The 70,755-nt window shown below is 46.3% G+C and overlaps 2 protein-coding genes across 3 annotated transcripts; both read left to right on the plus strand.

Moving 5' to 3' along the window:
- Nucleotides 1-2,219: 2,219 nt before the first annotated feature.
- On the plus strand, nt 2,220-16,431 carry Tctn3 (tectonic family member 3). Its single transcript, XM_041660716.1, has 14 exons — nt 2,220-2,531; nt 2,652-2,775; nt 2,969-3,087; nt 4,815-4,942; nt 5,107-5,215; nt 5,312-5,427; nt 5,933-5,968; nt 6,469-6,549; nt 7,251-7,376; nt 8,384-8,491; nt 8,883-8,977; nt 9,239-9,392; nt 11,764-11,901; nt 15,164-16,431. Exons 1-14 carry the CDS (start codon nt 2,312-2,314, stop codon nt 15,395-15,397), a joined length of 1,788 nt encoding a protein of 595 aa, XP_041516650.1. The 5' UTR covers nt 2,220-2,311; the 3' UTR covers nt 15,398-16,431.
- A 3,219-nt stretch (nt 16,432-19,650) lies between these two features.
- Nucleotides 19,651-54,905, plus strand: Aldh18a1 (aldehyde dehydrogenase 18 family member A1). Of its 2 annotated transcripts, none has more exons than XM_041661991.1 (18): nt 19,651-19,824; nt 22,610-22,725; nt 27,423-27,637; nt 30,524-30,673; nt 30,761-30,865; nt 35,369-35,521; nt 35,902-35,992; nt 38,628-38,752; nt 39,817-39,961; nt 40,595-40,668; nt 41,872-41,965; nt 43,310-43,530; nt 45,347-45,484; nt 47,436-47,631; nt 47,738-47,859; nt 50,028-50,214; nt 51,157-51,252; nt 53,825-54,905. In XM_041661991.1, exons 2-18 carry the CDS (start codon nt 22,638-22,640, stop codon nt 54,004-54,006), a joined length of 2,382 nt encoding a protein of 793 aa, XP_041517925.1. In that variant the 5' UTR covers nt 19,651-19,824; nt 22,610-22,637; the 3' UTR covers nt 54,007-54,905. The 2 variants fall into 2 exon arrangements, with proteins under 2 accessions (XP_041517925.1, XP_041517924.1); XM_041661990.1 differs by having other exon boundaries at nt 19,652-19,824; nt 35,369-35,527.
- Nucleotides 54,906-70,755: the final 15,850 nt, after the last annotated feature.

Genomic DNA, 70,755 nt, shown 5'->3' on the forward strand with positions numbered 1-70,755 from the left:
CATCTTAAATGCCCATATATGAACATGGCTAGCACAGCTAGGCAAGGGTCTTTGAAAAACCATGGGATGGGAACTAGAGAGATGGTTCAGTGTGGAAGACTGCTTTCTGCTCCTCCAGGGTACCAGCAGTCAGTTCCCATCATCCACACCAGGAGGCTCACAACCTCCTGTAACTCCAGCTCCCTAGGAATCTTACCCCCTCTTTGGTCCTTCACAGGTTCGACACACATGAGGCACGGGGAGAGAGAGAGAGAGAGAGAGAGAGAGAGAGAGACATAAAGAAAAAATAAATATAAAAAGTAAACTATGGAAATTGCTAATACAACCAATAAGTGTATTAAGGTCAAACACCACATAAATATATTTATTTATTTCCTTGTTCAGCACTCAATGACATAAAAATTTTGAGAATATTTAGAGCATAAATAAATATTTAGCTATGAATTTCAAGGTATTATAAAAATTAAGATCTTCCTGGGAAATATGAGCAATTTCAAGTGTCCCAAATCTTATCGGCCCAGGAAATTCACTGGAAAAGAGAGGTATCAAAAGTCAATTTTAAGGAAGTGGACTAGAGTTTACCCAGGTAACTTACTTTATTTCACCAAACAAACAATGAAAATAATCCAGATGTTGGAATTGTGATGATAGGGAGACAACGTCTGGCAGGTAGGTTTTGGTCATATATAATCCAACTGCTCAGTTAAATAGCTAGTAGTCACTTGAAGTTATTTAACTTTGGATTAATTACAATTTTAAAAATTAGATATTTAGCAGCTCGAGCATACTCAACACGTGAGCGATGGCCATACATTCCTGTGTCGATCAGATTAGTGCAAACACAAGATGCTTCTGCTCTTTGGACAGTCAGCTCCACTCCAGAGAAAAGCAAAAGCACCCTTGAGAGTGTCGCACAATCTTGTATTTAAAATGGTAAAAAAGAAATAAGTGTTCTCCTCAGCTCCTTGGCTGCTTCCATTTCTGTATCTTTCTTTACTCTCTCCTCAGAACGGATTTCTAAATTTCGACTTTCTCAACGCCTCACATTCTTCCCCAACCTGTTACTCATACCCAACTTCTCCTCTCAGTACCCCTTCCAGCAACAAACACATAGGTCATAGGTCACCTGCACAGATACGATGTACTTACTAAAGGGTTATTATTATTATTTCAATAATAAAATTGAAGTTGGTAGATTGTTTGCCCGGTATAAATAAAATTGAAGTTGGTAGATTGTTTGCCCGGTATGTATGAAGCCACAGCCTTGAGTTTGCCCTCCAGAATGTGGTGGTGGCATCTAGGACTGTAATTCCAGCAACCCAGGACGATGAGAAATCCAGGGTCATCCTTGGCCACATCTTGGGTTTGAGGGTCAGCCTGGGCTACATGAAACTATGACTCAAGAAAAAAAAAAGGGAAAGAAAAGAAACTCATGGAGTTGAATAAGCATTGCTTTTATTGTGCCTTTAAAAAATACCATAAATTACAGTGGCGATACTTTACATTTTTCTTCTAGATGTTATGCCTGCATGCATCTGTGCGCTGTGGGTGTGTGATGCCCACTGAGGTCAGAAGATAGCACAGCCAAAGGATCCCCCGGAACTGGAGTTACGGCTGGTTGTAAGACACACTCGGGGAGCTGGGAAGTGAACCCCAGTCCTCTGAAAGAACAAATGTCTTTAGCAGCTGAGCCATCTCTCCAGCCCCTATCATGGTACTTTGTTTTTGTTTTAAGGATCACCCTCTCACTCTGTAGCCCAGGCTGACCTAAAACTCGTCATCCTGCTTGAGTCTCGAGAGTAACGAGCATGATCCAGCACTCGGTTTCCCGGCATGTTTAAAGGATGTGACTTCTGAAGTGTTTTTTCTTTTTTACATCATGACCCTTGCACAGAAAGTGCCTCTTCTTACCTTGGGAAACCGGATCAGAAGAGCCTTGTAATTCCAGTGCCTGCCTCTGGGTCTTCCTTTCAGAGGTCACTACACTCGACTCCTCCAGATCCGCATAGGGCACCGACATGACACCAGCCGCCACCTAGCGGCGGGAAGGGGCACGGGCGCCTCCGCCGGGATGGTGTCCAGCGGTTGCCAGGTGACGGGAGCCACGGGCCGCCAAGGAGGCGGGCACAGCACGTAGGATACGCAGGGTCTCAACAACACGGCCTTCCATTGGCTGAAGGACACTCAACAACCGACTGAGCCAATGTGCAGATGGAAGCTGAAGGCGTCGTGGGACTCCTCCTCCCTGTGCTCCTAGGACGCATCTGGCGATCTAGGGTCCTGTCTCACCCCTCTGCAGCCCGGCTGCCCTATGTGTACTCCGCAGCTGCTCCTGCTGACGGTGGTGGTCCTGATGCTCCCTGATGCAGCCAGACCTCAGCCCTCCTCCCCAGCCCAGGCTCTGCCCACCTCCTCGGCCCTGGGGCCAGTGACGCCCGAAGTGGCGACTGCAGCTACTCCGGACTGGTCTGAGGACCCTACTCCTGGGACCCCATCGGTGCCCGAGAACGCAACTTCAGACTCCTTCCCAGGTGATGCGGCGGGATATGGGATGGAAATACTACCTTCCCAGAACTATATTCTGTAGAGGCTGTTGGCGCGGGAAAACTTTGGGGAACTTCATCTCTCTTTGTTTTAACTTGCACTTATAGCCTTACCGATCTGTATCTGTGACTTGACTCCTGGTACTTGCGATTTAAACTGCTGCTGTGACAAGGACTGCGATCTTCTCCATCCCAGGACAGTCTTTTCCTTCTGCCTTCCTGGTAGTGTAAGGTAAGCGGCCGTGCTCTTGGGGTATAGACGTAAGAGTGAGCCTCCTACCCCTATTTCCTCCCCTAGGATGTTTCCTTGGATTTTCCTGGGAGTGATCTTCCCATTTATGTAGAGCTGAGCCTTTAGACATCCGAGGGGCCCCTCTCCAAAGCCTACCCTTGCCACTCCTCAGTATCTTCATCTTTGCTCACAGATCCTCCAGCTGGGTATGTGTCGACCACTCTCTTATCTTCAGGAGCAACTCCCCATTTCCTTCCAGAGTTCTCACGGATTCCAGTGGAATTGCACAGTTTTGTGTCCGTGTGAACAACTGTGAGTAGAAATAAGTTTGGCTGTTCTTGTCATTTAAGACGTGGCTTTGTCTTTGGACTTGCCCTGTCTGTTTCATGCTTTGAATCCCCATCTCTTACCGTCTCCGTCCCTTACCACTACCCTCTTCCTTTCAGTTGGTAGGAGACATTAATAATTTCAGAAACCTCCGGTGACTCTTTCCTTTACCTTGAAAACACTGCCCAGCTCCATTAGTCTGGCGGTCTGAGCTATCTCTTTTTTTCTTTTCAAGCTTTTCTTTAATGATTGTACACTGATCTTTTATTTTGGCCAGCCTACTGTTCATTGTCCTCAAGATATGCCTTGACTTTTACTTTTCTCCGTGACTCATGTGGTCCTCTTTTTCCTTGCATTTTGAAAACCTTAGCTCTCCTAAGACTCTTCTGTCACTTGTCCAAGTTGGAAAAAAAAAACATATCTTTATTTATTCACAAGAGATAATACCTCCTGGTAATGATCAGTGAAGGCTAGTCTCACCAGGGTCTCTACTTCATGTGGGTTTGGAAAACTGCAGACCAGGAATTGGGAGATTGGTGTTCTACTCCCGGTTTGGCTCTTGCAACTCATTTGTCTCTGAGGATCCAAATTTTCCAGTGGGATTTGATGAGATGGTCTCTAGGCTTCTTTTTGAAGTCCCAGTTATATCAGAGTCTACCTTTAAACTGTTGGGTATTGGTATCACGTGCAAGGTGGACATATATATGTAATATAGCCTTAGCTTGTATGTCCTACCTGTGTCATCTCCTTATCACCACTTCCTATAGACACCTGTACTGAAGTGAGGGGCAAGTGGTAACTTGCTCTTACTGATAAAAGCCACAGGAAGAATTGATGGATATTGGCTGCCCGATCTCATCTTCTCTCCCCACTTCACTTTAATTTTTTCTTACAAAGGTAGCAATAACTGGACTTGATATGAAGTAAACAGCCTTTCTGTGCAGTTTCTGGAGGAAATGTTAATCTGTTCCTGGAAGCTGCAGAGCTGGCAGCCTCAGCTCCTAGAGACGCAGGACACACATGAAGGTGGCACACAGACCAGGTGTCAGCACACCTGTACTAGGAGGTAGTGCACAGACCAGGTGTCAGCACATCTGTATTAGGAGGTCATGCACAGACCAGGTGTCAGCGCACCTGTGCTAGAAAGTGGCGCACAGACCAGGTGTCAGCACATCTGTGCTAGAAGGTGGTGCACAGACCAAGTGTCAGCGCACCTGTGCTAGAAGGTGGTGCACAGACCAGGTGTCAGCGCACCTGTGCTAGGAGGTGGTGCACAGACCAGGTGTCAGCACATCTGTACTAGGAGGTCATGCACAGACCAGGTGTCAGCACATCTGTGCTAGAAGGTGGTACACAGACCAGGTGTCAGCACATCTGTGCTAGAAGGTGGTGCACAGACCAGGTGTTAGTGCACCTGTGCTAGAAGGTGGTGCACAGACCAGGTGTCAGCGCACCTGTGCTAGGAGGTGGTGCACAGACCAGGTGTCAGCGCACCTGTGTCTGAGAAGTACTTTGTTTTGTTAAAATTACATTAATTTACTTTGTGTTGTGGATAGGGTGGGCACACACATGCTTGTAGACCTTTCTTAAACTCTTGCTGTTCATTTGCATGTGATGTGTGCTTGTTGTGCTTCAAAGGTTGTTTATTATGTCAGATACTTAAAAAGAAATGCTTTTATCTAAGTATCCGTTCTTTTTAAAAATTATTTTAGCAAAATTAAACTATTTCCAGAAGCTCCAAACAGTCAATGCAACCAACTTTGAGGCCCTGGCTGAAGAGTTCGGAGGCCAATCCTTTGCTTCAACATCGGAAACCCAGCCACCATCACCGTTTTACAGGGTGAGCCTAGGGAAAGGGGCAGAATAGTCTGGTTTTCCTGGCAGAGTACAGTTGGCAGTGTAACTTTGTAATTTTCTTCTACAATGAGATTAGCCATTGTCAGCTCCATCGAGCTAACTTGTTTCCTTACTGTGACTGAGTCTGTCCTATGTTTATTTATTCAGGCTGGGGATCCCATCCTGACTTACTACCCTAGCTGGTCTGTAGTGAGTTCGCTGAGGCAGCCTGCAGCAGTGGGAGCTGGCGGACTTTGTACTGAGAGCAATCCCGCAGGTGGGTCTGGGACAGGAGTCCACCAGTCTTTTGCTTTTTTGGAAACAGGCTTTCTCACGTGCCACTTACCCCTGTCTTTATTCTTTTTGTTGCAAGGCTTCCTAGAGAGTAAAAGCACAACCTGCACCCGTTTCTTCAGGGACCTGGCCAGTAGCTGCACCTCGGAGCCAGCCCTGGATGCTGCCACTTACTATAACTTCACGGTCTTGAAGGTAGGTGTTCCTTTGTCCCCACTCCACAGACCCTCCTCCCTCAAATCAGCTTCATCGTGACGTTCACATGTCACCCACAACATGGGTTAGAAAATCCCTAAGCTGGAAGTCATAACTCCTAAGATCTACATATACGGTAGAGGGTATGAAAACTATTGTCTAAAGAAAGATGGACAAATCAGAGGCAGTAGATCCAAGGTCACCTTGTCACCTTCCTGGCTAGTGGGTTTACTTGAGAGAGTGAAGGAATGGGTGATGGTTCCAGGTTTTCGCCAAAGTTGTTCTTGCTTTTGGAACTCTGCCTGGGTAGGTAGGCATTGCAGCCCAGCCTGGCCTCCAGCCCCACTCTCTGCAGAGTCAGATGGCAGAGGAGAGGCCACTCCAGTGTTTTGATCTTCTTCCCCTCCCCCACCAAAGTCTGGGCGGGGTCAGGTGAAGTGGAAACTCCTGGTGGTCTTATGAAAGGCGTCTGCACTCTCACGTCTCCGTTCTTTGCCTTTCCTAGGTCCCAAGAGGAATGACTGACCTTCAGAATGCAAAGGTATGATGCCATTTGTCAGGAAAAAAGAACATCTGGCCTCTGTGTATCCGAGGCCAATTCATCCTAGATTTTAATAATGAAAGAGAATGTGGGCACTTTGAACCACAGTCAAGCGTGGCTCTAGACATAACTTCATGGGATAAAGATCGGTGAGATGTTGCTAAGTCTAGAGAATGCCTGAGTTCAATCTAACTAAACTGCTACATTTGGAGTGGGCGTCTCAGAGTCTTTCCGTGTACTGTCGGGCACTGTCAGTGTCTGGAGGTGGAGTACAGAATTCTTTACATCTGATTGGCTGTGGGCCCTTGTGTCGTGTGTACTAGGACTGGTGTCCCAGGAAGCTTGTGTTGGGTTGTGCTGATTGAGAATGACTCGGATTTAAGTCGTCTGGCACTGGAAGGAGAGAAAATCGGAATGGTCGAGGGGAGAGAATGTATTCATTTTAGCATGATATAGAGGCAGAGGAGAAAAGGCCACTTTCAGTTTCTTTCTCTTGTCAGCTCCAGGTTCCGGTAACACTTGCCTCAGAAATCAGTCCTCCTCTGCTGGTTGGAAACACGTGTCAGAATATAGTTTCCCAGGTATGGATTCTAAATGGTGCCTGTTGGTCAGTGTCACCAGAGGGACCTCATCTTCCCGCAAGGGGGTGGGGACCGACTCACAGAACTGCTGGAGTTGACCCCATCACCTCCTTCCCGCCATGTTTCCGTCATGTCCGTCGCTACTGTGGTCCAGTGTTGTAGGTTCATCCTCTTACGTCGCACACACAGTCTTGTGCCGCTCTTACTGATTTTTCATATTTCTGTCCACCGACACAGTATCATCCCCGAGTCTGAGATAAGTCAGCTTTAGTGGTCTCTTATAGTCAATGAAACGGGTAAAGGAGTAGAAATTATCTGAAAGTAGCATTTTTAAGGACTGTGTTCCCTTCTGTCCCCAGCTGCTATTCTTATTTCCCTTCTGACACTGTGAGGGTCTAATAACCCAGGTTTCCATTCCTTGTTTACCTTTGCCCAGTACCATACCTGTCCGTCCTTGCCCACTCTAAACGCTTGTCTTAATCACACCTCTCCCGTGAACTTTTCCTAAGAGCCCTATTTGGTCTCTTTTTTCACATGCAAATGTAATATCAAGTCATCTTTATCTTTTCATGCTATTATTGTTGGTGTGTTTCTGATTACTCTCTAAGTCTCTCACATGCAGTTGAAATACAGACAGAAGAGGCTTCTGTGCTCAACACGGTATTTATTTTTGTTTATTAATTGACTCTTCTGCTTTTCAGGTCATCTATGAGATAGAGACCAATGGGACCTTCGGGATCCAAAAAGTCTCTGTCAGCTTTCGACAGACCAACCTGACTGTCAGGCCAGGCGTTTCCTTACAACAAGACTTCATCATTCACTTTAGGGTCAGTGACCTTCTCTCAGAGGGGGTTTAGGGGCTGAGTCTTAGAAATAGCACTTTGAAGATCCAGGATCCATAATGAGTCTGTCTGTCTACCTTTCTGAGCACCTTTCTTTCTCCTATTAAAATGTCGTTAATAAAATCTCCCACTCTACTTCATAGAAAAGAAATAATAGCACTCTGTTTCTGTAATGCATGCAAAATAGAAGCAGAATATTAAGGCCTGCTTTGGTCTTATGTGAGGTCTCAACATTTACTGTTCCTTAATTTGGCTAGAGTGACAGGTATTCAATACGTGTGTGTGGGTAACATTTTCTCTGATGCTCTGTTTGGGCCCAACCAAAGTGGTATTCAAACAGACTCGCTAAAGATGTTCACCGTGAGTCTGAAGTTCAGCAGCACACAGAAATTCCTTTCCTCTTTTTTTTTCTCTTTTTCAGACATTCATAATTTTATTTCTCACTGAATCTCTGGTTTGCAACCTTCACTGCTCTCACCCATCTGCCTTTCTCCTACCTCTTTCCTCCTTTTGAACCGAGCAGAGTTCTTTCCAAGTCTGTGATCAGCCAATCCCTGTGTCCTTATAGCCCTGTTTCTGGTTCAAATTAAAATTGCATTTAAATTCCCCTGGATTCAGCCAGGCCAGACATTGCATGAAATCATTATCAATGTGTGAGAAGTAGTGTCAAGGGATCCTTCCTAGGTCCCTGGCTTAATCCTTGGCAGAATTAGTAAGTAGTGAATTTCAGTTCAGATTGCCTAGCACATAGAGGACCCTCAGTTCAGTCCTCAGTACTCCTCAAAACAAAACAGCAAACAGATCAGTCCAGATTTACTTTAGAGAGGGCGGAAGGGGAACAGTGGGGATGAGGCTGTAGTGTGGCAGAGAGAAGACTGCTCAGTGCAGTTCCTAGATTGCCTGCGGGGAGGGAAGGGGGGGAGGGAAGGTGTGAAGACGTGAGGCCGGCAGGGAAGAACGTTTGCACAGTAATCGTAGTCTTCCTTCTGCAGGCATTCAAACCACGCCTGGCTGCTCTTCCTGCTGGCCCCAGAAGTGGGAATCCTGGCTACCTCATCGGGAAGCCACTGTTGGCGCTGACTGGTGACTTGGGTCACTCGGTATCTTTTTTGGAGCTGGGTGGACTGTCGCAGCTGACAAGAAATGCTGCTGATGTTTCGACTTGTTCAGTTCTCAAGGTTCCCTGGGACTTTGGTATTCAGCATGTTCTTTACCAAAGTGTTTTATGTTCTCAGATGGTGATGCCACCAAAGGCTTTATAGACTAACTGCAAGGGAGGTTGTACTGACTTTTGCTTATTTTAGTGAGATACTCATATGCTAATATATATATACATACACATATTTTATGTAATATATATATATATGGCTAATCATTTTTAAAAACTTAATTGCAGATAGCACTTAGGGAACTGTGAAAACATCAATTTCTCAGCCCTGCCCACTTCCTATTTCTGTTACAATCACCTTGACCGTCACTTTTGCACCTCAGATGACCCTGTTGCTGAGCGAGGGTAGTGGAATTTGCTCTGTTAAGAGACACGAAGTACAGTTTGGAGTGAACACAGTATCTGGATGCAAGTTCAGGTAATTATTTGCTTCAGAGCCTTTCCCACAATTTTGTTTGTTTTATAGGGACTACGTTGATATAGTAACTATTAACACTCTAAATAACACTTTAAAAATGATAGTCTTTGTATCTATTACTGTATGTCAAGTGTTTTCTGATGGTATGAAGTACCTATTATTTCCTCCAGTCTGTCATAATATTAATTTTAATATTTGAATGCTAAGATGGCCGCTACCATGCTAGTGTTGGACTCCAGCTTCTATGGTGTTTACTTCCAGACCCAAAGAGGTGAACTGCAGCCATTTGCAGGAGGAGATTTATCAGGCTCTTCATGGAAGGCCCAGACCAGAGCACGTTGCCATCTTTGGTAACGCTGACCTAGCCCAGAAAGGAGGGTGGACCAGGATCCTCGGCAGGAACTGCAGTGTTACAGTAAGGAAGCCACTGCTGGCTGGCAGCTCATGTCCCACCTTTGGACTTATGGGCAGCAAGGCGAAAACCAGCCCTCCTGTTTGTATTTATCATATAACGAGGAATGGAAGGAATCAGGACTGCTTGAGGGCACTATTGCAGGTTGCACATGCATCTATTCTATTTTCCTGACTTTAAAGAAACTTGCTAATCTAGAGTAGTAGTTCTCAACATGGGGTTGCATCCCCTTTTGGGTTTGAACAACCCTTTCCCAGGGTAAAACCATCCAGCATATCAGGTATTTGCATTGCGATTCATAACCATAGCAAATTACAGTTATGAAGTAGCAACGATTGTAATGTTGCACGACATGAGGAAGGTTGAGAACCACTGATGGTTGCTTATGCCATATATTTCAGATATTCTCTTATATTCATTTTTCCACTATATTGGTCCTGTCTGTGGAAGTCAGAGGACAGCTTGGAGAGGTGGTCCTCACCTACCATGTGTGTCCTGGGGGTGGTCCTCACCTACCGTGTGTGTCCTTGGAGAGGTGGTCCTCACCTACCGTGTGTGTCCTTGGAGAGGTGGTCCTCACCTACCATGTGTGTCCTTGGAGAGGTGGTCCTCACCTACCATGTGTGTCCTGGGGGTGGTCCTCACCTACCATGTGTGTCCTTGGAGAGGTGGTCCTCACCTACCATGTGTGTCCTGGGGGTGGTCCTCACCTACCATGTGTGTCCTGGGGGTGGTCCTCACCTACCATGTGTGTCCTTGGAGAGGTGGTCCTCACCTACCATGTGTGTCCTGGGGGTGGTCAAACTCAAGCTACCGGGCTTGGCAGCAAGCAAGTTTTACCTGCTGAGCCATGTTTCCAGCTACCCTTATATACAGTCTTAAATTCTTGGTCAGTACAGGTTTGTTTATGAGGCTGACAGCAGGCACATTCTCTTGTAATTGCCACAGGTTAGATTTTTAGGACAGGTGTGTGACTCAGTGTAGAACTCCTGCCAGCTCACTAAATTGGGTTCAGTTTTCAGTGCCACCAATTAAAGATCACACTTTTTACATTTGCCTAAAGTGTATTAATGGTTTAAAAGATGAAGTCAAAGAAGATGTATCTTCCTACATCTTAAAATTATTTCTCTTAGGGTACTGCTCTAAATATGTCATGTTTCTGTTCTGAAATTTTACATGGCTCCCTGATGCCTTCAAAACCAACTGTTTGGATGGCTTCCGAATCTAACCCTGCTGTGTCTTATCTAACTTGTCACTGCTTTCCAAGTTGTCTGCTCAAGGCTACGGCCTTTCATATCCTTGGTCCCTAGAAGACACTTTGTAGCTGTCACTTAGTGAGTGTTTCTCCTTGGCAACGTGTGCTCTTAGTCGTATACCTTTTTAATTAACATAATCTGTATATATTTATGAGCTGTGTGTAAACCTTCAGTATATTCATGCAATATTTGCTGATCATTTTCTCCTCTTTATTGTTACCTTCAGAGTCTGAAGTACCTCTTTTTCAAGTTCCTTTTTCTTTTAGTGCTGGGAATTAAATCTTCAAATTCTGCGTAAAATGTACAACCAGTGATTTGAAGCTGTAGTTGCCGTGGTGTTCTGTGGTACTGACCATCCCACCTTCCTCTCTGTGCACCCCACCCCCAACTTTAACTAGTGTCCGGTAATCACTGTAGAAGTCTGCTCTTCTGTGTTAAGGTCAACATTGTCAGTTCCCACTCGTGTGACAGTGTACCCATGTGTGACTTCACAGAGGGTAGTGTTCTACATGTCCACCCATTTTACTGCAAATGATAAAGTTTCGTTCTTTCTTTTACGAATGAATGAATCTTACTTCATTATATGAATACTACATTTTCTTCATCCTTTCACCCATTGATGGGAACCTCAATTGGGATCCTGTCTTGGTTGCTGTGAACAGTGCTGCAGCAAACTATCTCCTTAACATGCTGGTTTTCTTCTCATTGAATGTATACACCCAAGAGTAGAGTAGCCAGATCATCTGATAGATTCATCGTTAGCTTTCAGAAGAATCTTCAATCTGTTGATTACTTTTAGCTGCAACTTTTTGTAAGGTTAAGAACATTACTACGGTCTAGTTTTGTGCTTCTCTAAGCCATATGGGCCTTCTGTATTACTACATAATGCTTTAAAAACAGTAGCTGCTCGAGAGATACTGAGAGATGGCTCAGCAGCTAAGAGCACCCACTGGTAGCTCACAACTGCCTAGAATTCTATCCGCAGGGAATCTGACACCCTCTCTCACCTCCATGCACATCTGTACACATGTGCAAATCCACAGAGACACATACACATAAAAATCTTTAAGAAAACAAAAGTGATGACAACTGAGTGCCGGCGTCTTTGCCTTCTGCAGGCTGCTAACTGCTCTTCCTGCTGTCTCCTACCGGTTTCCCTGGAGATCCAGGTGTTGTGGGCACATATAGGACTTCAGTCCAACCCACAAGCGCATGTGGCAGGAGCCCGGTTCCTGTACCAATGCAAGTCTGTACAGGTAAGTCAAGTTCCTAGCAGCCCTTTGGTGACCACAGCATGGTTAAGCTTCTGAGGGCAGGATATGTTACCACTCAGTGTTTCTTAAGAGCGAGTCCCCAAAATGCTTTTCAAGTCTATCTTTCCAAGGTGGATAGAAAAATTAATATTTTGTCATAGTGCATGCAGCTATATTATCTACCCCCCCCCCCAATTTTAGCAGTATAGGTGAATTTCTTTTCAATAATCCTGCTGTTACTACTCATCTGACCATGGAAAGCATTTTCCATGCTTGTGTGTTCACTGTGACTGAGTTAATGGTATTTTGGAAATGTCGATTGCGACTAAAGTTATTGGTGTAGTTATCAGTTCTTCTATACGCTCCATTAAATAAATTCTTTCATCTCTAGTAAACATACGTCTGCTGTTTGCAATGTACTATAGGATACACTTACCATCTGCCTTGGTTTTAGAGATAATCTTTAGCCTTGCAGGTTCAAAAGTACGTAAACTTTTAAACCTAGAAATACTGAGGTGAAATGATTTGTGTATGAACTGGCATGATATTATTTTTTAATGAAAATTACAACATTGGAATTTCTGTTTGTTGCAATATATTTACTTTCCCGAGAAGAAACTGGGAGCTGCATTTAGGTCTGGCTTCATGTACTTTTAGTCTTTCAAGCAGCAGAGTTGGGGAGCTTGGTTGTCTGCCTATCAGTGGTGTTAACACTCAGGTTATCGGAATGTTTCCCTGAGAGCTTCCTGTTCTTTGTCTAGGTGGACATGTTTCTGTGAGGCTCACGTAGTCTGTCACAGAGCCCGCACTGAATCTGCTGATAAATCCTTCTCAACTGTAACCTGGGTTCTGTTGCCGCAGGACTGGTTCCGTGCGTGTTCTTTTCCAACGTCTCTGACTCTCTCAGACATCACAGCCACCCAGTGCCTTTTTCCTTACCTATGTATTTTACCCCATGTCTTTTTCTGGTAGTTTGCAGTTAGCTTTTCAAGTTCGTTTACATTGCCTGCAGTGCTATTGAGTCCATCCTACGGAATGGATAATAGTTAGAATTTCAGCTGTGTTTTGATCATGAGCCATTAACTGGGCCAGTGATAAGACTGAAACGGGATCACTTATCTCAGACACACCTTCTGGCTCTTGTTTTGGCTTTGGCTGGATTACACACAGTTATCAGTCAGAACTCTGACCTAAACAGTAATGCACATCAATTTTATTGTTTATAAATTAGTCATCAGATAAAACATTAAAACCAAACAGAATGACATTTAAGAAAAAAAAATGAAAGAAAAACCAGGCCAAAGGGAAAGACTCGCAATATATTACCCAATGGTGTTCTTTGGTGTAGGATAAAGAACTTGTGTATCTCAGTCATGAGTTACATTCTGGCCAAAGATGTCTGTTCTTGTTCATAGACATTAAGTGTAGCTGCAAAACAGAATGTTAGAGAGGAATCCCCAGCCTTTTAATAAGAGTTTTCATTTGTAATGATTGGGTGGAGAACATAGTGGTTTAAAAATTGACTAAGATGCAATATAATACTTAAGGTGGACATCCTGTTAGAAAAGCCAAACAAACCTAACCCAAACTTTTCACGTTGTTGGCTACTAAAGCTTATATTGAAGAAAGGATTTTGCTGTATTTCGATTGAAGTGAAGCAAGCCTTAAACCTCAGGAAGTATTGGCAATGATTTCTAAAGCAAACATCATCAAATATTCCCAATTAAAGTGGAAATACATGAAATCAACCACCCATAGCAGAACCGGAACCACAGTGAAGAGAAATGTGCTGTCGTGGCTGTGTCGTTGTTCGTCCCAACAAAAGAAACGGCGAGCAGAGTTGGAGGGGATTGTTTCAGTGACTCGCACGCCGGACGCTTTTTGCCTGTACATAACTTTAGACTTCAAAGTCCCAATTTAATGCTGTTCTCTGGTGGTAATAAACTGCACTCTCCAGTGGGTCAGCCACATGTGGTATTCAGTGCCTGACGAGTACAGTCCCACCCTCTAACTGGGGAGTCTGACGAGTACAGTCCCACCCCTCTAACTGGGGAGTCTGCTGGACTGCATTTCCTCTAACCTCAGACAACTGCAGAGAGTTTCTTGCTTTTAATTGGAGTATAATAAACGTAAGTGTTTCTGGGATACAGGATGGGCTTTTGATCACGGTGTAATGATCCAATGAGAATAATGAGCATTTCCGTCTCCTCATACATGGCCGTCATTTCCTTTGTAAACCCTGCCTCCACCCACGTTTTCCTTAGGTTACCATCTTCCCAAATCAGGGAAAGGGCCATTTCTGTACCCGTTTCATGGATGCATTGTTTTGAAGACATCGTGAAAGTCTAGTCAAGAAGGAGCTCTGAGTGTGTGTCCAGTGTGAGCTCAGAGGACATTGTTCAGACAGCTTCTTGTATGCAGCTTCTTAGTCATCAAAATGCCACTCGAAACTATACTTTTGAGTAGACACAGGTGTCACAGTTACCTTCTTGGGCTCATGGGTGTCTGGGAAATCAGATCTAGATGTATGCTGACCTTAAGTCCCTGGGTTGAAGTCTTTTCTCTGCCTTGGAAACCAATGAGAAGGAGCCAGACTTTCTCCTGGGATCATCCCTTCTACTTGACTTGAACTGGTGGGTGGTTGGGAGTTCCTTTACACCCAAGAATCTGTGAATCTGATCATTTGAGGTCAGGTTTTGTTTGTTTTGTTTTGCTTTTCCCTGAAATTTCAGCCGTCTTCACTGCCTCCACTGTGTGTTGCTTCAGAGCTGCAGTTCACGGGCCCACAAAGGAAAACTGCTAAGAGTGTAATGGCAGTGGTTTGACCATCTGACCTCTCTGCTATCAGTCAGCTCGCTAGTTAGAGACAGTGAAAGTCTCTTTTGAGACAGGGTCTTGTATAGCCCAGACTGGCTAGGTAGAGACAGTGAAAGTCTCTTGAGACAGGGTCTTCTATAGCCCAGACTGGCCTCCAGTTTGCTGTAGTTAAGGATGCCCTTAACCTCCTGATCCTCCTGTCTCTACCCTCCAAGGACGTGTGTGCCAGGCTCTGAGACTGAATCCTTAGGTTTACCTGTTCACAGTTCTGGGGCCATGGGCTGTTAGAAATGTGTTTGCTTATATCTCACACAAAGAGAACTACATGGGACTATTCCAGGAGTATATTGCTTAGAGCATGTTTATTTTCAGTCAAAAGAAAATAATTCTGGTGGAGATTCTGTGGAATATACTAAGAATTGACTTATCCTTGCCTCTCTTCCTGTAGGAGCACCAGAGAGGAATAGAAGTACCTTTGACAACTCTTGTCAACTTTGTGGACATTACTCAGAAGCCAGAGCCACCAAGGAATCAACCTCAAACAGACTGGAAATTGCCGTTTGATTTCTTCTTTCCTTTCAAAGTGGCATTCAGCAGAGGGGCCAGGGCTCAGGACTCAGCCTCCTCTGTGCTCGTCCTGTGCATCTTTCTACTCGGGGTTCTCAGCTCACAGACTAAGTGAAGAGAGAGCGATCAGGTTTCATTTTTCCCTATGGGAAATTCTAAGGCAGCCTGCTTGTCTTGGCTAAAGAGGTCCTTGCTTTCTCATGATTACAGGAGGGCATTTAGGGAAGCAGAACCTAACTAAAGGAAAAATTTCCCTCATTTTCCCACTGTGTAACCTTGACTGGCCTGGAACTCCCAATGTGGACCAAGGCTGGACTCAAACTCATAGAGATCCCCTGCCTCTGCCTCCCAAATGCTGGGATTAAAGGCGTGCGCCACCATGCCCAGCCAGGAATCTTTATAAGTTAAAGATGTATTCTAAAAATTCAATTAAAAATATTCCATCATCGTAACTCTCTGCTTAGGGCTCCACAGGCCTCCAGGTAGATACCAGGTTCTCTGATTCTCAAGCCTGCCAGTCCCCAGTCTCTGTCTCTTCTCGTCGTATTCTGTCTGAATGTGTGCAGCATCTCCGCTGCTCTCAGGCCCATGTTCCTGCTGTCACCCAGAGTCACCTCAGAAGGGCTGACAGTTCAAGCCAGGAAGCTGCTGGCTCTATATCTTGTCTGGCTCTTTTGCCAAAGTGTGGCCACACCCCTTGCCCAGACCTGAGGTAGGAAAATCGGTCTTTCTATTCATTTTCCAAAATGGATGGAATCCCATCTTCTCCCTAGCAAATGACCGCACCGTTCCGTTCTGTCTTGCTGGTGTGGAGAAATACAAGTGAGTGACTCTGTTCTGCTCAGTGGCATCGTGGCAGAAGTTGACACCCTGTGATACACTGTGTATGAGGTTTAAAGGGGAGTTAGGACTCTAAACTGTACATTAGTATTCAAATCGGGGCTTGTGTTTTTTCCTAGGGAGATACTCCCCTTCACTCCAATTTTATGCCCGTGGCATCTATTACAAATCTGTTTAAGGGTAAGTCTTTGGTGGTTTGCACAGAGTCCTGACTGCCTGGCCAGTTCACAGATAGTAACATGCAGAGAGCTTTCTTGAAGACATGGGTTCCTATTCTTTTTTTTTTTTTTTTTTTTTTTTTTGGTTTTTCGAGACAGGGTTTCTCTGTGGTTTTGGAGCCTGTCCTGGAACTAGCTCTTGTAGACCAGGCTGGTCTCGAACTCACAGAGATCCGCCTGCCTCTGCCTCCCGAGTGCTGGGATTAAAGGCATGCGCCACCACGGCCCGGCCAGGGTTCCTATTCTTGAGTGAAGACAAATTGGTTGAGAATTAATAGTAAAAAATTTGAAACTTAAAGACTCATACTGTCCTTTTAATTAAGAAAAGTTTTGAGGGAATAAATGCCATTATATATAATTATTTTAAACATCAAGCATCTAACATTGAAGATTAACATGAAGAGTAACTCCAGTGAAACATGCAGTCCTCACCATCTGCCTCTGTGTGGTGTGTGCCCCTGGATACACATTTGTTTGGAGGGAGACAGTCAATATGGCTTTCGCCTCATAATGAGGTTGGCAGAAACATCAAAATCCACGGGCCTGGGAAAGTGAATGGGAGCAGGGAAGTGACCTGGGAACCTGGGAGGCCCAGGTGTTTCCATGGACTAAACTTATCATAGGAAAATTACGGAATGGATGAAACAGATGGAGGCTCCCCTGTGGGAATCTGAAAGCCAGGCAGAGAGGATTCAAAGTTTTCTGTTCTACCATGTATTAGTGCTTTGAAACCCAAATTGTCTTTTAATAAAACTGTTTCGTTCCTGCTTCAGGAGAGAAAATCTGGCTGTATATCCCATCTCAACTGTCATAGTAAATAACCAGTTTCTCTGAAAGAGGCCAAAGTCTCACAGCAGTTACTACTAAGGGCAGGCAGGACTTGGGAAGCTGGCAGCACAGTTCCCCACAGAGTCTTGTTACATTGGGGTTATCTAGCTAAGTACTTAAAAGTTAATAATCCTGGGAGCTGGAGAGATGGCTCAGAGGTTAAGAGCATTGCCTGCTCTTCCAAAGGTCCTGAGTTCAATTCCCAGCAACCACATGGTGGCTCACAACCATCTGGAATGAGATCTGGTGCCCTCTTCTGGCCTGCAGTCATACACACAGACAGAATATTGTATACAAAAATAAATAAATATTTAAAAAAAAAAAAGTTAATAATCCTAAATTGTGAGCTAGCTGACACTTGGAGCCAGTACTGATTCTTTATGGAATCAGTCCCCCACTCTGTTCTCCTATGCCCAAGTGTCACTGGAAGTTTCTTCAGGCTTATTATTAACTAGCTCTTACAACTTAACCCATTTCTATTATTCTGTATTTTACCACAAGGTTTGTGGCTTGTTACCTCACATCTTGCTTCTCTGGTGGCTGCTGGTATCTCCCTCACTCTGCCGTCTTTCTCCCTGTCTCTCTGCTTGGATTTCCTGCCTGGCTCTATCCTGCCTGGCATTGGCCAAATCAGCTTATTTATTAACCAGTGATAATAAAACATATTCACAGCTTATAGAGAGACATCCCACATCACCCAAGACTATGAAACTAGTCTGTTCTTAAAATTTCTATGTAACTAAAATGGAACCTTCTAAAATTTTCTTTTAGGTTTATTTTATGTGTTTGAGTTTTTTGCTTGCATGTATTCTCTATACCATATACATGCCTGAGGATGATGGTTGTGAACGCTAGGTCTATTTTTAAGTGACCAAAACAAATTACAAAATATCACAGATACTCTAGTTCTATTTTTAAAAAATAAAAATGTTCATATATGTGTGAATGGGAAACGAAACTTAAATGACTACATGTTAAAAATAAAGTTTTTAAAAATGACATCTTGTTTTATAATCAGAAAATACTATATTTTGAAGAAACTTGATATCCTCTAAAAAAAAAACCCTCAGTTTATTATGTGTAGGAATATTGTGTGCAATGACCAACTTCCCTTTTCTGTTGATGTAGTCAATATCCCAGGCCTGTCTAGAATCGTTCCCATGTGTCTGTCACTTTGTGATCTGCTGGGGTTCTTTTTTTTTTTTTTTTTTTCTTTTCTTTCTAGACAGGGTTTCTCTGTGTAGCTTTGAAGCCTGGAACCTCTCCTGGAACTCGCTGTGTAGATCAGACTGACCTTGAACTCCCAGAGATCTACCTGCCTCTGCCTCCCAAGTGCTGTGTTTAAAAGCATATGCCACCACTGCCTGGCCTTTTTTTCTTTCTTTTTATTATTTTTTTTTCATTTATTTTACATCCCAACCATAGTTTTCCCACCCTCCTCTCGCTCCCTCCCCCAGTTTCCCCTTTTCCTTCTCCCCCACCCACTCCTCCTTTATCTCCGTTCTGAAAGGGACTGGCCTCCCATTGGAGTCAACAAAGCATAGTACAAGTTGATGCAGAACCAAGCCCTTCCCCCTGCATCAAGGCTGTGCAAGGCAACCCAGCATGGGAAATAGGTTCCCAAAAATCCTGCTGGAGTTCTTTAAGATAAAACACAGACTGAGCCCTGCCTCTGGAGATTCTGGTTCACCTGTGGAAAAGAAGCAGGAAACAGGGAGTTTAAGACTCTTTTATAATAGATTGGCGATTAGGAAATGGGAAACTGACCTCTGCCTCTGGAATGCTGGGATTGCAGGAACTGCATCCAGTTTAACAAGGATGCTGTCAACAGTCAAGTTTCTTTTTGGCACTGGGGGGGGGGGGTCAATTCTGGGGGCGACTGAAGCGGCGGTAAGCCCCCTTTAGTGAATGAGAAAATGAATTAATAGGTTCAGCAGACTTGTCAGGACTACAAAAGCACAAAGCACCAACTTCCAACCACAGTGTGCCTATGTGCGATGTGAGGAGAACAGCCAGCTGGGAAGAAGACAGTTTGTGCTCTTGACACATTCAGCTTTCGAATAATCAGTTATTAGAGATTAAACACACTGTTTTAAAATGCAGTATTCTTACCACCGCCTTTGGGCTGTTATTTCCGGATAACTAGGTGCCAACTTATTTTATTATGGCGCCATTTGTTTTCAACCGCCAGTTTTTGTTTGTTTTTTTTTTTGGGGGGGGGGGGGGCGAGGGTCTTAATTGAGCCAATCTATTTTTCAGGCCAGCCTGCCGTACAGATGATCACTGCCAAACATTCCTTACCAACTCCATCAGCAACTGGGAGCCAACCCCTTCTCCACCTGGCTGGGAAGCTGCCTGGGCCGGCTCCTGTCTGGGTGCCCGGAGCCCCGCCCCTATACTCTTAGGGCGCGCTTGGAGGTGGGAGGGGGCCGCCACGTGGAGCGTGGGCGCGATTCTCAGAAGCGCCTGCGCCGTCGCCTCGGCGTAGCTCGGGTCGGACCCGTCGCCTAACGTCAACGGCGCTGGCGCCGCGGCCGGGGTTCACTCAAACGCGGCTGACGCAACGCCGGAGAGCGGGGACGTAGACGGAAGAAAAGGCGGAGGCCAGGGCAGCCGGCGCGGAGAGTGGGCCGGGACTGGGGTCGGCTGCTAGCAGGTAGGTGAGCGGGTGACACTGGGCGAAGGTGCACTCGGGGCGTGGAGGACACGCGTGGCGCATCTACGGGGGAGGGGATGGGAGCGGGTCGCGGGTGGTGGCGGCTGGGGGCACCCAGGTGCTCTGAGATGCTGGTGCACAGCTCCCTGTGCGGGACATAGGAGGCCCCGGGTATCTGGCGATCTCTTAGGTATGCAACCAGGTGGAGGCCTGAAGACCCTGCAGCCCCTTCTCACCCAGATCCAAACCGGCTTCCAGTGCCCCAGCGCTGCGAGTAGTGATACACCTGGTACGTTATGAGCCGCCGGCACACCCCCACGGCCTGGGTCTGCAGTTGTCTGTGCTCACGCCCTGACATATGGGGCCTGTGCATGGTTGATACTTCCTGCAGCCAGGGTTACCCCAAGAGCCCCTGCGTGCGGTAATTATCTCTTGGCACAATCAGGGTGCCCTCAGAATTTTCACTCATCACGTCTCACCCCAGCTTTATTCCCCCATCCTCTGAAGCAGGGGCATTTATCTTTGGGCTTTTGTCTTTTTGTTAAGTAGTGAACCATGAACTCAGCATGTGTTTTTCTGGGTGGTTTGTTGAGACTGAAGTTCACTTCTCTAAGCGAGATAAGAGCTTTCAGTGTAGTTGTGGATAGGTACTTGAGAGATGTTCTGAGTTAAAATGTAAAAACGTCTCGGTCACACTTTGGGCCTTTATATCTCTTGTCTGGTTTTTGCTGGCACAGTAAACTGCCAGGTTGAACCAGTCCATTGCACTGAAAGAACAGGCTACCTGCAGGGGACAGAGACAAGGTACAAGGGAAGCCCCGATGACTTAATGGATCTCAAACCTTCAGAGCTTTCTGTACTTAGACAAGACGGGGAAAACAGTCTAGAAACATGTATGTGATTAGATCAGAATCTATCCTGAGCCAGGGTGCTATGGAGCTCAGGCTGGCCTCGAACTGGCTATGTGCCGAGAATGACCTTGAGCTCTTTTTGCCTCTCCTTACCCCCAACTGCTGGGATTACAGGAGTATGATACCATGCTCAGCTGCCCATGAGTGGCTCTTTTGACCTTTTTGTGTCGCTGAAGGGAATAAAAAGTGGGAAGCTGAAGACGTGTCTGTGCCTTTTAAAAGGTAGAGGAGGGAGACAGACATGAGCCTTACCCGTGTACCCAGGCGCTTTCCATTTATTGCCTGGTCTAATTCCCATAGTGATCTCATGCTGTCCTAACCGTTATTATCCCTCATTTACAGACGAGGAAATTGAGGCTTACAAAGTTCCAAGTAAACCTCCAAAAGTCATACCCCTGGCCAGGATAGAGCTAACACCCAAGTCTGCCCAACTCTAAAGTCGTGTTCCCCATCCTGTGTACCTGCACCAAAGGGAAGTTTATAACTCATTTGTGGAGAGCAACAGTGCCTGAACCGGCTCACCTAGAGGATTCTGTTCAGCTTTGACGGCTAGAACTGCAGAGGACGGTGCAAAGGGGCTGCCACCAGAAGTATGTCATTCTTAGCTGTCCTCACCGCGTGCACTCATCAGCCTGCCGCCATATGTTTTACTGCAGAGTGAGCCTGTCATCTCCTCTCTCTCCATGTCTGCGCTTCCGTGCAGAATAACTGTAGAACGGTGCATTGCTGTGGATTCGGGGGCCTGAGGAACTGGTTGAGTGGGGAAAGTGCTTGCTGTGCAAGCGTGAGGACCTGAGTTCGGATCCCTAGCACCCATGTAAACTCTGGGTGTGGTGATACACCAGAGCTAGGGGAAGGAGACAAGCAGGTTCATTGGCTCACCAGCCCGACCAAAACAGCAAGCTCTGGGTTCATTCAGAGATTTGATCTCAAAAACAAACAAAAAACAGGTGGACCGAGATAGAACAAGACACTTGAATTGACCTCCATGTTTGTAGGTACCCCAACCACCAGCACACACATAGGATTTGGAATATATTCCCCAGTCTATGAAGCACAAGTTAAAGGAAATGCAGTTATTTTTCTTATCTTGTGAAACCCCAATGGCCTTATAGTATAAGAGCTCAGTAACGATTGACTTGTCTGTGTGCTTACAAGAATGAGTGAGTCCTCTGCTGGGTTTTTGTATGTCTATGTGTGGGACACTCTTTGTCTAAAACCTTAGGTTTGACCCAGGAGAAGAAAATTTTCATGGCCACTACATCCTCACTGTGGAGATCACACACATACATTCATAATAATAAGTGCAATAATAAGATGCTAGCCATTTGCAAACATTACCCCCCCTGGCCTCCAGAGTTTACCTTAGATTCCTGCCGCAACCAGGACCCCTCTCCTGCACCCCGCCCCCCACCTTTCCTCTTGTGCTGGCAAGAACCAAGCTGACATTTCAGTTCTGCGAGCCTCCACGTTCGGTTGGGAGACAGTGGCAGGCTGCGGTTGAGGTTGGATTTGTTAATCATTAGAGAGCCCTTACCAGGAAAGGAAATATAACGAAGATTTAATACCGACATTCAAACATTATATCTTAAAAATATTTTATCATTCAAAATATTCATTGTATCTAATTACTGTTTGGTATATAAAAAGTAAAGCAGTTCTTTAAAAACACGGTGGGGGGGGATGAAGGAAGCTCTTTGTTGTTTTTTCTATTCCTGTAACACTGAGGAGGTGGTCGTTTCTCTAATATAACAAAGTTTAAATCACGTGAGTCACAGTTTTACACTAAGAGAAGGAGAAACAGATGAGAATGTAATGTGTTGTCTAGCATTTTTCCTGACCCCCCCCCCCCTTTTAAAAAATTCTTCCTGCAGGTGTTTGGATCCGTGACCTCGTCTCGCCATGCTGAGATACTTACACCGCTCTGGGTTCCAGCCCTTCAGCCAGCGTCTGCTGCCTTGGGTCCAGTCTGTAGCTGTGCCCAGATTGCGTATGTACCGCTGATGAGTATGTGGGGAGTGAGGTGGTCAGAGTGGATTGCAGGCCAGCAGAAGTATACAGGACGCTGCCTGCTGCTGGATGCTCCCAATATTTGTTTTTGTCAATAATGTGGTTTTTTTTTTGGGGGGGGTAGTCTTTCCTCTTGACTCTTTTTTTTTTTTTTAATCATTACACTTATAATACTGAGCCTTTATATCCTTTACCCAATTTCAAACAGTATTTCTAGCAGGATGCTAGGATTAATACAGTGAAGATAAACCATTGGGCCTTTGTGTCCATTTCTTTGTTATGACTGCCACCTCTCCCTTAGCCCTAACCCTTGTCCACCACTAATCTCTTCTATGACTTATTTTTTTTCATTTGTAGAATACTATAGAAATGAAATCATCTGAAGTGTGGCTTGAATTTTCTGGGTTGCTTTACTCTGTTTTTTTGGCAGGAGTGTGTGTTTTGGTTTTTTTGTTTGTTTTGTTTGTTGTTTTGTTTTGAGTTCAGTTGTTTTTCCATTATTTCAACATGGTTCTCCAGAGCCTGATCTGAGTAGTAGCTAACGGTGAAGGCACCATCTTAAAATGGTAGCGAGAATGACCACTCTCACTAAGGATATCCGGGCTTTGCCCTCTCAAGGATGCAGAGAGGCTATGCATAACGCCACATTGAACACGTGTGTACAGGCTTTATATGAACATAGTTTTCATGTCTCAGAGATGAATGCCCGAGCGTGCAGTCCTGACTTGTAGGTGCCCGTCCTTGGTGAGGTACGTGGTGCAGGCATGTCCCTGCAGTTTATTGACGTGTCCATGGATCTTCAACAGGGTCTTTCACAGAGGAAAGCTTTGTGTTTCGATGTGGTTCCACTTACTGGGATTTTTCTATGAATTTTACATTAGAGCCACGTCCCAAAACTCTCAGTAAATAACCCTAGATTCTAAAATTTTCTCCTGTGTTTTTTCTCCCCCTAAATTTTAAAGTTTTACGTTTAAGTTCATAAGCTAGTTTGAGTTCATTTTTTGCACAGGGTATGAGAGTCCGTCAAAGTTCCTTTTTTTGCATATGGGTGGATACCAGGTACTCTGGCATCATTTATTGAAAGACTGGTATCTTTAGCTAGCTATCACCTCAAGTTATATCAAATCTAAATCTTTCCAGCTTCTTTGGAAGATGTCAGAGAATCCCTGTTCTTTCGTATACAGAAGAGTGTTGAGTGTGGAAAATGGGATCTGGAACCAGCTCCCTGAGTTTGAAAGCTAGCTCTGCTGCTCACAAATGAAATAATTACAGTGGTTGTGTCTGTCTGCTTGCACACTGGCTCAGGGATTGCTGTGGTCAGGGCTTCCTGCTGGGACGCTAGCTCATTTGTGTTCCAGGTGGTTTCCCACCATCCAGTAGATGGCCGCACCTGTTGATGGAAGAAGCTGCAAAGTACTGTGGTCATTTTTTTTTTCAATCTGGTAAATTACTGCTTTTCCTGGCCTAGGTTTCTTTATTTATAAAATAGGGTTAATAACTAAAGGAGAATTTATCAGCCTTAACTCATAAAAAACGATAAAACCATGGTCATGATAACTGTTAGTCTGTTTCCTGTTGCTGTGGCGGTGCCTGAGGAAATCTCTACAGGGTCATCACGTGGTGCATGTGACTAGTGTGCTCAGTTCCATTGTATATTAAATATTTACTTACTTACTGACAGGAAGGATCTCACTGGGTAGCCCAGGCTGGACTCAAACTTTCCGAGTAGTTCAGGCTGGTCTCAGATTTGCTCTGTAGCCCAGGCTGATCATGAACTCATCATCTCCCTTCCTCAATCCTCTGAGGACTAAGATTACAGGTTTGTATCACCTGGCCTAGTTTTTGGTATCTTTATATTTGATATTATTTATTCACACTTATAAAAAGAGGCTCTTCTGACTTTTGACATTTTCTTTGGGTGCTAGAGCCCTGGGTTTACTGGACATGGAGAGCAAAGAACAGACAAGAAATAAGAAAGGCAGCGTGACGAGGTGTGTGCCTTGCCACTGCTGTGGTAAACATCAGGACCAAAAGCATCTTTCAGGATAAAAGGGTTACTTTGGCTTATGTTTCCGGAATCTCCAGTCCATATCCACGCACAGGACACAGAGGAGGAGGACAGGAAGTGACATGAGGTTCTAAGCCCTCAAAGTTCACCTCTAATGATGTACTTCTAGCAGAGCTGCCCCTCTGAAAGGCTCCATAGCCTCCCCCAAACCACCTGGAGCCCAGCTATTCAAATACGGTAGCCTATGGGAAACATTTTTCATTCAAACCACCTCACAGGGTTTTCAGAGAAAAACAGAAGAAAGCGAAAGGCCAGAGAGAGAGACGATATCAAGATACTTCTTGAAGCCTGCTGCGGTCTCATTAATCACTGAACTTCTCGGACTCAGAGGAGGGTGCAAAGTTGTGACAAAGGGCATTGTATCCTTTGGTGTATAACCCATGGCACACTTTGAACATGACCAGCCCTCTCACACACCCACACTACCACACGCGTGTGCACACATAACTTCCTCTAGAGACACAGATTTTCTTTGGTGCCCAGGAGGTAAAGATTTCTTAGAAATTGAGGAAGAACTACCCGGATGCTTTTGGTTTTCCTATTAATCAAAATGTTTTTAGTCCATGTGTTGGCCTGCTCTTTGTCACTGTGGCAGAATACTTGGGAAAAATCAGCTTACAATGAGGAAAGAATTATTTGAGTTCATGATTTCCGAGGTTCCTGTGCATGATCGCTGCAGTGCATGGTCACCACAATGCATGATTGCTGCAATGCCACAATGCATGATTGCTGCAGTGCATGGTCACCACAATGCATGATTGCTGCAGTGCATCGTCACCACAATGCAAGATCGCTGCAGTGCATGGTCACCACAATGCATGATTGCTGCAGTGCATGGTCCCTGCAGTGCATGGTCACCACAATGCATGATCGCTGCAGTGCATGGTCACCACAATGCATGGTCCCTGCAGTGCATGGTCACCATAATGCATGGTCCCTGCAATGCATGATTGCTGTCCCATCACCCTTTGGCCTGTGGTAAGGCAGTACCTCACTCAGAGGCGAATGACAGAAGACTGCTTACCTCGTGGCAGCTGGAAAGCAGGAGAGGGACAAGGGTCACCATAGGTCCTTTAAGGACACACCACCAGAAACCATACCTTCTTCTGCTAGGTCCTACCCTAAAGACTGCACCACCTTCCAAGAGCTCTATAGGCTGGGTACCAAGGCTTCTTACATGACCTTTAAGGTGATTTAAGGTCCAGTCATAGCAGTCCTCAGCGTAAACCTTAAAAAGTAAAATGAATTAGAGAATGTAAAAAATACCCCAAGAAGCCAGTATGGTAGTGCACTCTTATGTTCCCAGCTCTCAACATGCAAAAGCAGGGAGACTGGGAATTCAAAGCTAGCTCTGGCGACCTGGTAAATTTGAGGCTAACCTGGGCTACATGATACCCTAACTCAAAAAAAAAAAAAAAACAAAAACAAAAAAAAAGGAATGATAGGGTCATTCGAGGGGAAGATAAAATGGTTTTTGTTCAACAGGAAACTCCTAAACCTTGAATCACATGAAACTGCCCTTGAATGCCCCATTGAACTCCATTAAGTTCTTATCTGCTTGAAGCCTTGCTGATATTTATGGGCCCTCTTCAACTTTATTAGCCTTCGTCTGGGCCCCATTGCCTACAAGTCTCTTGACTGCCTGACTCTAGGGCAGACCATGCCGCTCTGCTGATAGAGACTGTGTGGATCACACGCCTTCTTCATGCTAGCCCAGCTGCTGGGCTCTGATTGGCTTTTGCCATTTCACCACCTGGACTGCATACTGTTTCTTTCTGCCCCTGAGGTACTCTTATCAGGTTGCCATACCCACGTGCCCAAGACAAGGAAGGCCCTGTAATAGATAAGAGAGACAGAGAGCCCTCAGGCGTGGTCCTGACAGCTGCCAAAGGGACACATGATACTTGGTGGAGCACAGGGCTCTGTAAATGCCATTGGTGATCCAGGTCTGAACCCCAAGGGTGTAAGTCTGCCTCCCCACCACCCTTCTCTCTGTCAGGTCACAGTTAGACGTAGATACACATGTCATTTAGAATAATACCCTGAAGACTGAAGTAGGGCAGCTGTATTGGAGAAGGCAGGCAGCTCCAACAACAAATACACTAGTGTTTCAGTCCCTGGGATCTCCATAGGAGGAAAACACAGTGTACCTGTGGGTCCAGTAAGGATGCTACAGCTTCCCCGTCCCAGATCTTGCCTCAGTGAGCATCTCTGTGAGGTGCCAGACTGCAAGCCCACTGTAAAAAAGCCAGACTATCTTCTTTGCCTTTCATAACCTGAAATGTGGTCACTTGAAAGAATAGCTGTTTAACGAAGGAACGGGCTCTTTGGTGTTATTGTGTAAGACAATCTTTCTAGGATTTGTGTGTGCTGGGGCATGGTGGCACATGCCTGAAATCCTAACACTGGGAGACTAAGGCAGGAGGATTGTGAGTTTGAGGCCAGCCTGGACTACATATTGAGACCCTGACTCAAAAGCAAAAGGGACTTTATTTAAGAACTAGAGATACAGTGCAATAGCTCAGCCGGTTAATATGCATGCAGCTTTTCATTGCAGAATTTATTGGATCTCTCTCTCTCTCTTTCGTCCCTGACTTTGGGATATACAGATCCAGTCCAGCCTCCAGCTGTCAGACATGTTCGTTCTTGGAGCAACATCCCTTTTATCACAGTACCCCTTAGTCGTGCCCATGGCAAGCCCTTTGCCCACCGAAGCGAGCTGAAGCATGCCAAGAGAATTGTGGTTAAACTCGGCAGTGCCGTGGTGACCAGAGGAGATGAGTGCGGCCTGGCATTAGGGCGCCTGGCATCTATTGTGGAACAGGTAATTACCAAGGTGGAAATTTCTGCTCAGCTAAAACAGGGTCTCCGAGTCGATGCCAGAGGATCAACTTGTTGAGAACAGCGTGTGTGAGAATGGATGGGCCGGGGAGAAGGCAAGCTTGAGAGCAGCAATGGGACCGCCAGGGAGGCTGGGAAGCAGAGTGAGCATCACAGCGGGTTGCGTTCTAGACCCTCCTCTAGATGAGTGCTTCAGCCTCCCAGGGGATGAAAGATGCTGATCAGAGGAGAAACTTGATGAGATGGCTGGGAGAACCTGGCAGAGACATTCTCCAGTCACCTGCTCGCCTTTCGCTGCTGTGGATCTGATAGAAAGGCTCCAGCAGGGCCTTATACACAGTCTTATCTGGACAGCTGGTCATTTTAGGTGGGTTCAGAAGGCAGCATCAGGTGCCATCAATGGCCGTAGGTAGGAAAGTCTGCATGAGGACAGCAACTGCTCAGGTGCAGTAAGATGTCTGAACCTGTGAGTTCATGGTAACTTCAGGCACTCATTGATAGCAAGGCTCAGGGATGCAGCTCCGTGGCCCTGGGTTTGATCAGCACATGTCTAAGTTAGAATATCAGCATATTGCAAACCCCAAGGGAAGAGTGAATCAGTGGTGGTCAACAGTCGCTGCCAACATCACAGAAAGGAAGAGAACTGGGCATTAAGCTGACAACCTGAAGAAAATCCTTGGCACACGCCCCAGCCAAAGCCTCCGTACCTGAAGCGGACAGAGTCTGTAGTAATTAGGGGTGGTGGGGCTGCGTTCCCAGCACCCCGGCTGCCTGCCCGGCTAGCTTATGCCCGAAATAACAACACACAAACTGTATTCATTTAAACACTGCTTGGCCCTTTAGCCCTTACAGGCTAATTCTCACATCCCGATCAACCCATCTCTAATAATCTGTGAGCACCGGTCTTACCGGGAAAGATTCAGCATGTCTAACCTGGCGGCTTGCTTCATCGCGTGCGTCTGCCCGGGAGAGCGGAGCATGGCATCTCTCTCTCTGAGGCATCTGCTCCCGAGCGGAGAGCTGTGGAGTCTGAGCTCACTTCCTCTTCCTCCCAGCCTTCTGTTCTGTTTACTCCACCTAACTATGTTCTAACCAATAAAATGGGCCAAGGTAGTTCCTTTAGTAGCCAATGACCTTCCTCCATCAAGAGTCAGAAAAATGAGGGCTGGGAAGTCATGAAGAAAGAGGAGCTCAGATGAGCAGAAAAAATGCAAAACAGAAAATGGTGGAGAGGAAAATGTATGGATTAAAAGACTAATGATATTTTAACTGCTTGTGCTCGGTGGGCTTAACTTGCTTCACAGTCTAAGCAAGCTAAAAGGCATCTGGGCGGGAATGTGAGCTCTGGCTTTTTGATCCGGAGGAGGCCTTTCACATGTTTTGGGTGATAATGGTTTTGCATACATGCATATTCCCGGGTTTTAAGAATTGCTACTGAGATACCTACATAATGCATGAGGGCTGGGACTGAGGGTAAACCATGGTGGAGCTGTGGAGGCTTCACTGGAGAGGAAAATTAGCTCTAGGAGGAGTTAAAACTGGGTATGATTTATAAAATCATTCTCACCGCTTTGATTAAATACTGATTTAAAAAAAAATCTCCAGCCAGGCAGGGGTGGCGCACACCTTTAGTCCTGGCACTTGAGAGTCAGAGGCAGGCAGATCTCTGTGAGTTTGAAACCAACCTGGTCTACAAACCTAGTTCCAGGATAGCCAGAATTGTTACACAGAGAAACCCTGTCTCCAGTAACCAAGGGGAAAAAGAAAAAAAAAAAAATCAAATGACCAATGCATCTTTTTTAAAAAAAGATTTATTTAATTCTGTATGCATGTCTCTGTGTGGGTATGTGCACATACATGCAGGTGCCCATGGAGCCAGAGGCATTGGGTCACCCTGGAGCCAGGTTTGCAGGTGATTGTGAAATGTCCATCGTGGGTGCTAGGAACTAAACTCAGGTCCTCTGCAAGAGCAGAATGTACCCATAACCACTGAGCAATCTATCCAGCCAATTCTGAAATTTTCTTTTATTTATTTTTTTATTTCATGGTCATTTTTGTTTTTGCCCGCATGTATGTCCGAATGAGGGTGTTGGATCCCCTGGAACTGGGATTACAGACAGTTGTGAGCTTCCATGTTGGTGCTGGGGATTGAACCTAGCTAGGTCCTCTGGGAGAGCAGCCAGTGCTCTTAACCACTGAGCCAACTCCTCAGGCCCCAGCTACTGAAATTTTCTAAGATAAGTAAGAACGGACTGTTTTAAGCTGGGCATTTGAGACCCACACCTTTAATCCTGGCATTCAGGAGGCAGAGACAGAGGCAGGCCTCTCTGTCTGTGTTTAAGGGCCAGCCTGGTCTACAGAATTGACTGTTGTAGATTACACTTCTTAGCAGCCACTGTGAGTTCTGCATGTCACAGGGTTCAGTTATTAAGGGAATGGATAGTTAGGAGCACTGACTGTTGCATTGTGAGTCTTCGATTTTTTTTTCAGATAATCTATCTAAGGTATCACAAGTGACCATAGCTGGTCCTGGGCAGGGTAGAGCAGGGTCAACATCTGTCCCTGGTGAAGGTGACCCACCGGAATCAAGAGTCTTCCCAGACTGCTTCTGCTTTATAGGTGGAAGGTATCAAGTTTCCAACATTGTTAGCATCACCTACAACATCTCTTTTCTGCCTGCCGCCTGTTAAACAGACACTTGAAGCGGTGTAAGAATGTTTCACCCAGACAGTCCGAGCAGTTCTTCCTGAGCTGAACACTGTCCCCTAGAACAGTATTGGAATCCACTCATGTCTGCCCTGCCTGGGTCTCTTGTGAGGAGAGAAGAGGGCGGTACCATGACTTGTGTATTTTTATTTTTCCATGCCAGGTCTCAGTGCTGCAGAATCAGGGCCGAGAGATGATGCTGGTCACCAGTGGAGCCGTTGCCTTTGGCAAGCAGCGCCTGCGCCATGAGATCCTTCTGTCTCAGAGTGTGCGGCAGGCTCTGCACTCAGGGCAGAACCAGCTAAAGGAGTTGGTGAGTGCTGCTTCCCTAACCCTGTCCCCAAAGTCCTCAGGTCTCCCCTCCTTCCCCACCACATACTGTCTGATTGGTGTGTTGCAGGCGATTCCAGTCTTAGAGGCCCGAGCCTGTGCAGCTGCTGGACAGAGTGGGCTGATGGCCTTGTACGAGGCCATGTTTACACAGTACAGCATCTGTGCTGCCCAGGTGAGAGACTGGGCCTCCCTGGGGGTGTGGGACCTGTGGGGGCGGTTCTTGTGGAGTGAGAAGCCTGCAAGCAAGGCCCTGTAGCCAGGTGCTGCCAGCATGAAGGCCCTGCAGCCAGGTGCTGCCAGCATGAAGGCCCTGCAGCCAGGTGCTGCCAGCATGAAGGCCCTGCAGCCAGGTGCTGCCAGCACGAAGGCCCTGCAGCCAGGTGCTGCCAGCACGAAGGCCCTGCAGCCAGGTGCCAGTGTGCCATCTGTAAGCATCTGTCTGAGTTTCCCCATCTGAAAAATGAGGTATTATCAGTCCCTACTTTAGAGAGTTTTAGGAAAGGCTCAAAGAGAAAGTGCATGAAAAGTACTTAAGATAGCATCTGGTGTCTATACAAATTACTGAGGTAGTAACTCTAGAGCAGTGGTTCTCAGCCTTCCTAATGCCACAACCCTTCAATACCCTCATGCTGTGGTGACCCCTAATTTTAAAATTATTTCGTTGCCACTTCATAACTGTAATTTTGCCACTGCTATAAATTGTAATATAAATATCTGATATGCAGGATATCTGATGCATGACACCCCCCTCCCAGGTATCCCCCACTGCTCTAGAGACTGCTACTCAGGCAAATGCTCCTGAACCAGGCAAATTAGACTTCACTTTCATTGCTTTCTGTGATTCCAAGTAGTTTACTTCTCTGTGTGCCTGGTTGTCATTTATAGTAAATACATAATCTGTTGATGGGAAATAAGGAATGCTGGTGAATGGCTTGTTTTACATTTATCCAGTGAATACTGGTCACTTCTGATGTACAAAGAAGTCTGCTTGGCATTGAGCTTCTCTGGTACAAGGTTCCAATCCTCATGGGACTTACTGTTGAGTACTTACCTCTAAATGTTGTGAAGTCTCTTTTCTACATTATTTCATTTTTACCCAAATGTCTTGACTTTCTTTAAACTGTGATTTTAATCACCATTTGGGCTCTAATTACCTGTATGAGGCGGCTTATTTGTTCCTGGCTGCTCAGACCCGAAATAACCACACAGAAACTATACTATTTGCAATACTGTTTGGCCAATAGCTTAAGCGTATTTCTGGCTAACTCTAATATCCTAAACTAACCCATCTCCATTAATCTGTGTATCGCATGAGGCTGTGGCTTACTGGGTAAAGTTCTGGCATCTGTCTCCAGTAGGGCTACATGGCTTTTCCCTCTGGCTGCTCCATGGCATCTCATGACTCCGCCTTTTTCTCCCAGCATTCAGTTTAGTTTTCCCAGCCTATTTTACCCCGCACATGCCTAAGACAGTTTCTTTATTAACCAATAGTATTCACAGCATACAGAGGAGAATTCCACATAACCTCCCCTTTTCTGTTTAAATAAAAAGGAAGGTTTTAACTTTAACATAGTAAAATTACATATAACAAGATAAGTATCAAGCAAGAATTATGGTTAAAATATTTATATCTAGTTTATCTTTTATAATAACAAGGGAAAACTGTAACTATTCTTCAATTCCATCAAAGACTTAAGAAGAATATATTACCTAAGTAAACAGGAAGTGCATTGTAAACAACTTCCAAAACTCTAGAATTGACAGATACATCTTGCTGCCTGGACAGTCACCCAAAGATCTTCTTAATGTTGCGGGCACCCTTCTTTAGCCTACAGGCCCATACTGTCCTACAGACTTTTCTGTGAAGCAGGAAATTTAAAGATCTATTCTGCCTTGTAATGGAAAAGTTCAGCAGTTACTTTCTTCTGTGTCCTGCAGAATGTCTTGCAGACTCTTTCGTGAAGCAGGAACCGTTTCATCTTTAGGCAAGTTCAGCAGTCATCTTTCTGTGTGTCCTGCATGTCCAATTCACACTGCATAATATCAAGCGGTCCAGGCAAGAGCAGTTTCTTTCCCAAATGGCTAGCAAACTCCATAAGGAGCCTCTTCGATGCCCATCTTCCTCTTGAATTAGTTGGTGCTGTCAGGAGCATGTCTCATTGCCATGAAAAGTCCTAAGTTCTTAAAACACTTTAACTGCCATATTCTGTGGTCTTTAAAAAGTTTAAAGAATACCTATCTAACTGAATTATATCTCTATATATCTAGAAAACCTAACTAACATGACTACAAGCTTGACTATTATAGATGATTATCTATTAACCTATTTCTTAACTATGCATTACATTTTAAATGAGTTGCACAAACATAATACCTTAATCAAGAGCAGAAATATATATACACAGTAGAACAAAATTTGAATCAATAAACCAAGATCTATACCAATGCAAAGTGTCCATCTCTATAGCAACCTGTATAGCTGTGCAATAAATAAAAACACCTAAAATACAGTCACATAACTGGTAAAAAGCCTGAAGTTATTATTTGCTGACTTCTCTGGTACCTTTGACCCTGCTAGTTGTGTATCTGTTATTTTAGATGGGAGATGTTTTGGGTTTTGTGTTCTCAGTTCCTATTGCTTTTTCTGATTCTCTGTCTTCTTTGTGGTTGCCAACCACAGCCGTGTTCTCGTGTTGTGTTAAGTGTTCTCAAGTGTGCCGAAGCAGAAGGTCCTGGAGTTCTTCTTCCCTTATGGCCTGTGGCTGTCGCCTGAGATTTAGTTTTCAGTTAGTATGGGGGTTCTTGACCTGTGGGTCTCGACCCCTTTGACAAACTTGTATCTCTAAAGATATTTACACTACAATTATATTAATGAAGTAGCAACAAAAATCATTTTGTGGTTAGGGGTCACCACAACATGAGGAACTATATTAAAAGGACAGGAACCAAAAAAGCTACAGAGAAACCCTGTCTCGAAAAAAAAAAAAAAGGTTGCAGCATTAGGAAGGTTGAGAACCATGCGTTAGTGTGAATGCAATAGAAATCTCCATTTCTGTTACGCATACCATCTAATCTTGCTTCTCCGCTAATCCATCAGCAGTGTTAGTTGTCAGTGCCTGGAGCCAGGTGAGCGCACTATGGTCCAGGGACTGCACTTTTGGGTTTTTGTTCTTGTTGCTATTTTTTTCCTTGAGGTTGATGCTCTTGGACAGTTTTTGTTTAGCTTCCTGTCTAGTGACAGTTCCACCGTTCCATTAGAAGTCGCTGCCACTGTTCGCATTGATAGTGAGGTAAAAGCTCTGCCCATCCTGTTCCCAGGAAGCTCCAGTCCAGGGTCTCTTCTGCCTTGGCCCCTCTCCCACAGGGGGTTATCATGTGTGCTCTTTGTACCTTGTCCTGTGGTTCCTTCTTCTCTGCAGGAACCCTCTGTATATGACTGTTATCAGCGGGCTTGAGACCCCACTGCACGGGCCTCAGGTTAAAGACTCACCCAAGCGCAGCAGCGGCTCGTGTTTCCTTCACAGAGATGAGTCTGCTGTGTCCTCACAGCCAGTTCCCTCTGCACAGGCGCCTGCTTCCCCGCCTGGGAGGCCCGGCCTGGCCTTCCCAGCCAGAGCTGCGGCCTTTGTGTAGCTACGGGTGTTTCCCCAGACCTTTAGACTTCCTGCTCACCCCTCCCACACCCCTCTTGAACCCATCTGCTTCTGTTCATCTGCAGTTTCACAGGGGGCCAGAACTAGTGGCTTCAGCTTTAACCCTGTGGAGTGCCTGCAGAACAAACACCCTCTAGACATGCTTCCTCACCTTACACTGTGGCAGGGACAGGGCTGTGTTTCCTAGCCAGACCCTGGTGCAGGCCTCACCTGCTGTCTGTGTCCGAGCCTTCCTCCCACCGTCCTGGCAGGGATTGCAGGGAACTTTTTTCCCCCCGAGTATGCTACCATTAGTTTCTTGCTGTCATTCTCATTCACGTTTCTCCCCTGTTACCTTCTACCTGATACTCTAGTTCTTTAATGAAGGCAGACCCGTTGATGACTTCCACTCCTGCTGTCCACCCGTGAGCACCTTATTCTGATCTTTCCCCTGAGCTAAGTTCTGTCCAGCCTTCTTTCTGCTCCAACTCCTGTTCCCACATACTCACACAGTCTTAACTCTGGTAGTGCTCGGCTTCAGAGCAAAGTAGAGACAGCCTAGCCCCAGTGTCTGATGCACTTTTCCAGACAGGTAACCAGTGGCCCTCCCACCTCACACAGAAGTCCTACTATGGCCAGCTCCTGATTCAGACGCTAGAGTACAAAGATAGTTTTTCAATTAAGTCTTGGATCACTCTAATGTTCCTTTAAAGTAGGTGCACCGGTTTCCCAACTTTGACGCAGATGAGATCTATAGCATCATTAAATAAATCATCCAGACAATTGTAATTCTTTCAGGGGTCTCTCAGACAGTTGGTTAAACATGCTAGCAGTATAGTTCAGTGCGAGTTTGCCTGGCTAGAAATGCCAGACCCCAGGGTTGATCTCCAGAGTGGCCAAAAAAAATTTGTTTCATTAAGATAGGAAAATCAAGCAAGGAATTGGGTCAGTATCCAAAGGCGTGTTTTATTCCGGAAGTTCAGTGCCGTTCCAAGGAAGTTACGGTTTTCCTCCCTGCTACATGTCCTGTTGAATCTCTCTAGATTTTGGTGACCAACTTGGATTTCCACGATGAGCAGAAGCGCCGGAATCTCAACGGCACACTGCATGAGCTGCTTCGGATGAACATCGTCCCCATTGTCAACACCAATGACGCTGTCGTCCCCCCAGCTGAGCCCAACAGTGATCTCCAGGGGGTAAATGTGGGTAAAGTAGTGCTAAGAGTCGAGCATGCTGGCGACACTAACACGCGCTGTGCTGCATGTACTAACACTGGACGTTGGGCATGAGCCAAAGGAGGAGCTGGGAGACCTGGCATTGTAGAACCATGGCGGCAGTGGCACCTCTGAAATGGGTTTCAGTCAGTGGGTGAGGTGCTGCAGCGGCGTAGAGGGTTCTGTGTGTGAGCATGGCTTGGAGAGCTCGGCATGCATGTTTGTGTGGGGCAGGCAGTGGGGCCTGAGCTCTCATTTACATATTTGAACCTTCCATATTGCCTGCCAGAGCCCAGCTGGCAGCTCCTGGGCATTTCTCCTGAAACTGCACAGCTAACTCACTACTTTTCCCTGCCTTGTAGGTTATTAGTGTCAAGGATAACGATAGCCTGGCTGCCCGCCTGGCCGTGGAAATGAAGACTGACCTGTTGATTGTCCTCTCAGACGTAGAAGGTACACAGCAGTGCCTTTTCTTTTGTTCGCACATAGTTTGCCTTCCGATTGTTTTTCACTTTCCTGAGCCACGTGAGCTGTTTCCGTGACTTGGGTGGGTGTTTCTGGGAAATGCAGCTTGAATGCAGAAATTGTGTTTTTAGGTGCTTTCGTTTTTGTTTGTTTTAAAAGCATCTTCAAGGAAATAGTCACACTCCATATAATTCACCTATTTAAAGATTTCAGTTCAGCGATCTTTGCACTCACTCACGCGCCTATACAGCCGTCTCCGTTATCAATTATAAGCTGTTTTCCTCGCCCTAGCAAGAAACCTCACCCCTGTTAGCAGTTCCCAGCCATAGACAACCCCAGTCTGCTCTCTCTCTGGGTTTGCCTGTTAGAGGTTTTATGTGAGTGAATCATATATTATGTGGTCCTTTGTTACTGACTCCTTCCACTTAGTGTAGTTCAAGGCTCATCCACACTATAGCATGCACCAATGCTCTTTTTCTTTATATTCCAAATAATATGCCACTCTGGACATACTGCATTGTATTTATTCAGTCATTAGTTGGTGGGCGTCTCTGCTGTTACTAATAATGCTTTTATAAACCTACTTTGTATGAGTATTTTATTTTCATCTAAGAGTATAATTGTTGTCAAGTGGTGGTGACATATGTCTTAAATCCCAGCACTAGGGAGGCAGAGGCAGGCCGATCTCTGTGAGTTCAAGGTCAGCCTGGTCTACAGACTGAGTTCCAGTATAGTCAAGGCTACATAAAGAAACCCTGTCTTGAAAAAAAAAAAAGAGTGTAATTGTTGGGCTCCATGGTAAAATGCTTACCTACCATGAACAAGACCCTAGAGCCAATCCCCCAACTCTATAATTAAGAGAGATGTGAGGAAGAGGGGGCAGGAGAGAGAAAACTTGTTGCTTCTTGTGGTAACGTGGTATTGAAAAACCACCTTAGTGGTTTTCACAGCCACTGTGCCATTTGATGTTGCCACCCACAGAGTACACAGAGTACGAGGGTTCTAATTTGTTACTGTTCGTTTTTCTGTGTTACAATCACAGAATGTCCTAATGAGAAATTCTTAGGCTGAAGTCAGAGGACAAGTTGTGAGTGTCATGTGACTCAAACTCGGGCTTTGCCATCAAGCGTTCATCCTTAGAACAGTATCCTGTGTTAAAGATCCTGAAGGTGGGCTTGGAAGGCGGCAGGGAGGGGGAGAAGTAGGAAGAATTACAGCATACCAGGAGGGCTTCAGGAAAATGTCTCCCAGTGGGACAGTTTCCCACAGTGCTACCTGAAACTGAGCGGCCCCTCAGTCTGCACCCGTCCCCTTCTGGGGAGAACTCTGCTCGAAATCCTGGAGCTGTGGGATTGCCTGAGCCTTGCAGATCGGCCGGGCTCAAGCTTTAGCCTTGCTCTGTCCTAGGTAGCAAGGTTTCTACAGACCGGGATTGTCCTGGAGATCTGGGACGATGTGGGCATCCTGCGCAGGAAAAGCAGTGATTTAAAGCCAAAACCAGCTTGGGGCGGGGGTGGGGGTGCAGGTGGCTCTGGGCAAAGCCCATGCCTTGCAAGCGTGAGGACTTGAGTTTGACCGACAGAACAAACATTAACAAGAAAAAGCCAAGCCGAGTGATGTAGGGCTTCATCTGAGAGCTGAGAAGGTAGAACAGCTTGGTGCCAACCAGCCTGGTCCACTTGCTAAGTTCCAGTGAGACTCTTGTCTTTAAAAAGTCAAATAAAGGTGGATAGTGGCTGAGAAATGGCACCTGAGCTTGTTCTTTGCCTTCCACACACCTGTGCGTGTATTTATACCTATGCACTCCTGTGTACCTGCACGCACGTGTGCACATAAACACAAAACCAAAATGCTATCCCACCTAGAATGTCCTGTAGGCTCTTCCCAGCCGTGGGCAGTATCCCCCTAATGTGTGTCTCCCTTTGGTCTTGATTTAGCACTGTTTTCTCAGGCCCCTTTTACCCTCCTCCTTTCTCCTTCCTGGTCTCTGTGCTTTCAAAGTAAAACTGTGAGGGTTTTTTTAACCTCCTGGTGTACACTCATTACATTTCACTTCCTTGTGGTGCCCCCACCCCCAGCTCAGATGCATACGGGTTATATGTTCATAGTAATGGATCCAGCCCGAATGCCGAGAGCTGTAACCCTCCTGCTGACTTCATCCACCCTCCAAGACACTCACTCATAACCAGGAGGTATCAGTCAGAAGGTCCAGAGAGAATTAATGAGTACCCACTTCACATCTCATCCCGCACAGATGCTCTGTGGCCACTGTGCTATCTCTGCGCTTGTCTCTCTGACTTGTATCTTTGAGATGCAGCAAGATAAGCAGTGATAGCGGAGGGAAGGGTCCCACAGTGCTCTAGCACTGTGCCGAGGATGTGACCTCGCTCAGAGGTCGGGAGACGTTTGTCCAAGGCTGGTTAAGAGAGCACGAAGGGTGCCGGCGCTGTTGCTTAGTGCGGGTCGGCTCACTGATCCCTCACTGTCTTTCCCGGTGAGGCAGGTGTTCAGTACGTTCATTGCTTTTGTTTGTTTTGTTTGTGTGCAGTGACGAGTGCCTGGGGAGGCAGTGGGGGACACACTTGGGTCAGTGCATTGATGCCGACTTTCTTCCGCTCTTTAGGCCTCTTTGACAGTCCCCCAGGCACAGATGACGCAAAGCTCATTGACATATTCTACCCTGGAGACCAGCAGTCGGTGACGTTTGGAACCAAATCTAGAGTGGGATTAGGGGGCATGGAAGCCAAGGTGAGCTGCTACTGAACTATTTCAGTCTTCAAGCCCAAATGGTATTTTATCATTTTCTACTGCTAAACTTGCCTGAGAGCTTATGGTTCAGATACCACACACATGCACTTAAATATGTACATACCTAAGTATGTTTCATGACTGTCGTATACTTACGTTAAATCGTGTGTTTCCATGTATTTTTATTAACATAAGCAGTACATTTTGTGCGTGTGTTCATTACCTTTGGTTGCTATGACAGAATAGCTGACAAAGGCTTTTCTGGCTCACGGTTAGAGAATGAGTCCTTTGAGGCAGGGCCGTCATGGCAGTGGCTGACATGGCAGCTGGTCACGCTGTATCCACGGTGAGGAGATAAAGATGTGCGGGTACCCAGCTCACTTTCTCCTTACTCAGCCTGCGACCCCTGCTCACATTTAGGGTCCTACTTCTCCACTTACACCTTTCTGGAAATGCTCTCATAGACATTCTGAAGTGGATCTCCGTGATAAATGCAAATCCAATCAAGTAGACGATGAAAATTAACTGTCCACAGTGTTGTAAGCCCATAGTGGACAGGGACTGTGAAATTTTCACACAATAAATCTTTTATCATCTCAGCTATTTCTGGAAGTTTTTCAAGACTCCTTTCCCTCCCACCAATTGTTCCGTTAATTGTTCTGTGTACCCTGAGGCAGAGCATCAGATAGCAGCAGCAGAAAAGAGCAGCGTTGTTCGCACAAACTTGTTCCCGCCGCGTCTCTAACTGCTCAGGTGTTGCTAGGTTCAGACATGACAAATCAAAATGCTCAGGTATAACTAATCAAAATGTGTAAGTTTTGAGTCCCGTTCTAGTGGCTCTCAGAGGAAGCAGGCACATTGGTTCTCCTTCAGGCAGTGCATGCTGAGGCTGGACTGGAAAGTGATGGGGGGCTCTATGTGTTTTCCCAGATCTGAGCTGTTAGACATGCCCCTCCGTTTATTTCACTTGCTAGATAGCAAATTGTATCTTTTGTCATTGTGCAGGTTCAGATTGTGTGTGTCTAGGTCTGAATTTCATCTCTGGGTCTAACTTAATCCCTTAGGTGAAGGCAGCCCTCTGGGCTTTGCAAGGTGGTACTTCTGTCGTCATTGCCAATGGAACCCATCCAAAGGTGTCCGGGCACGTCATCACAGACATAGTGGAGGGGAAAAAAGTCGGCACCTTCTTTTCAGAAGTGAAGCCTGCGGGTGAGTCGTTCTGCCTCAAGTCCCAGGGCCTGTGGGTGACAGCCAGTGCCACCCCAGCCTAGATGGAACTGAAGCCTGAGCTCTCATCCTGCATGCAGATCCAGATTATGAAATCAGTGTGGTCACATCACAAACTCTAGGGTTTTAAACAGTTTACAGAACTGGATTGTGTTATAGTCTTAATCTACCTGCCTAGTTAGTCTTCCTATTCTCCAAAATCAGGAAACATTTGCTAAGCCTGCACTAGATGCTAGGGACTAATGAGCAGTAGAGATGCAGAGGTGCTTAAGACGCGGTGTGTGCTCTGAAGCACGCACGAAGATGTGCACATGAGAAATGTGCATGCCCAAATGAAGTTGAACTCTGGAAGGCACAGACTCCCGTTACGTCAGACACGGGAAGTTTCTGTTTATCCCTGAGTTATTCTGTCATGGATTTGTTTGTTTGTGGTTTTTCATTTTGTTGGTTGCAGCGCCGGGGGGGTGGGGGGATCATCCTGTGACCCTGGTGATCTCGTGGTATCAGCCACGCATACCAAGATAACAGGCGTTCTTCTGCGGTCAGCGAAGCGTGGGCTGGGAAGGTGAGAGTGTGAAGCTGACCGTGGTCTGATGCTTGCATGTGCTCTTGCAGGCCCTACAGTGGAGCAGCAGGGAGAGATGGCTCGGTCCGGAGGGAGGATGCTGGCCACATTAGAGCCTGAGCAGGTGAGGCACTCACTCATGGTTTGGTAGGTTTTCAGTTAATGGTCAAGTCTGCTGGCCCCATTTATTCCTAGTGTTAGCAGAATTATCAGAATTAATTTTATGCTCCCCTTTGAAGTCAGTGTTTCTGTCACCATGGTTTGATCAAAGACAAGATTAGGAAAGTGTGGATCTGACACTTGGCAGACATGGACACATGGGCGAGTTACCTCCTCCTGTAACACCTGGCAGGGAAGCTTCAAAGCCTCTGTGGTCCTCCCCTCCTTGTCCATGGTGAATCAGTCACCTACAGAGGGACGCTTGCAAGCCTGCTCTGTGGTCCTCCCCTCCTTGTCCACGGGGAATCAGTGTAAGCAGCAATGCGATAGAGCTGGAGATCACGGTGAGGCCAGGTGAAGGGGACTGGCTGCCTGGGGCTGTGCTGCTGTGGCTGGAGTGGTACAGGTTTCTTCTGTGGCGCACTCTGGTCTGAGAAGGGAGGTGAGAATAACTACAAGTGAGGGAAGGTAAAGCAAAGGAGGAGTGGCTCCCTCGGGCCACTCAGCTCTACTTCAGTGATTGTCACACCTACGACCACATTTCCCCAGATGATACCATTTCCCACAATGATAGCCAATAATTGACCAAAAAGGAAAGCCAGAGGGCTGGAGAGGTAGCTCAGCAGTTAAGAGCACTGACTGCTCTTTCAGAGGACCCAGGGTTGATTCCCAGAACCCACATGGTAGCTGTGTCATTTGTAACTCCAGGTTGAAGATGATCTGGTGCCCTCTTCTGTGTGTAGACATACATGCAGGCAAAACTCTTACACACATAAAATAAAAGAAAAATTTTAAAGAAAAGCCAGATGCAAAACCTTACCTGGGAAATAAAATGTCTATGGATACAAAATCTGTAAAGTTGTGCCATGTGTCATTCCTACTTCATTCCAGCTTATCTCATGGACAAATTCTATAACTCAATGTATCCTCTCCCCAGTGCTGAGCCGTGAGTCCCTAATGACAGTAATCAGGAAGGGAACAGAGGATGAGGGCAGGTTGTGGAAACACATAAGGAGGTGGGCAGTGCTGGGAGCATATGAACAGAAGTAAAGGGACTGCAGTCTGACAACGTTGGCTCCAGGGACAAGCCTGGCACCATGAGGGTAGACAAAGAAGCACGTGCATTCTGGGACCTACCTGGTGTCTTCATGATTTGCTTTTCTTGCAGAGAGCAGAAATTATCCATCATCTGGCTGACCTGCTAACGGACCAGCGGGAAGAGATCCTGCTAGCCAACAAAAAAGACTTGGAGGAGGCGGAGGGTAGGAAGTTGTACACACATTTATCATTGTCCTTCTTTCTTTTATGGTAATTCTTACGTCTGTCCAAAGGAGATATTGTGAGAAGAAATCGCATTATAAATTATGTGTAGTTTTTATCGAGTGACACTTAAGCTTTTTTTTTTTTTTTTTTTTTTTGGTTTTTCGAGACAGGGTTTCTCTGTGGCTTTGGAGCCTGTCCTGGAACTCACAGAGATCCGCCTGCCTCTGCCTCCCGAGTGCTGGGATTAAAGGCCTGCACCACTATTGCCCGGCGACACTTAAGCTTTTGCTAACCATTCGTGGTCCTTACTCCTGCCCCATTTCCAGATATTTTAGTCCAGCCCTCCAAGACGCTTTCCCTGTCCGTAGGAGTCATGTGAGCTCTGGCTGCTGTGGCTGCTCAGCTGCTGATAGCTGAGACCATCATCGTATTGACAGGCACTGTGCTAAGGGCTCTCCCAATAGGGTCACCTTGAAACCGCACAGCCTAGCGTGGCCAACGGAGCTATTGCTCGTTAGTCCACTCAGCAAGGCTGTCATTCACCCAGAGTCACATGACCAACGGCGGGCTCAGGATTCCAGTTCAGATGAACTCTCCATATAAAAGAGCCACACAAGTGGTTTGTGTTGCCTGCAGTGAAAGATGAGCTATCTCCTGGGCCCTTAAACCAGTGTGCTATCTTTATGGTCGCCACCAGGCGCTGTCCAGAGTGCTCTGTGTGGCACTCATGGTGGAGTAGGAGATATGGCTAATGTTGTATCACAGATAACAGTTACAGTCAGCTAGGCCCAGGTGCCTTCTTTCCTTTTCCTTCCTTTTCTGCTGTGCCAACTTAAGACTGTGGAGGCTAGCTGGGTGTGGTGGTCACATAGTGAGACCCTGTCACAAATAATAATAAAAACAACAACAACAATAATAATAACAGAAAGAAAAGGTAGACAAATCATTATTGTTCTTGTTGCCATCAAGACATCAACCTGTACAACAGCCATGTTTGATGAACAGACCTGATATTTCATAGTTAGCATGTTTTACACGCCATACCTCAGATAGCTGGCTTGTCGGTAGCCATGGTGGATTATGTGTAACAACTACATCACAGCTTCTTGTCTAAACTGTCAGACAAGCATCCCTGTTTTGAAATGCTCTGACGTACTTGCTGCACACTGAAAGTGATGATTTTTGGGACACGAGATACAGTTTCAAGCCATCCCTCCTGTCCCCCAGGGACTGCATGTCACTGCATCACCCAGACCCTCAGTTCCGTCTGTCCCTGCTACAGTAAAGCTGGTGGCCGAAGCCTGCCCACATTGCTGCTTTATCATGTACTGCTGCCTTTTCAGGAAGGCTTGCGACCCCTCTACTGAAGCGTCTGAGCCTCTCCACGTCTAAACTGAACAGCCTGGCCATTGGACTGCGGCAGATCGCAGCTTCCTCCCAGGACAGCGTGGGCCGTGTTCTGCGCCGGACTCGGATTGCAAAGAACCTGGAGCTAGAGCAAGTGACTGTCCCAATAGGCGTTTTACTGGTGATCTTTGAGTCTCGCCCTGACTGCCTTCCGCAGGTATGTGTGACCATGGCCCTGCCATTGGGAATGGGTTGGAAGAAGCAGATATTATCAGGATTAGAGAGAAGTCACCACAAGATGTGTGTGTGTATGAATGTGTGGATGTGTAAGAGAGAAAAAAGATCTTTTTCTTCAACCCCAAAGATAACTATTTCCATGGCATTGTCAGTTTGTTATTGGGTGGGTTATGTTCTACAACCTTCCAGGCATTTTAGCGCAGAGATGCAACCGCTATAAAGTCAGTATTGTCACACTCATAAGTGTAGAGCTGTCACCTGAGCCCAAGTCATCCTGCAGGACGGGTCAAGCACTTTCCCGGCTCTCCTGGCTCACGGTGCACTGTGTTCTGAGACTGCACACCCTGTAGCCTGCTGCCATCATTCGCCTGACACCTTTTACCCACCCCCCCCAGACTCCGTTATCAGCGTCACGAGGAACGTTATTAGAAAAAGCGCTTCTGTCGTTAGTGGAAGTAGCATGCAGCCCTGATTAAGGAATGTGGTTAGCACACGTCAGAGCGCCAGGGCTGGGAACATGAGGGACAGTAGAAGGCGGCCACGCTGTGTCACCCTCCACTCTGAGGAACTGGTAATCATTTCCCCCGCGGAGCTGTGAGTGGGACAAGATCAACTCTGCCTTTTGTATTGGCTCTGAGGTCTCAAAAGAGAAATTGTTTTAAAATGAAAATCCAGCTCTTCTGCGTGTAAAGCGCAGGGAATTTTGGAACGTACAATGCACTGTGGAGGGTACTTCCTGGCTGGACCTCACAGTAGCTTGGTCCTCCTAGGACCCCCTCCCCCTGGTTGTCTGTCCTCAGCCAGGCCCACTACCCCTCTGGCCACAAATGACTCTTGTGGAAGAGCCTCGTGGTAACTGAAAATTTATTTGTATTAGCAGATGTGTATGGGTTCTGATTCTGTGTGGCTCTTTATGAAATGACACCTCTCAGCTACCCGAATCCTCACAAGGAATAGGCTTCCCACTGTGGCCAGGGCTCCTCACCTGAAGTGTAAGCCCTGGACAACAAAACACAAATCCTAAAAATTGTCGGGGAAAGTTTGCATAACCTTCCTAAGGGGCGCAAGAGCAACTCAAGCAAATAGAAAGGAGTAAGAACCCCTAATCTGGAGATTTAAATGTCCAGGCAAAAAGTTTTGGTAGCCTTTTTCTCTCCCTTGCCAAACCTGGGTGATTTTCATTCATCTGGAAAGTATTCAGAAAACCCAGCTCCAGGCTGAGGATGACTAAACTGGCGTCTCTCACGCCTTAGTGGGGTAGCTCGTCCTTTCCCTGCCCTGGGCAGTGTGCTCCTCCTCGCAGGCTGCTGGCTCCGTCCAGGGCTGGCTCGAGTCCATGTTCTCCAGGTTCTTAGCACCGAGCAGGTAGAACGCCCAGGTCTGTTCCAGGACCACAGTGGGCTGTGGCCACAGGTGCCTCCCAGCCTCTGCTGACTCAGTGGAGCTGGTTCTTTACCGTGAAGGGAGTTGAGCATCCCATCCCCCCCGTGACCAGAGTGGGGAGGGATTGTGTGTGACCCTGGCCTCGGAACTCAGGTCGCATTGCTGGTGCTTCTGTGGAAGCCATATATGTTAGTTCCCCAGAGTCAGACATCTCCCAGGTTTTCTGCCAGTCCTACGTGTATAAGCGGTGGGGTGTCACCACCCTTCCTGGGCTTCAGTATAGAGTAGGATAAACTGAGTTTGTAATGTACTTGGATGCTGGTAAAGGTGAGGTGGACACTGTATTAATGCACACCGGCACACAGCATTGCGAACTTTACTCCCACTCGGCCTGTCTTCCCTTTGATCTGCAGGTGGCAGCCTTGGCTATTGCAAGTGGCAACGGCTTGTTGCTCAAAGGAGGGAAGGAGGCCGCACACAGCAACCGCATCCTTCACCTCCTGACCCAGGAGGCCCTGTCCATCCATGGAGTCAAGGACGCCATCCAGCTGGTAAGTCATAGGGCCAGGTGACGGACGTCTATGGAAATTTGTAGCAAGTATTAGGTTGTGCGAAGCCAAGATGCTTCTACAGGCAAGCTCGATTAGAGAGGCCACAGGCTCTGTGAACCCAGCCATTCTGCAGAGCCAGGTGGGTTTTCATTGACTTGGGACAGCTGCCACCATACAGACATATCCTGGCACTGCTGGTAACTCAGTATCAACCAGACCTTCACTCTTTGTAAAAATTTAATTTTCTTTATTCCTGTTGGAGTGTGTGTGTGTGTGTGTGTGTATGAGAGAGAGAGAGAAAGAGAGAGAGAGAGAGAGAGAGAGAGAGAGAGAACAACTTTAGAGAGCCCCTTTTCCCCTCCCACCTTTACATGGGTCCCAGGAATTTTGGGCTCGGATCTCCAGGCTTGCATGGCAAGCATCTTTACCTGCTGAGCCATACATCACTGGTCACCAGACCCTCTCTAGAGCTGCATTACTCTCATTGGTGGAGTTTTTTAGGGTAATCATTTCGAGGTAAAGAATTCACCAGTCTTTGATAGTTTAGATTTGACTTAGGTCACTTTAAGGAAGTTTGTCATCGTGTGGTATGGACAAATGAGACCTTGTTGCTGCCACTTTTTCTGTGGACACTGGCCTGGCCTGAGCTGCCAGATGAGTGTGATGGGAACAGCTGGAAGTCGTGCAAGTCACTTTCATCTTCTCATGTTCCCCGCTAGAACCCCACAGGGAAGTGCTGTTCATTCCTAGGCCCTGTCTGGACCGGGTAAAACAAGGTTCTGGTGCAGAAAGTCACCAGTCTGTGGTAGGGCTTAGATTTGATTTAAGCCATTTTTAGATTTTTCTTTTCCCATGGAAGGCTCCTCCCTCCAACATCTCGGGATTCCTCTCTCCCTGCTGGGAGGGCCTGCCTCATTGCTTGCTCAGGGAAGATTCCAGGCTTAGGAACTCAGCCAGCTCTAGCACAGCCTGGCTGAAAGAGTTCCCTTCTTTCCTCCCTCCCTCCCTGCCAATGTGTACCATACTTACAGTAGTACACAGATCACACACAGACTTCTCTCTGACTCTGTCTGTGTGGATACACGTGGCCTCGTGTCCCCAGCCCACCACAGGACCCCTCCTGCCCTTCCTGTCCACTGTGCCCACCACACCGTAGGGTAACCACTTTCTCTGACTGTCACCACATTCGGTTGCTTCTGTCTGTCCCTGAACTCCAGTGGAGGATCCAGAACGTGCTTTTCTGTTCCGTGACTTTTATTATTAGCTTGTGCTATTCGCCTGTATTTTTGCATCCCGCAGTTCTCTCTGCTTTTTCATTACCATCTAGTAGTCCATTTATAGCCACATACTCAGTTCATCTTTTTTGTTGGTAGGTATTTGGTCTTACCCAAGTGTTAGTTTCATGAAATAAAGAAGCTATGAATATTCCGGCACATGTACCTTTATATTTCTGTTGTAACATGACTAGGTGGAAGACAGTGATAAGTTCAGAAAAGAAAATGCCTGGCATCTCTGTGTCCAACCCAGGTACTTGTGAGAGTACAGTCTTTCTCCCTGGATAGGTTTTCAGTGATGTCTTGGGAAGTGGAACCTCCTAATGAGACCCAGCGTGCCCTGGGTTTGGTGACCCACCCACAACTCTTTGCCCCTCCCGAGCATCCTCTGCCCTGTGCTGCGGTGAGCTGCCCCACCATCCTCTCTTCTGGGACTGAGCTCTCTGAAATGCAGAGCATGGGTTCCAGCGCGGCCCACAGTCCTGTCGCTGTGGCCAGCGTTTGCTGGACAGCGCTTCAGTTCCCACAGTCAGGAACTTGCTTTCAGAGTAAGTTTTCCCAGGGCTGGAGTTCGTATTGGCTAATGCAGACATTGGTCTATAAAGAGGAAGCTGCTGTTTCTATATTTTGTGCAGCCAGAAAATGACGTCTTCCTCTTTGGTTTTCTCCCTCTTCAGGTGAATACCAGAGAAGAAGTTGAGGATCTCTGCCGCCTTGACAAAATAATAGATCTGATCATTCCTCGTGGCTCCTCCCAGCTAGTCAGAGACATCCAGAAAGCTGCCAAGGGGATCCCAGTGATGGGCCACAGCGAAGGGATCTGCCACATGTATGTGGATTCCGAGGCCAGTGTGGACAAGGTCACCAGGCTCGGTGAGCTGGCCCGGGGCTCCTGGGGAGTGAGCAGAAAGTCTGGTGATCGCTCTGTGCCTGTGGATAGTGTGTTCAGGACTCACTCTTTGCTCTCCATTCTCTTCAGTCAGGGACTCCAAGTGTGAGTATCCAGCTGCCTGTAATGCTTTGGAGACGTTGCTCATCCACCGCGATCTGCTGAGAACACCGTTATTTGACCAGATCATCGATATGCTGAGAGTGGAACAGGTACAGTAGACCCGCAGCAAAGTGCAGAGCAGCTTCCGGGCCACTTAGGGACTAGTGTGTGACACTTGCACTGTGCATGCTGTGCTGTGCTGGGCACAGAGGTGGCGGTCTGCTGGGTGGATGGAACCGATGTCCAGATGGCCGCATGGATCCCTGCTGCAAAGATGCAAAGGTAACAGACCTTATACCACCCTACAGAGTGGATCTTTACAGCGGGGTTTCCTTTGGGTGGCAAAACTATATATCCACCTAGGCTTTACCTTTATGTAAAATTTTTTTAAAAAATTGTGCAGAAATGGTTTTGGCTTTGTGGTGAGGGCTTTTTTTTTTTTTTTTTTTTTTTTGGTGGGGTATGATTTATTCTAGGTGCATGAGTGTTACGCTTGTATGTCTGTATACCACATGTGCCTGGCACCTCAAAAGGCCAGAAGAGGGCATCAGAACCGCTAGAGCTAGAGTTACAGACAGTTATGAGCTGCCATATAGTTGCTGGAAATTGAACCTGGGTCTTCTGGAAGAGTAACCAGTGCTCTTAACTGCTGGGCCATTCCTCTAGCCCTGCAAGTGTTTTCAAGAGTAAAATTTATATGCATTCACATAAAAATTACACATATAACCACATTCATGTTGCAGATACGCACACATAAAATTTTTAAAACTTACTCAAACCCACAAGAGGAAAGCAGATGCCTGGAATCTCTATGTCTGAGCACAGCACTGTGTATCAGTCTAGTCTAGAGGAGAATAGGCTGTCAGCAGATCTAGCACAGCACTGTGTATCAGTCTAGTCTAGAAGAGAATAGGCTGTCGGTAGAAGTGGGAAAATGTGACTTTCTCGTGGGACTCAGCGTTTTCCTCAAGGCTGCAACTAAAGAACATGAGAACTGGCAAAGCAGCCGCTTCCTTAGTCACCCCATAGTCTGCTGCCATCTGGAACTCTTTGACGTGGCTCACAGAGGGTTCATTCTGTCATGGTCTGGGAGCGGCTCATCACAGGAGCCAAGAAGCGGAGGAAAGGGGAACACAGCCTTCAAGGACATGTCTCCGGCCGTCTCCTTCCTCATGTAGGCCCACCTTCTGTCTTCCACCCCCTACCAATAATGCCATCCTACTACAGATCCATCAAGGTTAATCCATTAGGCCAGAGTCCTCAGAATCTAGGTATCTCTGGAAAGCCCATCACAGACACAGGCACAGGTGTACCTCACGAATCCCCAATCAGATTAGCAGCCAGAACTACTCAGCACCAGAAGTCACTGCACCCCACAGAGTAAACAGGAATCAGAACACTTGACTACTCGTGTTCAAGCCCATCCACTAGAGACCATTTGATTGACACCTGCAGATGCCAAATATCACAGTCACTGCCCAGGAGGAAAGCCATCCTTGGCTAGAACTGAGCCTCCTCCTTTTACTGTGGGCGAACCCTCAGCACCCCCGGCATCAGGATGAAGATTGCCTTCAGAGGCTTCAAACCAAGATGAGGCAATGTGTGTCCTGCACACGGCACCTTTGTATGTCGGAACCAAATCCTCGGGGTGACCTGATCACAGATGGGGTTCCCCCGTCCTGCAGAAAGTACAGTTCCAATAAAGCCAAGCCACAGGCAAGACAGATAGAGCTTGTCATAGCTGGAGTCAAGACCTGAAGGAGTCAGGGCATATACCTAGTCTGTGTGGTCTCAGAGAACAAGGCCTGTGTGCAAGCAGACTGATGAAGTCCCTCAGGATCCTTATGTCCGTCTAACAGGAAGAGGATCAGTTTGAGAGCCTAGAGCTGGCTATGACAGGCCAAAATCACACAGGTAACTAGTTTGAGGTAGTCTTAAGTACCAAGCCAGGGCTTCCCTGGGGTGTAGGGAATAAAGATACATCTGTGGAGCCTTCTTTCTTGTCAAGAGTCCAGCGCAGGTTCCACTTCATAGAGAATGGGAATTTCCTTTACTCAAAAGCCAGAAGCCGTGCCTCATACATTCAAAGGCTTTTCGTTGGAATCCCTGCCTCAGGTTGCTCAGGGCCCTGTTGCTGGAAAAGTGGCCAGCAAGCCCTGGCCTACCATGGGGCAGGGTGTGCTGCTGTGAGGAGGGGGAGGTCACATCACGCAGGCCCTGCTGTTGGTTCCTACTGCTGCTGTCTTTTGTTTCTGTACTGGATCTTTCTCTCTGACAGGTAAAAATTCACGCAGGCCCCAAGTTTGCCTCCTACCTCACCTTCAGCCCTTCAGAAGTGAAGTCACTCCGAACAGAGTATGGTGACCTGGAAGTGTGCATTGAAGTGGTGGACAGTGTCCAGGAAGCCATTGATCACATCCATAAATACGGCAGCTCCCACACAGATGTCATCGTCACAGAGAATGGTCAGTATGCAGGACCTCAGGCAAGCGGTGCCAGGTTTCTCTCTAGTTGGTGCTGCTCTAGTCATGCAGGAAAGCACACTCCAGACTCACCAAGAACAGTCCTGGCATTGGAGTGCTCTCTGATCTTCCTGTGGTCCATCCCAGGGCCCCCATTGGCAGGACAGAGATGATGGGTACCACTTTAAAGATGGCTTCCCCGGGCATCAGAGGCCTTGTCCTTACCTGTGCAGCTGCCTACCAAGTAGTTCAATGCCAGACATTCTGTAATCTCAGAACCCAGAAATCTCAGGCAGGAGGATTGCCACAAGTTGGAGACCTGCCTGGATTACATAGTAAGACCTTGAGTCCAAAACAGAAAAACAAGTTTACAGCTGAGGGAACTAGTACTAGGAGGCTCAGAGCGGAGCAGGACAGACATATACTCATTCATTTACCGCCCAAACAGTGTATCAGTGACGGGCCAGGGTGTCTGGCTCCGAGGCCTTGTGGTGCAGGAAGCCATATGACCTATAACCCCTGAGGAGTTCACAGCACCAAGCAGCAGCCATCATTAACTGATCACTTACCATGAGGCACTGGGGTCAGGGCTCTCGGGCCAACTGGCTTCATCCTCCATACTCTGAGAGGCAGGTACTGTCCCCTTCTCCTGCGTTCAGAGATGGTCATACACCTTCTCAAGGCCACAGAGCTAATGTGTGTGGTCTTGGAGGTCAGACCTATACAGGCCGTTCCAGCATGGAGGCATAACTACCTAGAGACGCTTTTCCAGTGGTCCCCGACCAGCTCGGACCGTGGGGTCTGGTATCCATCTTTCCCTTCAGAGCTCTCCTGAGCCTGTGTGTTTAACATGTGAGGACAGCATGTGCAGTCAGATCTGTCCCAGGGAGTGGGCGTGTTCTCCAGGGGTCATCCTCATTTGGTTCCTCTTTCTTTCCCCTGTAGAAAAAACAGCAGAGTTCTTCCTCCAGCATGTGGATAGCGCCTGCGTGTTCTGGAATGCTAGCACTCGCTTCTCTGATGGCTACCGCTTTGGACTGGGTAAGAAAGACAGGGAAAAGGAGCCCCCTGTGGCTCTCCCACCACAGGCTCTAATGGCACCTCCTCCAGTTGTGTGTGATCTAGATAAAGAACAGAGAATCAAGAATAGGCCCATTTACCCGCCTGCGTTGGCAGACCGTTCACCTGCTCCTGATTCCTTTTCCATAAATGGGGACATCTAGAGACAATTCAGATAACTTGCCCAGATCACACAGCCAGTGTCAGACCCAATATGCACAAGCCCCGGTGCCCCCATTGCAATGCAGGCAGGACAACTTATCTTGGTTTACAAGCTGTTGTGGTCCCCGGATAGCATGCCATTGCAGATTTGAGAGATAGGAACTACACATAGAACCGAAGGGGCTGGTCTTGGCATCTACACAGAGCCTAAGCACCAATGTTCGGAACCAGCAAGGAGGTGGAGGTGGGGGATTTAGCCCAAAGCATGTACTTAGAATGCACAGGACTCTGGGTTCTCCTCTGGCACCAGCACACATGTGGTCATAGAAATAGACACCTGGTCCTTTCATCACTTATAAAACGTCCAGCTCTCTAGAATTGTTTGTGCAGATGATTAAACAAGCATCCAGTAAAACATTTGTAGCACATTTCATGAATATTTGAGGTGTTTGGGGTGTGTGTGTGTGTGTGTGTGTGTGTGTGTGTGTGTGTGTTGGTGTGTTGGTGAGATGTGGGATTCCCCTCTGTATGCTGAGAATACCATTGGTGAATAAAGAAACTTCCTTGGCCTGTTGATAGGGCAGAACTTAGATAGGCAGGGGAAAACTAAACTGAATTCTGGGAGAAAGGAGGCAGTGTCAGGGAGAAGCCATGGAGCTGCCACCAGAGATAGACATGCCAAAACTTTGCCAGTAAGCCACTGCCACATGGTGATACACAGATTAATGGAGATGGGTTATATTAATATGTAAGATATGTGTTAAATTAATATGTAAGAGTTAGCCAATAAAAAGCTAGAGCTAATGGGCCAAGCAGTGAATTAATACAGTTTCTATGTGGTTATTTTGGGGCTGAGCACCCGAGACCCAACAAGTGGCCTGTTAGTACATTGGTGTGTGTTGGTGTTGTTTTGTTTCTTGAGACAGGGTCTTTTCACATAGCACTGCTATTCTAGAACTTGCTATGTAGACCTGCCTGGCCTCAAACTTAAAGATCTTTATTCTTCTGCCTCCCAAGTATAAGGACTAAAGGCTTGTGCCACCATGCCCAGCCAACATTTGAGAATTGTAATCTCCTTACCCTTTTTGGTGTTGTTGTTTGTTTTGTTGTGGGTGTTGGTTTTTTTCTGTTTGATGCTAAGGATGAAACCCAGGGCCTCGGACATCCTAGGTAATTGCTCTGCAACTGAGCTACATCCTCACACACACACACACACACACACACACACACACACCCCGCCTTTTGGAACATGTGATCTGCCTGGAGAAACCCCTCTCCCTGATCACAGAAAGTTGTAAGGCTTTACCACAGTTTTCTGTCATTGACTTTGAGTTCCCGTTTCTGTCGCATTGGGATTCTGATTTAACTTTCACAGCCCTCGACTCCAGCACTGTAGAAAAGTGACAACTGGCCCGTCCTTTGGCTCCCTTGCCAGTGACTGTCTGCTCCACAGTAATGGGACCTCGTTCTTCACCACTTCATCCCGAGGCCTGGTACACCATGCACGCTCAATGAAGTTGTGATGCACGGGGAATCCCAGCCCCCCACTGAACACAGTGGAGAACACTGAGCCAGACCCAGGAAAATCCCTGGTCTCAGGAGCAAGAGGGGAGAGAAATAGAGAAATGAGCAGTAACTGGCAGGTGCCTTCGTGCTAAATTCCTAAGGAGTATTAAGAACTATGCTTTTGAGAGTATGAAGGCTATTCCGGGGGCCTGAGTTTCAAAGCACATCCTGCTTTCACAGAGTATGCGGGTTCTTTTCTCAGCACCCACATCAGGTGACTTCCAACTGAAACTCCAATTCTGGGAGATCTGACATTCTCTTCTGGCCTCCATAGGCACTGGCCCACATGTGGTGCACATATATACATGCAAATTTACACATACAAAATAAAAATAAATGGATCTTTTAAAAATAAATACTATTTTGGCATAATGGCTCATACCCAAAGTCCTACCACCCAGGAGGCTGAGGCAGGATGATGAAAAATTCAAGACTTGCCTGGGCTATACCGTAAGACTATATCTCAAAGGGGGGGGGGGGAGTAAGGACTGTTTAGGGAGATGAACTCTATACTAGACATTGTTTTTGTTCACTTCAAAACATACCGGGGTAACAATTGAGATGCTTAAACTGATGCAGATAGATCTTCTAAAACTGTCAGAATACACCTGGATGAATGACAGTGGGAGAAGGGGCATTGTGATCTGTAGTGACAGAACACACTCACTTGGGTGAGGAACACCAGCTTGCTGGCCAAGGAGGATGGGCCAGAAGGTAGCAAGGAGAGAAGATACTCGTTGTGGGCTCACGGGCGAGCAGGCAGCAGTGGCTGGGGAAGCTACACCTTTCTCCATGATTTTTTTTGTTTTGTTTTGCTTTTTAATAGGAGCTGAAGTAGGAATCAGTACATCACGAATCCATGCCCGGGGACCCGTAGGACTGGAAGGATTGCTAACTACTAAGTGGCTGCTTCGTGGACAAGACCATGTGGTCTCAGACTTCTCGGAGCACGGCAGCTTAAAGTATCTTCACGAGAACCTCCCTGTTCCCCAGAGAAACTTCAGCTGAGAGGAGCCAGGCCGTCAGGCCTGCTGTGCAGACTGTCACAGTTGGGCTCCTCAAGGATCTGCAGAGAGAACCTCATCCCCACTTCTTAGAAGGGTCTGCCTTCCGGAAAGTTCTCCTATGCTTCTGGCTCAACTCAGCATTTCCTGTCTTAGCTAATGTTCACATTCCATCCCAGCTTCTCGTATGTGTCTGTTTCTGTTACTGAGGTTGACCGTAGGGTCTCAAACGTGCTAGGCAAAGGCTCTACCACCAGCCTGGCTCTCTAGACACACAGTCCAGTCTTTAGGAAGAGAACCATTCTTGCAGGCGGAGACTGGGCTTTCCCCCATCCCATCCCCCCAGAAACTAAAGGAGAGCCATCTCTTATCATCCCACATCAATGACAAGGAAGTCCTGGCTGCTTGTATTACCTCAGTGAGGTAAGGTCTCCTAGCATTCGACCGGGACCAACCCCTCCATCCTCAGAATCTCCAAGTGCAATTTTATTTCTTTTATACTTGCTCATCTTCAGAAGGGGAGATTGGGAATCTTTAAGGAGAGGCAACTCTTTAAAACCTTAAACATTTTCACCGGAAACGGTGCCTGAAATGGACTAACCTACATCCCTGGGAAGGTTGGCCTTCATGAATTTAAGGGTGTGCATCCCAGACAGCTGCAGTCTCTCCCTGGCAGGGACACATGGTACCTTTGATGTAGTTGGAATCTGAGCATCACACTGGAGGTTTGAATCTCAAGATGTTCCTGCAAGTGGGAGGAGGATCTACAATTATGCCTGACCTTTTTATATGAATTATTTTGTCATCCTGTTCTTGACCTCCAGAACAAAGATTAGAGGATTATTTTAATACTTTGGATTCTTTCCCCTTTTTTGAGAAATTAAATTCTTATAAAAGCCCGTGCACACGTTTCAAACTTTTCTCCCTTATTTGTCCTCACCCTCGCCTGTCCTTTCCCTGCGTGGTGACCCTCCTCCCCTGCCTGCTCTCAGCATGCTGTTCTCTGGAAGTTAGCTGGGGCCCGTGTGTGTGTGTGTGTGTGTGTGTGTGTGTGTGTGTGTGTCTGCAGTTTCCATGGAAGTGGTGCCAGGAAGCCCTCCAGGGAGGGACTCAGGCCTCGAGAGGAGAGGAAAACAGGATAGTGGGCATAAAGAACTTAGAGGCTACTTAAATGATGATCTGTTATCTGGGGTGTGCACGACATATCGTCCCCACAGTATCCACTCCACCATGACACTGACCACGTCCTTGGCTCACGGTAGCTGTAACTAAGTTTATGCTCCTGACCTGTGAATTTATAATCTCCTCACTCCCTCCCCTTCAGCCCTGCACTTAGTCTCTGGTATTCTATAGTCTGCATTTCAAAGACATCTTGTTTCCCGAGAGCCTCCAAAAGAAGCCATTATTCACTGACATGCTGCTTCTGACCCTCAGAGTAGTTTTATGGGCATAAGAATCACAGTCGTAGAGATCATATTCTCAGTCTGGCTCCAAGCTCTACCTCTCAGCCAGACCCTTACATGGTCTGGCAAGTCACCCAGCCTGCCCTGCCCCATGAAGGGGGAGTTCTGACATAGCTTGCCTGAAAAGGCAATAAGCAAGGTCCAGCTGGAAAGACAACCAGCCCCCACCAGACAGCAGATGCCCCAGGAGTCTGAAGTTGCAGCCCCAAAAGAGCTGAGCCCTTGGGGGAGTCACTGATAACAAAGGCCGGGACATGGGCTCTGGGGGAGATGGGCTCTGGGAGTGATTAGAGGCAGAGCTTGCGGGCAGCAGGTTGGTGCAAGCAAGCTCCAGCATGGGGATGAAACCAGCAAGTCTGAGAGCAGTGACTGCTGACTTAGGGCAGGTTATAGCACTTCAAGAAAACAAGTCCTAGCCGTAGTGTTGATATCATCTCTCCTGACGATGCCATTTTTACAGCATGGGACAGGGTTGGGGTATGATCTAGAAAAGGCAGATGAACTTAGTCAACAAGGTCATTTCCCGTAAACATGCCAATTTCCACAGACACTGGGTCACCAGCACCCTCTCCTCCATCCAAAGTGAAGAAACCTAAAGGGGACTAGGAGGCGGCCATAGTCTTGAAAAACACTTGGGTGACCAAGTGTTTACTGGGTTGTCCTATGGGAAGGAATCTCTTATTCTGAGGCTACTCCTGAGGTCCTGCCTCCTACCAATTCCTAACCACACATGCCACAAAATGACAAGCCAGCCCCGAGTCTCCCAGTTTCCACTAGGAGCAAGAGAAAAAAGTCCCTCTGGCATATATAAGTGCATGATCTTACTCAAGCGGCAGTTGTAGGTTCTCTGTGATTACATCCCGTGGCAACAGTATGGAACATACCAACTTATTGGATACGCACAAGGACTGCATGGGGAGAGGAATATCTGTCCTCCATCCATTACTTTACAAACCTGTCTCTCCCTGGCCCTGTCACGAGCCTGTCAGTTGGCATGGTTCAAAGTGGGCCACTGCTTCCCTTCGTCTACAATTGGCATTCACATGATTCAGGGCTCATTAATCCAAACACTCTGCTGGGCATGTGGTTTAAATTTGACCAGATAGCATGTTGGTGGAATTTTTATGCAGTTATTAGGAAAAGCAAGCACTAGTCTCTTGGGGTCATAAAACCTATTAAAGCTAATTGTGTCCAGTCTGCCTACTGTGTGGGGAGAAGATGTGTAAAAGTCATCCAAGAAAAAGGAGGAGGAGCCAGAGGCTGTGTAGTTAGCCTGGCTCCTCCCACCTGGGTCTGAAAGTACTGCTAGACCCAACTCAGTAATTCAGTTTTCTGCCTAAGCCAGTTTGAGCTGTGCAAAGGGACTGGTCCTCTGGAACAATACCTGCAGGATCTCCATGACTCTGGTGGCCATGGGATATCCCAGAGGAGTTCCGGTGAGTATCCAGTAATGATGGTGTGCCAGAAACCAGAGGCCTTGAACCAGAGCAGCGACTCATGGCAATGAATGTTTGCTAGTAAAGCTGATTGGACACACGGCTCCCAGTGCCACCAGGACAAATGAAGAGGTGTTACAGAGGCGGGAAAGAGGAAAAGTGAAGAAGGTTTTTTTTGTTTGGGTGTTTTGTTTGTTTGTTTAGTTTTGTTCTTGTTTTTGTTTGTTTCTTTGCTTTATTTTGGTTAAGTTAGATTTTTTTTTAAATTTTCTTTTGGGGGAGTGCTGCAAGGGTAATGGATGGGAGGATATGGGGGACTGGGAGATGAGCTGAATTAGGGTGCATGATGTGAAATTCCCAAAGAATCAATAAAGAAATTCTGTTTAATAAAAAAGTTTTAGTTGGCTTCTTATTTCTTTCGAATTGGAAGACTGGATGATAAACTGGATTCCGATCTCTGCTCTGTCACTTGGAAAATGAGTGGCCTGGTCAACACGTATTGCTTCTCTCTTCTCGGACTGTTGCTGTGTCTGCTGCATAGATAATAAGGTCTGTAGTTGGCACAGCTGAGGAGGGAGAGATGGTCACTTGCTGTGAGTCCTCATGGGCTCAGTGTTGTTCACAAACTCCAGAAGCTTCTCGTTACTGATAAGGCTATGTTCAAGAGTCAGGTTTTTCTATCCTTGCTACATCTGCCCCCCGGAAGGCCAGACTTGTCCTCCCCCAGGAACAGTGAGGTGCAGAGCCCAGTCTGACCAGCCATTTAAGCACCTGGGCAATGTGAGCACCTGTCATCAAGAAGGGCATGAAATGACAGAGATTTGATTTTGAACCTGAAGTGTCCAGGAGAATGTTTTCTGTTGCCTGAGATGGCCAAAGCTAAGTGCAACAACTTTGACACTCCTCCTACACACACACACACACACACACACACACACACACACGAGTCTTTAGTCATCACTGAATGTATGGGCTTCAAATACCTTTAAACTGCCCCAAAGATGGACCAGCTAAAACCGCAGGGAAACCAGGAACCAAGCCCTCCCCAAGATTGATTCCTGAACCTTGCACTTCCCCAGCTCCAGACTATTAGAAATCAATTGCTGTTCATCAGGCCACCTGATCTCCAGTGGTCTGTTATGGCAGTCTAAACAGTGTGGGGAAAGGGGATTGTCTTGGAGGCCTTGGGTTTAGAAAGGACTCCTATGGGGTCCGTGGGTAAGAATGTTTGCTGTGCTACGTGAATGGCTGAGTTTGGGCCACCAGAATCACCTTTCAGACCTGGATGTAGTCACGTATACCTGTATTCCTGGCGCTATGAGGGCACAGGCAGAGCTTGCTGGGGGCGGGATGGGGGCAGGTGAGGAGGAGGTTGCCATTAACCTCAGAGGAAAAGCTCTCACTGCCTCTGAGCCACCTGGCCCCGGGACTTTGCTAACACTAGGGGGCAGTCTAGCCCCATGGGTCTGAGCAAGTCTGCTTTACTTCAGTCTAACGATCAGCTCTCATTCCCATTCTGTCACCTAGCAATCACTAAACTGCACCTGGAGGCCCACTCACCTATAGAGTAAGGGCATGGACTTTTTAAAACTTTTATCCTTACTTGCTGTTTAACCAAGGGAAAGTCTATAACATTTCTGAACTCCTGCAATACTGATTCAATTTTTGAGATCAATACTGATCTCAAAAAAACTGTTAAATAAGTTTTTTGAGATCCTCTATGAGGCACTCAACATCATGTTCAGCACATGGTACACTGGTTTCATGTTAACTTCTAAATGTGTACTTCTAAAGAATAGATTTTCCTTAACCCTGGACATAACCTCCGAGCATCCCTTCCTAAGAGGTAATACCATTCGTTGGATATAGCTACTATGTTTCAATAGGACCCTTAAATATGATACTGCAATAATCTGAGAGAATTGCTATCTTTGTTTTATAAACATAGAAAGTGAGGGTTGGAAAGGTTGAGTAAGCATCTCAAAGTCACTTGGGAACCAATAGTTGAACCTGGATCTAAACAAGGGACAGTGGGTGTCAGAGCTCTCAACCTCCACTGAACTGCAGCTAAGAGTTTCCCCAGAAGTTTCTTGTGCCCTAGCTTCGAGGTGCATCCTTAGGCTGAAGGAGGTCACCATAGCCACTAACTGGACCCCCTTTCAAGTAACCAGATCCTCATTTCTGCTCCAGCTTTGCAAGAGGAGCTGCTGGTCTGGAAACTCTTCCACACCTGCCCTGGGAGGGCGCCAACTGCGTCTCAATTATTTAGGGAGTCTCTGGACACTTGATACAGACAGCAGGTGTGGATGCTTCGCTGACTTTCTGCAACATGCCTTTACTTACCCCTGTCCCCTCCCCCTAGATGTCTGAGGATGAAGGTGGTGGCGTTCTTCCACAACCTGTGGGTGTGTCTGGTTCTTCCTTCATGCTTTACCCCAAAATCCATCTTGGAAGACCTGGACCAATTTTCCCGCAAACATCAAGTTGCACCTGCTGGCACAGATACGGACCCTAAGTAGCAAATGGAAGACTCATATTTTTTTTTTCCTGTTAACACTTTTCCTTTCCCTGAACCTAAACTTACATAAGTCAAACCCAAAGATTGAATTTACACAAATGAAAAAAATTTAGATTTTCATACTGTAGATTTCAACTAGGAGAATGCTGAGGCGGGGGTCATATGCTTAGGAAAGGGACTGGAAGGAAATATGAATAGAAAGGTGGCAAATGGCCCATAGTTCTTAGGCCCGTACACATGATGAAATAGATGCAGACACCAGGGTCATGCATGGCCCTCATCTGGGCACTCACATACCCCCAGACCTGAACTGCTCCACTCCTTCATTCTCACTTCCTTTCAGGTGTGTGTGTGTGTGTGTGTGTGTGTGTGTGTGTGCGTGCGCGTGTGTGTGTGTGTGTGTGTGCATGTGTGTGTGTGGGGGGGTCATTGTGCTGCTTGAGGTTGATCCCTCGGAAGAATCTGTCTTCAGATTTCTTCTTGATCCTCACTCTCAGACTGTGACTGAACTGTTACCACCACCTTTCCTCGCTCCCCAGCCACCTTTAAAAGCACAACTGAGTGAGGTGTCCCAGACCCAAAAAGATGAACATGGGATGTACTCGCTCATAATTGGTTTCTAGCCATAAATAAGGGCAACGGAGTCTACAATAGGTGAACCTAAAGAAGCTAAATAAGAAGGTGAACCCAAGGAAAAACATATAGTTATCCTCTTGGCTAAGGGAAGTAGACCAAATTGCCGGAGAGAAAATTGGGATCTTGGGGGTGGGGTGGGATGGGGGTAAGGGGAGATGGGGAGAGAAAAGGTAGAAGGGAAGGAGGGGGGACTTGGGGAAACAGGAGAATTGGGATAAAGGAAAGGTGGATAGGGGAGCACGGAACCACAATTCTTAGTTAAGGGAGCCACTTTAGGGTGGGCAAGAGACTTGACCCTAGAGGGGCTCCCAAGTGCCCAAGATGAGGTTCCCAGTTAGTTCCTTGGGCAGCTGAGGATTGGGAACCTGAAATGACCCTATCCTAGAGCAATACTGACGAATATCTTGCATATCATCATAGAACCTTCATCTGGTGATGGATAGAGATAGAGACAGAGACCCACACAGGAGCACTGGACTGAGCTCCCAATGTCCCAATGAGGAGCAGAAGGAGGGAGAACATGAGCAAAGAAGTCGGGACCACGAGGCGTGCACACACCCACTGAGACAGTGGAGCTGATCTACTGGGAGCTCACCAAGGCCAGCTGGACTGTGACCGAAAAAGCATGGGATAAAACCGGACTCTCTGAACATGGCGAACAATGAGGGCTGATGAGACTCCAAGGACAATGGCACGGGGTTTTGATCCTACTTAATGTGTTGGCTTTGTGGGAGCCTAGCCAGTTTGGATGTTCACCTTCCTAGATATGGACGGAGGGGGGAGGACCTAGGACTTACCACAGGGCAGGGAACCCGGACTGCTCTGTGGACTGGAGAGGGAGGGGGAAAGGAGTTGGGGGAGGGGGAGAAGGGTGGGAGGAGGGGGAGGGAAATGGGAGGCTGGGAGGAGGTGGAAACTTGTTTTTTGTTTATGTTTTTTTCTTCTTTTCTCAATTAAAAAAAAAAGAATTTGACATATACTGTTTTCCCTAATCTAAAAAAAAAAAAAAAAAAGCACAACCAAATGAATCCACTGAGTTCTAATCACAGACCTCCTTACAATGTAATAAGTAATCATTAAACATCTTGTTTTGGAAGAATACCACACAGCTGAGTTTTTGTCAATTTGTCACAAACCAAGAGTCACTCGGGAAAGGGGAATCGCAGTTGAGGAATTGCCTCTATCAGACGAGTCTATGGGGACATTTTTTGCTTGCTGGTAGATGTGGTAGTACCATCCCTAGGTAAATGGACCTGGGCTGTATAAGAAAGTAGGTGAGCAAGCATCCCTGTGGTCTCTGGCTCAGTTCCTGCCTAGAGTCCCTGCCCTGACTTCCCTCAGTGGCGGAGTGTGACCTGAGAGTTGTAAGATGAAGTAACCCTTTCCTTCCCAAGTTGGCTTTGATCATGGTGTTTATGACAGCAGCTGAGAGCAAGCTAGAATAAGTATGTATTGGCACTGGGAAGAAGCTTATTATAAAATGTCAGTAGGAAAACCAGACTAGAAATAACACTTCTCAGGTCAGCAAGATGGCTCAACAGGTAAAGGCACTTGCCCGTCAACCAAGCCTGACAATCTGCGTTTGCTCCCCAGAACCCACACCATAGCAGGAGGGAACTGACTCCCACATATTATCCTCTGAATTCATTCGTGAAGTAGCACGGGCCCCACTGCCCCACACAAAGAAACATTTAAAAATTTATAGTATTTCTCAATTGTATATAGTTGTCTAGAAATGCTGAAAGAAAATATATCAAAATGTTCCTGAGAAAATCCTATTGCACAACATGATGGGTAGTATCTGTTATTGATAGGAACTAGAATCATCTAGAGGAGAGAGACCTGTGCATGTCTGAGAGGGAATTTCTGGATTCCGCTGATTGGAGTAGGCAGACCCATCCTAACCATGGGAGAAGCCATCCATGGGTTAGTGTTGTGAACTGAGTAAAAAGGAAAAAGTGAGCAGTCACCAGCTTTTGCTCCTCTCTGCTTCTTGACTGTGGATGACACGTGACCAGCGGCCTCAAGCTCCTGCCACAGCCATTGCTTCCCCATCGTGATGGACTGTGCCGTCCAACATGGGCGGAAACAAACCCTTCCTCCCTTAAGTTGCTTTGCCTGTCATTTTGTCACAGCAGTGAGGAAAGTACCTAATACAAGCAGTGAAAGCGCAGTGAATCTTATCTGTATTTTTGTTTTCTACTTTAAGACATCTTTCTTGTTTTCACAGCTACTAATACTTTTCCTATGATTGACAAAATATTAGTCATAGCAGTCTTTTCCATCTGAAGAGAGACTTATTTTCCCTTTTTCATTCTGTCTTTTGATGATGAAGAAACCAGGGCTTGCCGGACTGTGCTGGTGCGCACCTTTAATCCCAGCACTCGTGAGGCAGAGTCAGGGGGATCTCTGTGAGTTCAAGGTCAGCCCACAGGCACCAAAACTACAGAGAAACCAAGTCTCTAAAAACAAAACAACAACAAAAAAAATAAAAATAAAAAAAGAAACAAAAGAAAGCAGGGCTTGGGGGCATCTGGAGACATAACAAGTAAGGGCCAAGTCCAGACTGTGGCCCAAAGCAACCCCGAAGAAGTGCTGGGCCTCAGAGACTAGATCGGACTTCTGAGGTTCCTTCCAGTCCAGGTTCTGTCACTGCCCTGTGCTGGTTCCACCCAGCACTCCTAAGTCTCTGAAGACCATTGGGTGCAGGAGGGGGTGTCCTGCTTCTGCTCCAACTGTATCTATCTTAGGGCTATATGGCTGTGATGAAATACCGTGACCAAGGCAGCTTGGAGAGGAAAGGGTTTATTTGGCTTACACTTCCACACCGTAGTCCATCCCCGAGGAAAGTCAGGGTAGGAACTCAAGTGGGGCAGGAACCTGGAAGCAGGAGCTGATGCAGAGGACGTGGAGAGGTGCTGCTTACTGGCTTGCTCATCATAGCTTGCTCAACCTGCCTTCTTATAGAACCCAGGTTCGCTAGCCCAGGGGTTGGCTCCATATACAATGGGCTGGGTCCTCCCACATCAATCACTAATTAAGCAAATGCCCAACAGGTTTGCCTAGAGTCAGATTTAAAGAGGCATTTTCTCAATGAGGCTCCCTCCTTTCTAGCTTGTGAAGAGCTGACACAAAACTATCACAGTTTCAGATGCACTCTCCGGATCACTCATGAGGCCACATCTTGGATTCTGTTTGCAGATTCTGTTTCACTGTAGACAATTAGACGGTAAATAATTGAAGAGAACGGAAACTGGCAAAGTGGTGTGTGAGGTCCAAATAGCTCCCCCGTTTATTCTCTGGTGTAAACTCAGGGCTCATCTGCAGCCAGAAGGCCTGAGCGGAGGTGAAATGTACAAACGCAAGAACCTCCTGTCTTCCCTCCCATCTTTGGATGCCACGTGGGGAATTCACTTTCCTGGTTTGGTTAAAGTTGGAAACAGCCTGGCTCAGGCAGATGTTCAGATGACATCTTAGATATATCTGAAGCTCCTCCCTCTTAGGGTTGTGTGACCCAAATCCAGAAGCTCCAATTTCTCCTTCCTCCAGGACCCATTATCTAATAAAGCCAAGGCCTCCGTCCTTCTTCATCCATGCTCTCTCTTCCTCCGTGGTGAGGGAGGTACCTTTCCACAGACCCCCGCTAGACGTGTCTGTCACTATGGCAGCAGTCTTAGTTAAGACTCTGAACTCAGGTAACATAAACCGCCTCCACATAGCTTAAGAAGAAAAGGATCTGGATACAGGGGTGGGGGTGCCGGGTGTCCACAGAGCCCAACGGTGGAGATGGGTTATGGTGCTCCAGCCTCTAAACGCCTGAACTCAGCTCAGGGAAATGTAGTTCAAGTCCTCAAATCACAGAAAAAGCAAGGGACAAGAATCAGGGCTCCAAACCTACCCTCTTCAGACCGAGGGCTTCATTTCTCTAGCCCTTCCTTGGTCAACTTCTTCCAGACTTTCCCCACAACTTTGTAACACTTCCTCCCCACTGCAAGAATAAGAAGGTTCTTTCTCCCATCTTTCCCCATTTCAGTTTAAAAAGATCCTAACTTGTCTATTTGGGTCATTGGTTCTCACTGTAATGGATATAAGGAGATGTCGTCGTATGATCTGGGCTAACAGTCACATTTGTGTGACCTTACCATGGTTAAATATTAAAGGAGCTATGTGGAATCTCCTCTTCTGCATACGAAGTGTATGCTGCTAAAATGCCTAGTAAAACTAGGTTTGGTATAACAATAAAAATCATATATATATATATATATATATATATATATATATATATATATGACAGGGGTTTCTCTCTAGCTTTGGAGCCTGTCCTGGAACTAGGTTTTGTAGCTCTTGTAGACCAGGGTGACCTCGAACTCTCAGAGATCCGCCTACCTCTGCCTTCCAAGTGCTGGGATTAAAAGCGTGCACCACCACCACCCGGCTAACAATCCACAGAGAGCTCTGACAGTGATGAGGTCTAGCGGACTAAAACTTTGAGAGAAATGAGCCCTTTCTGAAATGAACTGGTCCTGACCAACAATTTTATATCCTGTTTTGTTTTGTTTTGTTTCTTCCAAACCCAGGTAAGAGTTGAGGCCACAGAATGTCCCCAGTGTGAGGTCATTCCTGGGACAAAGAGAACATAGTAGAGTTTGATGGACAGTTTGCCCCAGGAAGCATCTACTTTGATGAGTCTGATGGAGTCTGACGGAGCAGCAGAAGCCGGGCTCTAATGGCAGGATACATTTCCCATGGGCTTATAGTATTTGAGAAACAAAGTTCTAATGGAAAGAGGAGGCCTGCATCAAACACAAGATGGGTGTGCCTCTCAAGATGCTTGCCAAACTTGGGAGTAAGCCACCAAACAGCTTGCTTAGCTCAAGTTCCTAAGAACAGAATGGAATCTTCCACAGGCTTTCAGGAGTGAGAAGACAAGAGACTTGCCAGGCTGTCAGTCCAAAGCTTAAGAGGGCTTCATCAAACCATCAGAAAGACTCAGAGACGCACCGGGATGAAGAGAATTGGAAATTGGTCCAACCCATGGACTGTGTAGCCAGACTGACACAACCAGCCCCTCACCACTTCTGCTAGCAGAAGAAAACGTCAATCGGTACCTGCTGCCTCTGGTCTCTTCTGTAATCAGAGTTGGTTAAAAAGCAGGAACATTACCTAATAATCAAGGAAGAAAAGCAACCATGAAAGCAGACCCACAAACGGTTCTAATATTTGAGTTAGTAGAGAAGGATTTTATAACAGAGTAAAAAAAAATAAAGAAACACATTACGGTAAAAGAGCATGTCAAAAGACAATTGGAATCTAGGAAATAGAATCAAATAAGCATCAAAAACTGGAAAAGGTAATCTGAAATTAAAAACTCATTAAATGAAATATTTGCATACCAATGTATCTGTTCACACAAGCCTCCTGAGTTCCTGAGCCACATTCTGACCCACACTGGGATACTGGGATGTCTCCATGACCAACAACTAGGGAGCTGACAACCAGGGTCTCTAGCAGCTCACCCTCTCATGGCAGCCAGGGTCTCTTCTAGGACCTATAGCTAGGTCTATAGCAGTACTTTTCCAGCTGCTAAATTTTAGTGTCACCTTTTGGAAACCCCCACTAGATCAAAATGACTGAAGCCACTCAGAAGGAATTTCCTTAAAAGGTACACTCTCAGAAGAGGAAGATCATTTGTATGTGGAAAGAGCTATGTGTTCCTTGGTGAATCCCAGGCAGAAAGCCAGAAATCTAGGGCTGGAGCCTGCTGTTTGCTGAGTTAATATCTCTCTGTCTCATTTCCACCGTGATTAAGGGACTTAAGTGCACCATGAAGGAAGAGGTTAAGTGGGATGTTGGATGGCTAGACAATTTTGTTATGTTGTTTAGTCTCCTGTGTCTGGCTGTGTGGTTGTCCCCACGGTAATTCTTCCCAGGAAACTCATAGCAGCCTTGAGGACATGTGTTCCTCAGTGACAAAACGTAGAGAGCACTCTTCTCGACTGCCATGCTTTGAAAAATGGTAAAGAATCAATCTAATATATATATTTTATATAATTTAATATAATCTAATATATATAATTTGGTGGGAGGGGAGAGACAGGATCTCATGTAGCCTAGGCTGGCCTTGAACTGGCTATGTAGCCAAAGATGACTTGGAATTTCTGATCCTCCTGTCTCCACTTCTGGGTTATGTGGTGCTAGAGATCAAACCCAGACAAAGCTCTGCCAAATGAGCCACACCTCCAGTTCTCAATCCATTAACTGGAAAAGGTAAATACAGAAAAAGGAGCAATAGTTATTCTGCCCTTCCTTTCTTATCTGCGTGTAAGATAAACAGGAAGTTAATGAAGGTTTATAGATATATTCCAACTGAGAAATGAGGTTATATTTCATGCAGAGCATTTTGCTGCTCTGAGTGAAATAATGTATCTAGGTAATCAATGGTTTCCATGAGGTTATATTTCACGCAGAGCATTTTGCTGCTCTGAGTGAAATAATGTATCTAGGTAATCAATGGTCTCCAGCAGTGTTAGAGGAATACAGAAATCTACCTATGCTCTTGCTGGGCATTTGAGCCTGGACCTCAGCCAACTTTTGGCTTCACTGCCAGTTTGTATGGGATACAAGCGACCCTGTTTCTTCAACAAGTAAATCCAAAGTAGTTGAGAGGAGAGTAGGGTTCTAGATTAGTCAAACTAATATGGGGTTCTAGAGTAATCAAACTATAGTAGGGTTCTAGATTAATTGAAAAAGTATACATATCACACAGTAGTGAAACTTAGACCTTAATTTAAGCAAATTATTTTAAAAACCATTTTATGGCAAATCAGGAAAATTTGAACACTTGAATTCACAGTGAGTTAATTTGAGAATGCATCATAGATTTTTAGATGAGATAATGATATTGCAGTTGTATAGTATTCACCAAGTGTTTGTCTTTTAAGATGATACCTTAAGCTGGGCATAATGGCACATACTGATAATCTCAACATTCTAGTGGTTGAGGCAATAGAGTGTGGTGATATATTATTTGTATAATAAATAAATAAAGCTTGCCTGAAGATCAGAGTGTGGCGCTAAGCCACTAGTTAACCATAGAGGCCAGGCAGTGGTGGCATACACCTTTAATCCCAGCATTTGGGAGGTAGAGGCAGACAGATCTCTTTGAGTTCAAGTCACCCTGGGCTACATGAGACTGAATCAGTCTAAAAGAGGTGGCTCACACCTTTAATTCCATCTCTAGGAAGGTAGAGACGAAAAGTTTTAAGCCTGGGCAGAGAGAGGAATATAACGCAGGAGGAGACAGGAGCTCAGGATTCAATCTGAAGTTTGTAGAGACAGCATTCAGTCCGAGGACTTGTAGAGACAGGATATTCCATTTGGTCTGAGGATTTCGAAGAGGTTAGAACTAATGGCTTGAGACCAGCCTGGTCTACAGAGTTAGTTACAGGACAGGCTCCAAAGCCACAGAGAAACCCTGTCTCGAAAAACCAAAAAAAAAAAAAAAAAAAAAAAGAGAGAGAGAGAGAGAGAGAACTAATGGCTGGCTGCTCTGCTTCTCTGATTTTCAGATTTCACCCCACTAATATCTGACTCTGGGCTTTTATTATTAAGACCAATAAAAAAATCACACTACAGATTATGAGTTCAAGGCCATCGTGAGCTATATAGTAACTGCGCGTCAAAAACCAACCAAGCAACAGCAACAAAACAAGGGTACATTGAAATATCCGTAGTTGAAATGATAGAATTTCTGAAACTTGCCTCAAAATAATTTGCAAGGAGGTTTAGGGTCAGTTAGTGGAAGTACAGAAAAGCTACAGTGACCTTTGGGGAAGATTCTTCAGGGTGGGTGATGGGAATAGAAAATCAATTGTATGTCCTTTCTCCATCTGTGTGTTTGAACCCCAGCAAGTACATCATTAACCATATGTGCAAGGAGGTACATGCTGGGGATACAGGAGCCACAACACCATACCAGCTCTAGAAAGACTTCAGTCTCTTCCTAACTAAAAATAAGGGGGTGGGGATCTCTTGTGACAGGATTTCCTGTGTAATCTGGCCGTGAATTTAAATCCTCTGCTTCAGCCTCCTGAGTGCTGGTATTGCAGATGTGCACCAACTCACACTTACTGCATTTGCTTCATTAGGTTTTTTTTCCCTCTTGCATTCCATACCCAATGGGTCACTGGATAAGTGCCTTTGGTTTGTGATGATTTAAAAGTATTCTATCCCATGGACTGGAAAGATGGTTCCAATGTTAAGAGCATTGGCTGCTCTTCCAGAAGGCCCAGGCTCGATTCTTAGCACCTACGTGGTTTCTTATAAACATCTGTAACTCTAGTTCCAGGGGGCCTGATAACCTCTTCTGGCCTCCTCTGGCACCAGGCATGCATTTGGTGCATAGACATACATGCAGGCAAAACATTCATGCACATAATAATAATAACAATAACAAGATTGTTGTGAAATATTTAGCTATATAAATATGTTACATTTGTTTGTGCGGTGGAATATTTAACTGTGTGAAGGTGTGTTACATCTGTTTGTGCGGTGGAATATTACTTTAACTGTGTGAAGGTGTGTTACATCTGTTTATGCTGTGGAATATTACTTTAACTGTGTAAAGATGTGTTACATTTGTTTGTGCGGTGGAATATTTAACTGTGTGAAGGTGTGTTACATCTGTTTATGCTGTGGAATATTACTTTAACTGTGTAAAGATGTGTTACATTTGTTTGTGCGGTGGAATATTTAACTGTGTGAAGGTGTGTTACATTTGTTTATGCTGTGGAATATTACTTTAACTGTGTGAAGATGTGTTACATCTGTTTCTACTGCATTTGTGTAATTGTGAACAGATATATTGCTGTTTCATCTTGCCTGCCTAAGGCGCCTGGTTGGTCTAATAAAGAGCTGAACGGCCAATAGCGAGGCAGGAGAGAGGTGGGGCTGGCAGGCAGAGAGAATAAATAGGAGGAGAGATCTAGTCTTGAATGAGAGTAAAGAGAAAACAAGGGAGAGAGGGAGATGCCCAGGGCCAGAACAGACAGCTGCCAGCCTGCAGGCACAGAATAGGACATCCAGAATGAAAAGTAAAAAACCCCTGAGGCAAAAGGTAGATAAAGAAAAACAGGATAATTTAAGTTAAAGGGGGAAAAAAAAAACAGCTAGCTAGAAATGAGCCTAAGCTAGATCGAGCATTCATAACTAATAAGAATGCTTTTTTTTTTTTTGGTTTTTCGAGACAGGGTTTCTCTGTGGCTTTGTAGCCTGTCCTGGAACTGGCTCTTGTAGACCAGGCTGGTCTCGAACTCACAGAGATTCGCCTGCCTCTGCCTCCCGAGTGCTGGGATTAAAGGCGTGTGCCACCACCGCCCGGCTAATAAGAAGCTTTTGTGTCAGGATTTGGGAGCTGGCTGGTGGCCCAACAGCACAAGCCTGCCACAAATAATAATAATAATAATAATAATAATACACTCACAGTGTGGATATTCCAGACATTTAATCTTTTACGGACCCTTAAAGGAAGTCTTGATGAGGAGTTCCCCAAAAGGCCCAACTTTTAAACTTTACAGAGGTGGAAGCTGAGCCCAGCAGACGCCGGCCAGCTGTTTGATCGCCAAGGTCACATGCTAGCAATGGTGGAACAGGAGCCTCACTCTCCTGAGGCCAGCTTCACTGCGTTTCCAGAAGAGCTCCACCGGTGGAGCGCAGAGGAGATCTGGAGAGTACAGATGATCTTGGGTTTTGTGCTGGAGAAACAGCCACTGTAGTAGACTGTCACCTTCCGTTTTTAAAGTTGAGCAACGCCAGCTCCTTCAACTTTTTCTCGTAGATTTTGTTTGTTTACCACCTTCTGAGGTTAGTTCAAAGCTGTCTCACACATCGCTGCTGAGTCTACAGTTTCTGTTTATGACGGGTCGCAGAACCTGTGTTTTCCTCTCTCCCGTTAAGAAGAGTGTGACGGGGGAAGGAAGAGACGCATAGTCATCTCTAGCTTGCACGGGGCCGGTTGACCAATTATCCATTAATTGAGGTCAGCACAAAACAAGAGCAAGCATACAATAGAGGTAGGCAAGCAATCAGTAGAGGTGGACCTGGAGTGTCTCCGCAAAGCCTGTATATGAAAGGTTTGGTCCCTTTCTTGGCACTATAGGGGGCTGGAAAACCTTTCGGAGGGGAGGCCTCATGAGACTGTTTTGTGTGTTCGTGGTGCATCTACCAATGGGAATCATAAAGCCCTCATGCCGTCCTCTTCTCTTCCATTCCCACCATAAGATGAGCAGTTTTGCTAGTCTATCTGTTCTGTCATGTGCTTCCCTCTTACCAGAGACTTGTAAGAATCTGCCTGTGCAACAAAGACTGAAGCCTCTCAAATCGGGTTGAAATGACCTTTTTCGTTGCCCTAACGTTTATTGTCTGGGGTGTTTAATACAGTAGCAACAAGCCAAGGAGTGCAGGAACTTAGAGTTCATCAACTTTGTATCAGGCACAGGTTGGTGTTTTGGGAAATGACTGTGTGTGTTCATTACTTGCCCTGGAATCTTATCAGTGTGGTGGGCTCCCTGTCAATGTTTTACCAGCAGTGTCTTCTTCCAACAGTGCTTCCTGTCAGAGCGGCAGAAGCCGGCCCTAGCTCCTCCCCAGCCTCCCGACAAACTGTCAATACAGAACAAACAGTACTCCTTGGATGTCAAGGT

This window comes from Microtus oregoni, unplaced genomic scaffold, assembly GCF_018167655.1.
Source record: "Microtus oregoni isolate MIOR12 unplaced genomic scaffold, Mior012 000012F_ref0000307, whole genome shotgun sequence".
NCBI lineage: Eukaryota > Metazoa > Chordata > Mammalia > Rodentia > Cricetidae > Microtus > Microtus oregoni.

Coding starts and splice junctions, on each gene's coding strand:
- Tctn3 (XM_041660716.1), top strand. CDS start 2,312: ATGTGTACTCCGCAGCTGCTCCTGCTGACGGTGGTGGTCCTGATGCTC. Junction 2,776..2,968: donor TGCCTTCCTGGTAGTGTAAG/GTAAGCGGCCGT, acceptor CTTTGCTCACAG/ATCCTCCAGCTGGGTATGTG. Junction 8,492..8,882: donor CTGGTGACTTGGGTCACTCG/GTATCTTTTTTG, acceptor TTTGCACCTCAG/ATGACCCTGTTGCTGAGCGA.
- Aldh18a1 (XM_041661990.1), top strand. CDS start 22,638: ATGCTGAGATACTTACACCGCTCTGGGTTCCAGCCCTTCAGCCAGCGT. Junction 35,993..38,627: donor TGTCCTCTCAGACGTAGAAG/GTACACAGCAGT, acceptor TCCGCTCTTTAG/GCCTCTTTGACAGTCCCCCA. Junction 50,215..51,156: donor TGTCATCGTCACAGAGAATG/GTCAGTATGCAG, acceptor TTTCCCCTGTAG/AAAAAACAGCAGAGTTCTTC.